Genomic DNA, 72089 nt, shown 5'->3' on the forward strand with positions numbered 1-72089 from the left:
GGGGAAGGTTACTGCAAAATCCCCATTTCCTCCCAATCAGCTGGGACTTGGGAGGTAGAGAATAGATGGGGGCAGGGCCAGTCAGAATTTTTACTACGGGTTCTCCAAACTACTCTAAGTTTCCACTACCGGTTCTCCAGAACTGGTCAGAACCTGCTGAAACCCACCTCTGCCATGACCCCTTATTTTATGCACATCTATGAAACTTTTTGTCTGGATAAGTAGGAAGAGGTTTGAGTTCTCTTTAAGGTAAGATTTAATTGCTTAAGACTTCCTCACAGAGACTGTTTTTCTCTTACTTCTCAAGAAGCCTTAATTTTTAAACCATGAATAATGAAGTTTTTCTGCCTTTCTTTTTCCACACATCCACAAATTAATTCTTTCCTGAGTCTGTATGAAGTGGAATTTAAAGATTAACTTAGAACTCAGAAGAAAATTATCCCATGGTACTTGATAAAATAATCCAAATTATATAATGAATGCATTGAAAAGCAGCTCATCACCTATGGTTTGGAACAAAAGACATGTAATGATATACAAAAGGTCAGTCCTCTTCACTCATAGTTCTTTGAAAACAGTGTAAATCATTGAAGTGGTATCTATTCACTTCGCAAGCTATATAATACCATTTTTCCATCCATGTGCTATTTTCAAATTAGCCTCATTTAAGTAATATTTAAAGTTTGTTCACCTCCATGAAAACATCTAAACATTGGAGAATGTATATCTCATCCCATGTATTACTATTGATTTTTTCTCTTTTGTCTCAAGGGCCTTTGCTTTCTGTTTCAAAGTCTATGCGAAAAGCAGAAGATAATATGCTGCTAAGCACATTCAGCCTTGGAAAGATAACACAGAAAGGTGACAAAGCTGGAAAGTCTCTGCCTGCATCTTCTTTTGAGCATTATAAAATGGAGGACAGCAGTTTTCTGGATGAAGACCATAATCCACATTTCTCAGTGAGTTTTCTCTGTTTAGCTATCGTGTAACACAAATTAGCATGATGGACCATAAATTTGTAAGAAAACATTGGAATATGTCAATATATAGAGCCATGGTGGGGCATTGGTTAAAATGCAATATTGCAGGCTAACTCTGTCAATTGCCAGCAGTTCAGTCCTGACCGGCTCAAGGTTGACTCAGCCTTCCATCCTTCTGAGGTCGGTAAAATGAGGACCCAAATTATTGGGGGCAATATGCTGGCTCTGTAAACTGCTTAGAGATGGCTGCAAAGCACTATGAGGCAGTATATAGGTCTAAGTGCTATTGCTATATAATTAAAGTATGAAATGTGATTTGAAATGGCTATCGTTCTAAAATGAGGTGAACAGAATGCTGTGTTTTGAGTTATATTTGAAAATGTTAATATTGTGTTTTCAATCTTAAGAGCTTAAATGAAATACATGCCTTTCAGCTTTAGTTTAAAAACAATTCCTAATGTTGCTCTTACTAATTTCATTAATACTTAAATTTACAAAGAAAAAAAATATTTAAGGGGACCTTGGCATCATTACATTTAATTAAACAAATCAATGTTATTTAGCATTAGCATCCCTTGGATATGTATTAAGATGTCTTGCCTTGAAAAACCTCTTTAAGCTAAAACTAAACTTCAAGATAGCTTATGCTGCAATCAGAAGATAACTCTTTTCTGAAAATGGCTCATTAGTGGGTTAAGGATATTTTTATTTTGGAAATTTTGCATTATTTTCATGTCTACTTTTTCTTTGGAGTACAGAATATAGGTTATAAACATCATGTCATTAACTACGGCCAGCCACAGAGCTTAAGTGTTAACAAGCTTCCTTATTTTGAATTGGAGGGACCTATGACTTTTCCATCAAATGCTGAGGTTGAAAATATTGAATCAATACAAGAACGGCGTGAGACAGGAAGTGATGAAAACTCAGCTAACTTGCCTATCGGAAGAAGAGATTTTGATAGTAAGTTATATTTTGATGTTACTGCAAAATAGTAATATCACCTTAATTTGCTGAAATAGTACCGTGATAACTGTTGAAATGAATAACTATGGCCACTAGTGATAAGCAGACGCAATCTAGGTAGAGCTCCAGGCAAATTCTCAAATTTCTCAGCTGGTTATACTTCCTGATGTATGTGACTAGCTGATCTGCAGTGCAGGTAGTTCTTGACTTACAACAATTCATTTAGTGATCTTTCAAAGTTACAACGGCACTAAAAATGTTACTTATGACCATTTTTCAGAGTTACGACCTTTGCAGCATCCCCATGATTGTGTGATCAAAATTCAGATGCTGGGCAACTGGTTCATATTTATGGCCATTGCTGTGTTCCAAAGTCACGTGATCACCTTTTCAGACCTTCTGACAAGCAGAGTGAGTGGGGAAGCCAGATTCACTTAACAATCAGGTTAACTTATCAACTGCAGGAATTCGTAGCAAGAAAAGTCGTAAAATGGGACAAAACTCACTTACCAAATGTCTCCCTTAACAACAGAAATTTTGGGCTCAATTGTGGTCACAAGTCGAGGACTACCTGTACTCCCAACTTTCACTTGCACATTGCAGTGGAGGCTCAAGAAGAGTCACATAGCTAGCCCTCCAGTTTTGCTTTCCACCTGCCTAACTTTTGTGGCACATGTTGCCCACCATTTCCTTTTGAGCAATTGTCCATAAGCTACAATAGCAGTTGAAGCCCACTTTAATTTGTCAGCAATCCTCATGCTGCTGGGCCAGTTGTGAAAGTTGCAAGGAGCATCCAGCCAGAGAGAAAGAGAATTGGCAAACTGATGCCTCCAAGGTAGTTCTATTGTCCAGATGCCTAAATGTAAGAGTTTTCCTAACTTGGCTTAGCAGGAGGGACCAAATCACTTCTCCCCCCTCTCCCGTGAGCTGCCTTTTTTCATCATCTTTTTCAAGGCATTCACACAAAAGGTAGTCAAGTTTCTCTACCAAACTCCTGAAGACTTGGAGTGCCTTAGAAACCAGCCAATTTTTTAGCTCAAGCCTGCCTCGCACATATATATTCAATTGCATCTCTATGTATGTACACAGATAAAACTATACTGAGGTGCTGCTACCTTTTTATTATAAAAGGACAAATGTAGCACTTAATCATCAGAATATGCTTCTCTGAAAATAGAAAGGTTTATTTGTTTTTCTCTGTCTTTAAAAATTGTAGGTTTCACTCAGTCTTTTAAAGAGTGACTGGTTAAATGTAAGATAAAAGATAACATGTGTTCTAAATATTTATTAGAAAAAATGAGTTAAAATTTCAAATGAGTTAAAATTTACAACATGCTGCTACAGAAGACCATGTAGTTAAACTTGTTTATAAAAATACGTACTTGACAGTCAAAGCCACAAATTTTTGGTGTGTTTTCTTTAGTGCTCAGATGTATGCTGGGAAGAGTGTATCGACCTTGTTGGCAAGCCTAAAACGACCCTGAAGTGCATCACTTGGAAGAGACAAACCCTTTCCTTGATAAGTCACTAAAATTGTAATTGTGGTTAATATATTGCTATGTGTTTGTAAAAACTCTAAATATTTCTATGTCAGAATGCCACATGTTGAAACAAGTGTAAAGTTACAGTGCATTATTAAACTGAGAATTCTGCATAAAACTTGATTTACTTTTGCAAGTATTGTATATATAAAACTTTTGCATAATCATGATTGCAATGGGAATCTTAATATAGTCAATTTTTTGCCTTTTCAAACCACTAACATTTACAACCTAAAGAACTGAGTCAGTTTCGCTTGCCCAGTAATAAGCTTATTTTTAGGTATAGACTTTTTGGATTTTCTGGTTTCTTTTAGTTTGCTGTCCAAACTATTTTGGCATTTCACTGCAGTCTTTGGTTTCTTATGGTATATATGCTGTGGGGTTTCATTTTCATTAGTGACTATGACATTTTCATTAGTTCTGTCCACCAGCTTCCTCTTTGGGTTCTTCTTCTCTGGCTGGCAATTTAATTTTCCTATTTCTTTTCTTGTCCTTCCATTTTGACAAACACTTCCAGAACCAGTTCCGAGTGTAGTATTTTCAAGTGATGAAGTCAGGTTTTCTGATGGTTAAGAAAACAAAACATTTCATAAGGTAAAAAGAATACACTATTTTTAAATTTTGTTTTTGCTGTACACTAGCCACCGCTGGTAATTTTCAAAAGAAACAGTTCTTGTAAATTGAGTTAACTAAGTCTAATTAATAGAGATAATTAGTTGAAAACAACATTATACAATCTGAGTCATCACCCTTGACTTAAAAAATACTTCAGCAACCACTTCAGAAAATAAACACGGATAGAAACAAGAGTAAAAGAAATCATTGATTTTAAAAGCATGTGCAAATTATTAGAAAATATGAATAGGATTTTGATGCAGTGTTCAATCACCGAAAGATATCACGTTTTACTGTTGAGGACTCCCAAATGTACTTTATCAGCCACTTTGCTGGACAAATACAAAAAGTTAATCTCATAATGATGCAGGTGGCAGCAGATATTCAGGAGAAAACAACAGCAAAGAGTCTTGGAAATGTTCAAGATAAATGAACCGATAACTGCACAAGCTTTTATGATCATGGGAACTGCTACAGTGTATCGATGTTCACTAAGTTCACATCCCAGATATTTTTTGCAGCACTTTCAATGAGGTTTCAGTCATTTACCTCTAAAAGCAAACACAGAAAATGCCCTAAATACAACAACAAGCAATGTTATTTTCAAGTCTTAACTCCACCACCCTGGAGTTCCTCAACTCTACCTTGATGACCTAGATCATGAAAAATGATTCACTAGAAATACTATGTCCTATCTCTTTGCTCCTACATCAGTTACATGAACTCAAAACTGATATTAGATTATGAGTTAACATAATGACCAAAAACATATCCAGCCCTCCAATCTAGGTTGATACAGAATGTAATCAGATCAAGTTCACCTGGTCCATCTATGTAAGAAGTTGTAATAACCCCACTGGCTTTCTCATTGTGCATGAAGACTTATTATGGCCCAACTTAATATTGAAATGCACCACTACAAGACTAGAAGGCAGATTGGTCAAATGGCCTTAGTCTTGAAAAATGAAGAGGAACCAAAACACAAAATAACTTAGAAGCAACTAACCAAAGTTCTTCTTAATTGACCATAGTCTCTCCAGCAATGACATACTTCCACCTATCCTACATTACCTCTCATTCTCTCTTTCTACTCTTGCCAAGGCCACATTGTGCTATCATCTACTGCCAATAATTAGCTCTGGAACGACAACCAACGAACAAGCAAGTAATACTTCAGCAGCAATTAAAACAAAATGATCTGCCTGGAATGTCCTCAGCTTTGTAGTTTTGCCCTTTGGTGATCTCACCAACTATGTCCTTGTCACTGCTGGAGAGTAAATCCTTTTCTGCCCTATAATTGTTGAAGGTCAAAGAAAATGCCAGTGTCCCCAGAACTCTCTAGAAGTAGCAGCAAGGTCTCTGTGGTATATCCAGTAGGTAGAATCTAACAAACCATAAACCTCAAACTGCTCTGACAAGCAAAAAATCTTTTTCACAAAGATGGCATATTTTGTGTTGCAAAATGGTAGTAAAGATCTAAATTTTAGAACTATGGGTGATTTCAAGACAATATTACCATTGTAAAGAAAGTATGGGAAATGACCAGGCTGAGCCCGAGAGAGGAGTCAAACATATCCTCAGTCTCAAGTCCCTTCCCACAAGAGACCAGCCCGCTTTGAATTCCATTAACTCTTATCTACAGCCTCTTTGCTTTGACATTAGTAGTTCAGGTTCTTGTAGAGATCATAAGCTTGCAATAAATCTTTAAACTCATTTGAACTGCCTGGACTTCCTGATTTTTACATGTTTGACATTAAGTTAAGATAACAGAAGGAAAGACTGCTTACAGTTTTGGGAAAGCAGGACTTTTTAAATAAATGCAATAAAATAAATAAAATAACTAGATAAGTGTATTCTGACTACAAAGAGCTAATAGATTCAGAGACAACATAACATTGAACATCAACTGTAGAGAAACACTTGGCAGGGAAAGGTTGTTTCCATCATACCTTGCTTTGGGCTTCCTTTGGCATCTAACTAGCCATTGCAGGTGCCAAGATATGTCAAGCAAATCACTTCTACATTTGTATAGCAATTATTTTATTTATTTGAGGGCCGTTCAATTAACTGATAGCATATACATTCAACCTGGTCAATAAATGAGGGGGCACAGAAGTAGAGAGATATTGCTGATTGAATTTACCTGAAGTTGATCTGTCTTCAGTAGGAGAATCTGCTGTTTTTTGGAGTGCTGGATATACATTTGTTAGGACCGGAGATAAACTGAAGGGTTGATTCTTTGGTTTGATTATTTGGTCATCTTTGTAAGTGCAAGCAAACTGAGATCTAATTAAAGGTTGCTTCAACTGAAAAGGAAGTAGATCAATATGAATTATAATGTATAAGTGATGGAGACAAGATTTGTAACCCACTGTGATAGCAATAGCGAAACCCTGGCATTTCCCCACCCCCCTTTTTTAGTTCACTTGCTGGAATAACTAATTGTATGCCTAAAATTACTATATAATTGCTTGTATTTCACATGAAAAAATAGCCACATTAAATGTATCTTAGAAAGCTGCAGCCTTGTTTGATTTTTTGAAAGGACTCTCATAAATTCATTAAAAAGAATCTTTTTTCCACTGTATGAAAACATACATGATACAAACAAACATAGGCCAGATATAACTATATTCACGTACTGCACTAAGTCAAGGCTTCTTTAGGCAAGATTTACTGAATGGGCCACACTTGGCACAACATTTATAAAGCACAATGACTGTATTCACATAACAAACAAATCTTGGTGTGATGCATGAACATGTCTATGAGTTTTCATAGACAAAGGTCTCTTTCAGAAAAAAGCAGGTAGTGCCAAAAAGAAAGGGAGGGTCTAGAGACAGAAGGGACATATTCATGCAAGGTGAACCATCTTCAACTGGTTCTTTGCTGAGCCATTCTTGACTTAATTTAACAGGCAGGGGAATTAAACAGATTTAAATATATGTAAAAATATTGCAAATTTATTTATATTGTATTTTTTGTTACTGTTGCAATAAATAGATGAACAATGGGTGTAGCCTCTTAGGCACCGGTAGTTGAAGTAACTAATGTTCACCAAGAGGTTATATTACAGAAGTTAGCAAAAATGGAATTGGAGCATTTCTAAGATGTAATCTTACAGAACCCACTGTTGTAACAATATGGGAAAGGAAGTTTTCCAGTTGATGTTTATTTTGAAGCTAAAAACAAGGGGGAAGCAGTAAGAGAAAAGCTTCTTGGCACACAGAAGCAAGCTCCCCCCGCCCAATTTTCTGGCTTTGTTTTCATAACACCCCCTTGCATTACTTGAGGTGGTGAAGAGATGTAATCAGTGTAAGGGCAAATGCTCGCAAGCTTAGGGGGCAAAGGGACTGACACCAGACAGGTCTGTTAGAATAAAATTCAAAGGTACCAATCGCTCCTGCTGAGAAACAAAAGGCTCTCAAGCCAGTGCAATGTAAAGGCAGGAGAAAAAAGATGTAGGATTTTATCTTGGGGCTGGCAATATGTAAGTCATGAAGTGCTGTTTTTCTTTCTTAGTAAAGGCTTTTCTAGAATCTACAGAAAAATAAGTATCTTTATGTTTAAATCTCTGGCTGCAAGGCTTCTAGTTCAAGTAGAACATTAATAGCAATTATGCTTTAGCATCATTAATGGCCCTCCTGGACAATAGGCTCATTTTCACCCAAGGTAGAGGTGATGTATTCCTACCTTTTAAAAACAAACAAACCCAGAAAATAGAACAATAGCATCAACTTGGATCAAACAGGATACATGGCCAGATGAACTAATTCTACTTTATGGTAAGATTATGTTAATGGGAAATCTTGCAAATCTATAAATACATTTTCTCCACCCCCCTCCCAGTTCCCTTTTACACCCAAGAAACTAGGGAGAGTCCCTTCTGAGCTGCATTCCTGCCAACAATCTGGGCCCTCATTTTACCCACCTCGGAAGGATGGAAGACTGAGTCAACCTTGAGCCTGGTGAGATTTAAACTGCCAAATTTCAGGCAGCCGGCAGTCACCAGAAGTAGCCTGCAGTAGTGCACTCTAACCACTGCGCCACCATGGCTCAATTTTATCTGCCCATTCCCTTGGCTGTGTCTCTTCTCCCTAGATCTGAAGATCAATCCCACGTACCATTACATGTAGTATGCCAGAATGCATAAACAACAAAGTTTAGATTTAAATAAATGCTTCATCTTGGAGGGAGGGGCAGGCAAGAGAGGTTCATGTTAATCTACCTTAATTTTTTCACATGCAGCCATTTGAATCCGCTGTCTCAGAGCTTTGGGAGAAGATCCACTGGACTGTGTTGGAGATCTGTATTAATGTGTAAACAAAATACAAGCAACTGTGGTAAGCATGAAATATGTTGGTTAGCCTTATATGATATGCATGTATAGATTTGGAATACTTGTTAATACTGTACATGACCACAACCCTTATAAAGCAAAACCAACCAACCAACCAAAGAATTCAGAACCTTTTGTCTGTCTGGTGTTTAATCCATTTTTAAGAAAGCCAATTTATTTAGATAAGGGGTCCCACTATAAAATGAAAGATTCTGTAGATGCTTAACCTCCATATATGTATAGGAACTGCTATATCTACTTGTGACAGCTTGATTGGGTCAACTAAAAATTAGAAATCTGGTTATTCTTCCTTTATTTCACTTTTAATGCTGTTCACAATTCAAATATTTCTTCTCTTTTCTGCTACTGAATTTGTGTCTTATGGTCACACCTAAGTTCTATATTCAGAAAGGAAGAATCAATAGCATTATAACTTTGCAGCTAGAATTATCTATTCGGTTCTTAGTAATATAAGACTAATTTTGCTTGGTAATTATTTTTAACATTCTGGTCATATCCTGAGGTCCTAAGTACCATATCTCATCCAATTTTCCTTTGTAACAGCCACAACAGAATACTGACTGAGAACAGGATTTTGACAGATAGCATTCCAAAAAGCTGATGTTTCCGATGTAGAATAACCTACCATTCTAAAAGTTATAGACCTCTGGATTCATGTGTGACCTTAGCTCTCCATGTACTCTCTTCTAGCTCTCTGCAAACTATTAATTCTGACAAATGCAATCTTTCCCCAATTTTTGGCAGCTATTAAGCAAAGCAAAAAAAAAAAAAAAAAGTGGGGGGGGAGGGAGGAATGGTGTGATCAAAAAGAGAATGAAAGCCTGCTGAGCAAGGCTTGTGCAACTCTTTCCAACTTCTTAATAGCTGCCTGCTCTGGTCATTGACTGAGAGGGAAAAAAGAGGGGAGAGGTTGGAATTGAAATGGCAACATTCCAAAAGGATCCCAATTTCCTTCTCACTCTCTGGGGAAGTGCAGTGGAGAAATGTTCAAAATTTTCATATCATTACCTCCAAATTTGAGCCCATATGGTTCAGTTTCAGGAAGTTATCGTATTAGACATAAATCCAAACCTTCTTATATAATTCTTTCAAACATTCCACTAGGCTGGATAGAATAAACAAGGTAAGGAGCCAGAACATAGCTTCTGGGATTTTTTTTAACCAACTGCTTTATCAACAATAGTCACAGAAGACATCTATATTTTCAGTAATTTGTTGCATCTGTTTGTGTATGTTTCTGCTCTCCAACTGTCTTGTGTCTGGGTTTTGTCCACACTAGGAAACACAAAGTGGGCAGCATATACAGATAGTTCTTGACTTAAGTCTGGTAGTTCAGCAACTATTTGAAGTTACAACAGACTTGAAAAAGATACTAACAATCCAGTTATGAATTTCTGATGATCCTCCTCTCCCAGTACATGATCGCATTTTGGATGATTGGCAACTAGTCCACTTTTATCACCATTTGCAGAAACGTAACTGCGTTTTACAGTTTTCCAGCAAAAATGCCCCAATGAGTTTGCTCAACAATGGCAGCATTCACTTTGACTGTCGTGTTCAGTTAACAATCGCTGTAAAAAGGGTTGTAAAATCAGGTGTAGTCACGTGATGACCTGCTTAATGACCATCATGTCTTACAACCGCAATTGCAGGTTGAATTATGATTGTAAGTTGAGGACTACCTGTACTCCGCTCAAGGTCATGTGACTGGGAAAAATGGGGAGGAGGTTTAGAATGAAGCAATTACCAACATTCCAAGCCCCTTGTCGGTTGTCTCTTTCATAGAGATGAGTTGGGGATTATTTTCAGGAAACTTTTTTCAATAGAACACCGCTTAGGGGGGGCCGAAAGCCCTACTAAGCAGGTATATACAAAAGTATGAAGGCTATTGCTTAATGCATTGTAAGCCACCCTGAGTCTCCGGAAAAGGGCGGCATATAAATCGAACCAATAAATAAAATAAATAAATAAATAGATCTGAGATAGATCTAGATAAATAGATAGATAAATAGTCCTTTTTGAAACTCAATATTTCTTTTACTGGCTTTTCCTCAGACACCAAATTTTGGGGGTCAATTTTTGGAGAGTTATCCCGCTGATGGACAGACAGAACGTGTAGCATCACACATTCTACATAACTTCTTCTAATATTCTAAAGGGTTGGAAAAAATAAAATAAATGATAGAAAGAGACATTGAAAAAGTGGAGTTATTCACTTTTGGTTCTGGCTTTTATCAGCATTAGCATTATTATTTATATATATATATGTGTGTGTGTGTGTCTTTTTTCCTTTTTCGTAGGCTTTTATGTGCATATTCTTTCTAGCCAGGTTTTACCTACGTAAACAACTTAGTTTACGTAGATAAAACCTGGCTAGAAAGAATATGCATATATATATATATATATATATATATATATATATATATATATATATATATATATATAGTTTCCCGATATTTTCTGCAAAAGAAAATAGTTTTCTTCACAAAACAAAGATTGACTCTGCCTCCACATCACTTGACAACTTACTTGAACAATAACATGGTAGAAGGAAATCCAAATTCTTCACATCCAAATAACAAGAGAGCTTTGTTGCTGAAAGGAGGATGACTAGCTGCTTCATCTAAAACAGCCAATAAGGACTTCACAGTATCTCTGCCACAGTAAACAGTGTCATGGTTTATACAATGTTGTTTTGGCTAAAAATTAAAATAACTTTATTAGCTGTACTATATGATAAATTTATTAGCTACATTAGACCACACTGAAGGAGTTTGATCACAGAATTCATATTAATTACTTCCAATCCAAGCTTTGTAATCACAGTCACACGATATAATTTTTATCTTAAACCCTGAATTGAAATATCCGAAATATTATTCATATCTATTTTGGGTTGTTTTTTTTAATAGTAGGTACATTTCTGTGGAAACTATCTAATGCGGATTCATCAAATAAAACTTCCTCATGATAGAAATCTCCATTAATCAACTGGCTCTGTATACTCAAAGCAAGGTGCATACAAACAGGGTACAAGAAACAGTAAGGTGCACAGGCTGGTGTTTGTACAAGCAAAGAGGCAAAAAACTGACATGAGATTCAAGCAAGGCAATAACATTTTCCCTAGGAAGTTAGCCAATCCTGTCAAATCATTTAAACACAAGATAGGGAAGTCAAAATAAAAATAACCACTGCCAAAATATACTTGGAAGAGAGGGTGGGGAGCAAAAGAACTTCCTAAAGATTAAACTAATTATCAGCACTATATTAAAGGAGAAAGCTTTTTCTTCTTGTAGAAAATATTTGCCCATTTAAAATAAGAACATTTTTAAAACATATTACCATTTCCAAGGTCGTTCAAAGCAACTATTTCCTTCAACTAATGTACAAGAAATAATCAGGGCATTTAGAAAAAAAAATCTCTGTTATATCAAGCAGTTTAGAAGAACAAAAGGAGGCCCCTTACTTGGGCTGGACTGATTCCAGTAGCGCTGGCTGCCACAGCCTCATGCTGAAAACTGATAATACTTTTAATCCTCAAATCCAAATCTTGTACAACTTCCTCTGCTGCTTGACAGAAAGAATCCCCGCTGTTTAGGCCTTTTATCAACTGCATCTTGATTGTTGATAGGATTCGGCCCCCTGCATGGCTGAAAAACAGACCTAGGGGTCATTTCCATATTCATTTTGGCACTATCTTAAGATATTTAGTAATTTGAAAACAGAGAATATTCACAGTTAATCAAAATTGCTCAGCAAACAGCTTTGATCTGTTAAATTGCACAGCATCTTGCAGTGAGATCTTGCCTTTTAATGAAATAATTTGGTATTATGAATTGGGAGATTACAGAAGGAAGAAGTAAGGACAATAGACTCATACTTTGTTGACGCATTGTTTAAGTAGCAAGGAAAATAGCCTGTTAAAGGTTTTAATTACATTATCATAGATTAGCTCACATTATCCAAATCCTCCTTAACCACTAAGATTTTGAAATCCTCTGCCTTGCTACATACCTATTTGTTTCCCATCTACTTAGGAGCATATTAACTTATGAATAGTGTTTTCATAAAGACTGATAAACAGCATTTTAGGCAGAATTTCAAGCACCTGGAAAGACAAAGTTTTCAAACTAATTACTTTCATAACATCAAATGCACCCTCCTAGAGATACGTAAGTTTCCAACATTCTAGTGCATACTATCAGAAAACAGAAATCCAGTTGAAGTTACATAAATAGCATATTTGACTTTAAGTTGGAGTAATTAAAGGCGAAGAGATTTCATCTCCTTTCAATATATTTCTTTGAAATTAGATAGTACATATACTGAATGAAAAAAAAAGCCAACTCTCCTCTCCCATTTGTTAAAGGTGACAGGCTTTTGGCTAACATATTAGAAACTAGATATGTATTCTGAAAGCTTATTTCCACATACTGGAAGACTTCCTTCCATTAGTCTAAGTCTGATTCAAATAAGTATAAAGGGAGAAGCCTTCCAAAATGTTAGTATTTTATCCCATTTGTGCCTTTTTATATGGTGAAAAAAATTGAAGATATAAAATTGCCCCATTTTCTGAATCCTATGGTAGTTCTTTGGAGATAACTACCTATAGATTTTTCTCAGGATATGTGGAAGCATCTTATATTTATCTTGCCTGTTTCAAGTGAGACTTGTTACAGACCTGGTTTTCAGGCTTTCTTGAACTGTACCAAATCTGTGCCCACTATTCCAAGATCTCTATGACCTCATTCTCGTTTCACTGTTTATTGTGTAAAGAGGATAAGGTAGTGTACTTGGTCTCTCCATAGATTTTATACAGTTTTATAAGTATGACTATGAAGTCCTTAGGCATAAAGAATAAAGTCTAGTTCAACATACTGATGATGAAAACGGAATTTCCTCCCCAGAACAAATTCATTACCAACTTTTTCAAGAGGGGCATCAGTAATTTCGAATGGCTTATCACTTTATCATGGGTATACTTCTCTAGGTAAGTCAAAAGCTAAACTAAATACTTCTCTTGGCAATCACAGAAAATATGATTATCAAATTTGCAGATGTCCCAAACATGGGGGATAGCAAACTCCAGAGACTATAACAAGAATCAGGAGGACCTAAAAGCTAGTAAAATGGGCAAAAATTAGCAAAATAAATTTCAAGAATGACAAATGCAAAGTCCTACAATATGGTAGAAAAAATTCAATAACATGAGTATTTTATTTATGAAGTTTATTTGTTGCCCATCTCATATCCAACGACTATGGGTAGTTTACAGCATAAGCAAGAGTATAGATAAGAGGGACCATATTGGACAGCAATATGTGCCCAAAAGATCTGAGTATCTGGTGAATCATAACCACAAGTGAATATACCACAATGTGATGTAGCTGAAACCAGCTAACCAACCAACCCATTTGTAGACTGCATCAACAAAAGTACACAGGTATTTTTGACTATTTGTCAGCACCATTCAAATTTATGATAGTTCTGAAAAAAAAAAATCTACAGCATATTTAAACCTATTTATGGCCTTCACAGCATCCATCAGTCACATAATCATCAGTACAATCAGTACTCACCTTTCAGTGTCTGACATATGGCGGTTTTCGCCCCTCTTTACAGAGCAGATATTGGAGAGAAAGGGGTTTCAAAAGAGTGAGCTGTTTGTTCTTCTAACATAGAGAGCAATGTGATTGTACCAGAGGTGGAAAAGGGCTAGGCAAATGAGAGATTGACTACAAAAATCTCTTGCTTTTTTTTTTTTCTCTCCACCTGCTCCCTTACAGAGCAGAGGAATTGGAAAGAGATTTCAAGAGAGTATTTTAGGGTGTTTTAACAGAGGATGTCTAGCTAAAACCATGGAGATGCTGTAGTAGTGGATTCCTACATTGGAAAAGAGATTGGATATCCAAATTTGCCTTCCAATTCTTATATTTGATATTCCAAAAAATAAGATGGTTATAAAAATTTTAGATTTTAAAAAATCTGCCTTTTGTGTACACCCAGTACCAGCAACATCAGTAAGCATATGGACATTACTCTTGGCATCTGCCAGCTTCTTGATCCATCTGACTTTTTATTTTAAAATATTCCTATTTTAAAAATAGGGAGCTAAATTCTAATTCTGCAAAAGGAACTGACACCTGGGTAGGAACCATCCGGCAGGAATAGATCTAGACAGCATGCTGGTTCATCTGTCCTTTGTTAAGTCATTGTGTTCTTTAGGGCTGTTGTTTTGTATATGGAAAAGCCGACCAACTGACATTGTGCAAGGTCACCTACTATGTGTTCTCCAGATTCCAAATTATGACAACCAAGCCCAAAAAGGATGAGGAGCCCTAATAGTCAAAGTAGAAGTCTTTTACTGAGTACGCTTTAACAATTAACTATGTTTTTGCACCACATAATCCAGTAAAGCCAAGATTTGACATCCTTGCCTTGAACGAATATGCCTGCTGTGAGCAGTTAATGTCTCAATTCTTATTTAATCTTTCTTCCCACAGTCTTCATTTCCAAGAAAAAAGTTCCCATTCCCCATCAGATATACATAACTTCAGCTGGACCAAAGAAAGGAAAACTTCATTCATTTTTTATATGAAGAAGCCAAAATAAAGTGCTGATCTATTATGTGAGGGATTAGTTTAGGACATCATGCCATGTCTTACTTCATTTTGCATTAAGGTATGCTGTTAACAGGCAATCCTTCTAATACAGAACTACCTATGATTGTTAAATCCTACCAAGCTCAACAGGATTTGCTCCCAAGTAAGTATGCATTATACCGTGGCTGGAGACTGCTTTTATTAAGTGTTGAAATACTTTACCCAGTGTATTAAATGTGCTGCCTGTACATTACATGAATGATTTAATCTGAAAAAAAAGATTCCAAGGAGTTAACATTTGGAATTTTTTTCAGTTCTTCCTCTCATCTGTACCATTTTAAAATGCAAGAATCAGAGGAAAATGCTCCAAAATGGTATTTATGTTTCTGATCTAACCTTGGATGGGAATGATATATAGAAGCAATTCAATCCAGTTGTTCAGAGTTCCAGCCTATGTAGCTATTATCCATCAAAGCAGGAAATAACTAAGTGTGGCATTTCACCACTCAATTCAAAACAGAGGAAAAGGAGGGAAGGAAGTTTAAAAAAAGACATTCCTTCCTGGGAAAGCAGCACCTCTGAAAGTCAGATCAGCTTTTCAATTGCTGGATGCAAAAAAAAACTAAAGCTCCTTCATCCTCATCATTGGCCAACTTTCAGAGATCAGCTGTTTTAAAGCTTGTACTAGGAATACATTATTTAATAGAGGTGTGACAAAATTCCTTAAACAAACAAAACAGTTTAATGTTTGGAGTCATTTTTACTTTTTTGCCCTTGCTTGTACCAAGTCTATACAATATTCTTTTTTCTTCATTGAATTAAAATTGACAATTGTATGTTTATTGTACTGTGTTTCCCCGAAGCCGCTGGAAGTGGAGAAGAGCCCGGTCGGGACAGTCGCATGCTGCCGAGTCTTCGGGAGCCGGGGCAGTTGCATGGACCTGGTCCGCTCTATGGTTCCAGGTCTATGCAGCTGCCCTGGCTCCACTTCCAGCGGGGTTTGGAAGCCGCAGAGGAAGCCAGCCTCAGTGCTGGGATGGCAGCGGCGCGGACTCAAGGACCTGGTGCTCACCAGATTTGCCCACAACATGATCCTGGGATACCGCTCGGTCGGTGAGTGGCACTCTGCCTGGCTGGAGGGGGGGTATCCGCTGGGTGGGCACCAAGTGGCAAGAGGTGCCAGGTGGCTGCTTTCTTGTGAGCAGGGTGGGAGTTTTCAGGTGAGGGGGATGGGAGGTGGACGAGCGCCAAGAACGTTCGTCTGATTGAGCTCCCAATCAGCTCAGCTGAGCCACAGGTTGCCATTAAGGAGCCCAGCTGCCATTAGCTGACCGGGGAAGGGAAGGGCTGCCTTCTGTGCTGCCCATGTCCAACCCTTCACTAGGGCTTATTTTTGGAGGAGGACGTATATTTATGCCCACCCCAAAAATCAGGCTTGGGCTTATTTTCAGGACATGTCGTATTTTCGGGGAAACACGGTAGTCAAAAGTTAAAACAAACAGGGATTCCTGAGAAATTCTATAATGGCCTTGTAGAAGACACAGGGTATCACCAAAATAAACCAATCTTTGAAGAATACAAATACTTATTTGCCTCTAACATACATATTTTATTTATGTATTTGAGTGAAAAGTAATAATTTTTCATATGTCAGATTTTCTTTAGCATGAACACTTTCCCCAGGAAAATTTCATAGATCCTTAATGAATTCAATTGCCTTTTAAATATTATGTTGTAGATTTATATCCCTTTACAGATTACAGATTAACAGAGTTGGAAGGGTTCTTGTAGGTCATCTAGTCCAACCCCCCGTCCAAGCAGGATACTCTACACCATTTCTGACAAATGGCAGTCCAATCTCTTCTTGAAAGTCTCAAGTGATGAAGTCCCACAACCTCCGAAGGCAAGCTGTTCCACTGGTTGATTGTTCTCACTGTCAGAAAATTTCTCCTTATTTCCAGGTTGAATCTCTTCTTGTTCAGTTTCCATCCATTATTCCTTGTCTGGCCTACAGGTGCTTTAGAAAATAGTTTGACCCCTCCCTCTCTGTGGCAGCCCCTCAAATATTGGAAGACTGCTATCATGTCTCCCCTGGTCCTTTTCTTCACTAGACTAGCCATGCCCAGTTCCTGTAACCGTTCTTCATAAGTTTTAGTCTCCAGTCCCCTAATCATCCTGGTTGCTCTTCTCTGCACTTTTTCTAGAGTCTCAACACCTTTTTGATAATGTGGTGACCAAAACTGGATGCAGTACTCTAGCTGTGGTCTTACAAAGGCGTGGTATTAGTACCTCACTTGATCTCACTTTATTTGTACAACTCAAGTGGCCATATGGTCTTATGACTACTAAGGTCATCTCATTCAGGAAAACTGTCCAAAGACAATACAAACAAATACTTCATTCATATTTCAATTTGAATATTTCTTCTTGCAGTATGGTAGTTGTATTGCAATTAAAAGCATATAATGTGGTACTGTTAGATTTTTATTTGAGACAAGTAAGAAAAAAATCCAGGGCTCTGAACATGTACCCTTCTTTCCAGCCACTTTTTGTGGGTACCAATCCCTCTCCTTAACTGCTGCAAAACTTTGAGAAATAATGGAAAGAGCAGAAAAGGTGTGAAAGGCTGTTTTCAAGCAATACAAAAAAGTAAGTAAGGGTTATACTGTGGTTTTTTGGCCTACTTTTTCCTTGAACCATCTCTCCCTGTTCCTCTTGTTCTTCTGATTCACATGTCAGGTATATTCTGTGTGACTCCTACATGACCCCAAGCCTCCACAAAAGAACTGTGCATCCATGAAAAGAATATTTTTAGAATTACAATCTATCGTTGCTTTATTTCCTTGAAAGAAATTAAAGGATAATTCAGTAGACACAACTTTTACCTGGATTCAAGTTCTACCTGCGCCAAAAGTTCCTGGCAAAAGATTTTTTTCCGTCTGGAAATATGAACAATCTTACAAGATGGTTCAAAAATGATTTTTTTTTAAAAAAAAAAAAACCCAATAAACTACAATCCTATAAACTACAGGTGTCTGGCTTGCCTATTTGTAGGCTTCTGACTTATGAAGATCCCCACAACTTTTTTCCTGCCAAGTAGGTAATCGCTCATTAAGTGGATAGCAAGGGAAACAGTTGCTTCTGTACTACACTACTATGATTACAGTTGCTGAATGGGGAAGAAGTAGCTTTGCTATTCCTCTTACCTCACTTTGTCCTTTCTATAATTCAAGAGGGCTATATATATGACTACTCAAATGTTGCTCAAATGATAACATTATGAGGCATAGTCCATTTTCACTCTAAACCCACGTATCTCTTTTGAACTTTAAATTAAAAAACAGTTAACTTTGTTGAAACTACAAAAAAACTGTAAATAGTAAATACTGTAATACACTGTTGCAATACTATAAATTACACAATATAAAATTACAAGCTTTAGAAATCAAAATTTTAGATGCCAAACAATTCCATTAAATTCTGTGACAAATTTACTTTTTAAAAATATTTTATAAGTAAAAAAGGCAAATATACGTGTTCCAGGATAACGATGCGAAATTGAATTTGGGTCCGTCACTGGGACCAGAGATTTACTCTTCCAAGCTTTTTGGAGTGCATCTTCAGGGAATTTCTCTACTGGAATATGTGCTTTGGACTGTTCTGTGGTGCCTTCCTATTGGCTGATTGGTGTGTTGATGGCTGGTGATAGGCTGTTATTTCCTTGTGTTGCCAAATCCTCAGCTCCTAAGTATTTGATATGCTGGTGGCAATTCAGCACTCCTGTTAACTGACAAGAGACCCATTTTCCAGGCTTCAATCATTTCCCTGGCTATCTTTGTGCCTGCATGGCCAATGATCTTAGTTGCTGCAAAATTAAATGTGTGTCCTTGTTCATAGTAATGTGACGCTACCAATGAGTTCGGTCTATTCGTCTGACATCTCGCTTTTCTCCTTCTTCTTCTCCTCCTCCTCCTTCTTCTTCTTCTTCATGAGTCCAAGCGTCTGGTCCCAGTGACCGACCCAAATTCGATTTCGCATAGTTATTTTAGATATCTTAGATTTTAGATATTTTAGATATAATCCCATAGTTTAATTAACCATTCTTCAAAAGATGGAATCAAAGGTATTTTTCCAATAAAAGGCATATAGAGTCCTTGCAAGTAGTAACAAATACAATGCCAGTGCAGTACATTTTGAAGGGGTGTCTAAATCGGTAGCATTTAATAAAGATACCTCTGGTTGCAGTTCTCAAAATTTGTTCCATTCTAGAGTGAATCATTTTCCAATGTTTCAGGGTTTTACTGTATTGTCATAACATATGAAAGGAGGATTCTCCCTGCTTGCTACATTTCCAGTAATTTTTTAAGGAAAATACTCATTTTAGCAATCAAAATCAGAATGATACACTAACAGTCAAGCATCTTATACCATTTCTGATTATTATGTTCAAAGTAAATTTTATAGTGTTCTTCCATTAAAATTTGTACTGTCACATCAAGTATAACTGACTCACTAATAATTTATACATAATATCAATAGCACTTAGACTTATATACCACTTCACAGTGCTTTACAGCCCTCTCTAAGCGCTTTACAGTCAGCATATTGCCCTCAATAAACTGGGTCCTTATTTTACCAACTTCGGAAAGATGGAAGGCTGAGTCAACCTTGAGCCTGGTGAGATTCGAACTGCCGAACAGCTGGCAGCCAGCAGTTAGCAGAAGTAGCCTGCAGTACTGCACTCTAACTACTGCACTACCACAGCTCTCTTATAATGCTTAGCATAAGTTAATAATACGAGTTATTAGGCTGTAAAGTTGGACAAACTTCTCAATAAGCTTTCTCTTTACTGTCACACTGCTTATTTGAAGGCACTGAAACCAATTAAATGTGGCAGAATGCTGCATCCTAAGAGACTTGAGAGCTTTTATCTTTGTCCTATTCTTAATAAAATCTTGAAATTCATACAAACTATTTCTCCACTGAGCAAATTTATTAGAGGCTTTGTCTTCATAAAAGCAAACATTTAGAACACAGCAGGAGGGGGAAAGCCCAGATTTATTATTCTCCTGTATATCCTAGGCATTCAGTAGTTTACTTAGTCTTGCATAACTTCTAATTTGTGGGTCCAGATACATATGATACGAATAGCCTCTTGAAGACTGGAAGAGTAATTCACTGCTTGTCTGGGCCAAGTAATAGCTTATCTTCAATAAATATGGGAATCATTTGAAAAAGAGAAGTTTAGTCGTGGTGAGAAATTCATTTTGACAGCTGTGATTATTCTTAACCATGATAGATTTAACTTTTCCCATTTAGAAATATATGTTGATATATTTTTCCAACTTTGTAAATAATTAATCTTAAATACATTTTTTTTTTAAAAAATCCAAAATATTTTATCTTTTTAGCAGGAAAGTTAAAGTCTATTCTTTGATAGGAACATTGCTTTTCATCCTGTCAAATTCCATACCAAGGCATGGGTTTTTCCACAACCTAAGGATGAACCATTTTGCCATATGCTGTATACCTTCCAACAATGTTAAAGATCCTCTGGACTGAGTAATTTTGAGTATGATATCATCAGCATACAATTTTAATTTATATTCTGGAGTAACTGCACCTCACTAGATCTTACTGTATGAAGTGAGCAGATGCTACAAGATTAGGTTACAGTAACAGTTTTTCCAGTTATTACCACCTTTTTTCTTACATTGGCTCTTGTATCTATAATATTAGAAGCATCACTTTTAACCAATCGCAAAATCTCCTTTTCTTTATCTTCCATTTATCTGTTCTTACTTCCTGCACAAGGATCATCTATTTTGCCTAACTTCTTTCTACTAACAATATTACCACTTAACTAAACTTTTCCCTCAAGGAATTAATTCTTGTTCAGCAATTTTTCAGACCTTCACTTAATCGGCTTTCTACTGCCACATTATCACTTTTATCTTTTTAACTGTGCTTTATCAGTCTTTATTTTTTAACATTCCAAATATTCCAGACTATAAAATTATTAATCCCAACATGGAATATTAACTATAAAACTATCTGATAATAGACTACTGTATGTCAAATCAATAACTACATGTAGGGATAACATTAAGTTTATAGCTGTTGCAATAATAGCTACTGTACTCTCGGCTTACGCAGACAATTTTAATAAGAACAATAATAAATTATAAGAAAGAAAAACAAAAATAGTTGAAAGAGACTGAAACAATGAAGCTTGATAGAAATAAAAAAGTAATAATTAAAGTGCTGTTTTCCAGGTGAATTATTTCAATTGCATTAAAAAGGACATCATATTGTGAGATTTACCCAGTTTGATAACTACTGTAATTAAGAATCAGATTTACTTGGTTTTTCAAAAGCTAATGAATAAAGATACATTTTAAGTTTTTTTTTAAATAATAGGTAAGTCTATGTATGAGAAAAGAATTACCTTGGATCCAGATCTTCACCAATAATTTCTTCTAATTTATCAGTAAAGTGAATAAACTGAGACAGCCCCTTCACATGAGTTCTTAAAGGATCAGTTGGTAAAGGAGCATATCCTTTTCCTCCAAGTTCTATGGCACGTATAAATGAAGTTGCCATCTAACAAGAAACACATAATTTAGTTACAGTGTGTAAAATGATAAGAGAAAAGAATAGTTTTTTTAAAGAAATTCTTTACAAAAAGGCATAAAAACTTTTACTTAATAAAAATGTGTTCGTTGTATGTTGGAAATTGAAATAATGTTTTCTATATTCTGTATGCAATCATAATATATCAAGTTTATGCCCTCTTTTGCTTTTAGGTTCTTTAAGATTTCAGTACTATGTTCTAGTTTTGCTTCTGGATTTTCCTGTGGCTCTGACAACAATGAGCAAAGACCAAAGTTTCTAAGACTATATTAAAAGCAGTAGACTAGGATGATATGAACACCAGCATTTTCTGACCCATTTTTTCCCCCTGTAACCTGCTGGGAAAAAACAGTGCATATGGAAGACATTTCCTTTCACATGGCAAATCTCAGCATGTATAAGTCTCCAGTTGGAACTACCCACAAGACTGTTGAATATCAAGCTCTGGGAATGAGTACTTTTTAGCCTTGTTTCTTTTACAATTAAAACAATCCAGAGAGTTGTAGTGTATCCCAGCACACATACCCAATTTTTTTCTTCTTTCAATAGCAGTGCCCATACACATTGTATCAAATTGTTCAGAAATTCCCAGATTTCAAAAAGGGCCTACTGTACAATAGAAATTACTGTTGGAAAATAAAACATTCTACAAAATGTGGCTTGAATAGAGGATGCTCTGTATTACAGCCAAACAGCACAATCATATACAACTCAAAAATAACCACTAATTATGTTATTTTAGACTGTAACCTTATATTATTTTAAAATAATGGTGAAAAGCATGGCATTTCATACTGAAAACTTGTAAGCATATTTGGTTATTAACTGATAGTTATATTTTGATCCCGAAATCACATGAGAAATTGAAGCTGGGGTACAATTAAATTCAAAAAATAGCAGGAAAGATTTCTTTTGGAATGTCTGGGGTGGGCAAGGAATTACTATTTTAAATCAGCTGATTTCTAATGATTGCTTTAAAATTCTTGAGAAACAATGCTTTAAGTCAATGCTTACCTCTAATATATACTTGGCCAAATGAGTAACAAAAACACATATTAATTAAAGAACAAGGTTTTGTTGATTTAGCAGTCACCAAGATGCCTGCATCTTAGCTTCTTCAAGAGATGCAGTCACCAAATTGGAAACCAGAAGTACAATTTTATAAGCTACTAAAATGAAAGTTAGTATGAGTTATATATTTGAATTGTGAAATGAAGAATTGCAATATCCACCTTTGAAGGAATAATGGGTCCACATGTTAAAATATATAGCATAGTTCCTGTCATTTAAAAATGAAATTAATTCATTGCAAAACATTATTACATTTTTATTGGAGACCTCAAAGGAATATTTAAAAAGGATTAGACATTAAATTTCTTACACTGTCCAGAGAAGAAATTTGAAGATTGTTTACTCACATTATGTGATTTATATTTGGTTATAGATATAGTAGCTTCAAACCACTACATATGTTAATATAATTTAAGAAAGAAATGTTATAATTAGGTATCTCAATGCAATGTTGAATTAATCCCTAAAATATGTCTCATTTATAGCTTTGGTTCATTTAGTCGTGAATGCAGCAAACACGGTAATTTCATGTCACTTTAAAGAAAATTGAGAGAGCTGTTTGGTGTCGTGGTTTAAAGGCATCAGGCCAGAAATGGGGGAATGAATGATTTGTAGCAGGGGTGAAAAGCTCCCGGTTCGGGTGATCCAGTAGCAATTGTGGCAGGTGGTTCGGAGAACTGGTAGCTCTGCCCCCCATCTGGGTGTCGTTACTTCCTGGTTTTAACCAGGAAGTAATGTGTTTTTTACCTTCTGCGCATGTGCAGAAGGTTTTGCACATGTGCAGAGGATCTGCGCACGCACTTCCGAACCGGTAAGGAAGGTAAGTAGATTTCACCCCTGATTTGTAGTCCTGCCTTAGGACCAAACCAGCTGGGCCATTCACTTTTTCTCCTAGGAAGCAGGCAATGGCCAACCATTTCCAAAATTCATGCCAAGAAAAATGCAGGAACTTGTCCAGGCAGTTGCCAGCAATCAACACATATTTGAAGGGACAGAACACTTGTACAGTATATATCTATTTTTTAAAAAACTCTGTGTTCCAAAAATAAGATGACACAGTAAGCTATTAAATGGATTGGATTTAATTAGAAACTCAAGGATTGAATTAACTACATAGTAAATTATAATTATTATATATAATTACATAATTTTGTTAATTAATTTTTTGTTATATGTTTTTATTTCAATCACTATCCAGTAATATAGTATTTTCTTCATACTATCATCAATAATATTTTGTTGGCAATGTAAATATTGATAGAGATAATACTATGAATAATACTATCAATTGTCTACTAAACTAATCTTTATATCTGCCTAAAATAATACTCTCTGTACATTTGCTTAATGTAGAAAAAGAATCCCAAGTTAACTTTTGAGTGGAGGAATCAACTATCTAAGACTATTTTGTTACATCTCTTCAATGTCATCCCAAAGCAAAGCAATCTCTCATACATACCGGAAATATAGACATTTGTTTCTTCTGGGCAGCATGCTTTAGGTCAGTAAAAGCCTCTCTTCCAAGTCCTCTATCAGGAATGTTTAAAATGTGAGCAAAAGCCAAATCGTTTTTGGAATTAACCAGTAAAGTTAAATATGCAAACAAAGTTTTCTTCACCATCAATGGCAGCTAAAATTAAAACACAATCCTATCGTTTTTCTTCTAGATTGCTTCAAAAAAAATATCATGTAGCAATGTATTAGGAAACTTTCTTAATAAAGTAAAATATGATCCATATATTTTTCAAATTACTCACACTATTTTGAAAAAAATGTATTTATATATTTGTTTATATTTCAAATTTGTTAACTGCCCATCTTCCTTGGAGAAGCTCTCTGGGCAGAACACAATATAATCAGTAAAATTAAACATTAAAATCAGAATAATTTAAGATTAAGGTTAAAAACTTTAGAATTATAAAACATTATCAAATTTTTATAGAAGAATTCCAAAATGGGGGATTAGCAGTTGATAATATAGGCAGGGTGGGTCTCATGGGGCCAGCCAGCCCCACAGTTGTGTGGGCCCCGTGTCTCCCACTCCCCACAAGGCTTCACAGCCAAGTTTTTAGGTAAGAATTAGCATAAATAAGCATGCACTGACCACAATTTTATATTATTCGTATAATTTTTTTTACCTTTATCAATCTGGCATTTAGAATATTTGTATGGATCAATTGATAATGGATACTATTTCATTGCTAAATTGTTACTGATTCAAATGCCAGTAGATGTTCTGAAAACACTCTATTTTATTTCTGAACAGACTTTTAAAAACCGTGTAATACAGAGTTTAAAGCAGGACCCCAAACAAGACTTGGGAGTTCAACAAGTCAAAAGAATAGGGCTTTGACACTAACCATTAAAACGGGAAAAATAGCTAGCATAATAATTAGCAAATGAAATATTTATTATGGTCATAGACCAGTATAATATAATTATCTTTCATAAGAAATTTTATAGCACTTAGGAAATAAAATAGAAGACACAAATCTTACCTCTTCCTTATCGTGGTTTATTTTTCTCTTTGGTGTAGAAACTGCGGAATTAGTAGAATTGTTCTCGGTTGTTAAATCTGCTGTTCCAGCAATAAATTCTAACAATTGTACCTTTGGCAAAGAAGAGATTTCAGAATTATAGGTAGTTTGATAGTCACTTTTTAAAGGGAAGCAAGTTAGAAAACTTCACTTTCACATTTTTAAAATAGTGATAGGTGAATGTTTTTTAAAAATGTTGTCCATTTATACATATAAAATAAGGAATACACTGTGCGTTGAGAAGGTTCTTGAAATCTACATAGCAGAACCAATGAACCCAATATGGGTAAGACTAGAATAGACTTTGCCTTTCCTCCTACATCAAGATAAAGTAACAGAATTTAAAAGATTGTAACATTTATATATTACTCTGTGGATGTTCAAACATATATTAAATAAATAATAAATAAGTATTGATAAATAAATCTTTTGTTTAGTTAAGGCATCAGCATTAGTAATACTACAAAAATGCAGAGAATGATTTAAATCACATAATCTGTGGTTTTGCAATTTCAAGATCATTGTGCAGATAATTTAGCATCTTTTAAATATCTTTGTTCTGGCTACATTTCCTATCAGTCTTTGATATAGATATAGATATAGATATAGATATAGATATAGATATGTATGTATGTATGTATATATGTATGTTTAAACAAACATCATTAGTTATTCAGTGTGTCATCTGAGTATATTTTTGTGTCATTATATTCCTCCTTTATCCTCATTTTCTTACTACATTTTTATCTTACTTTTACATTTTACTTTATTACATTTTTTCCTAATTTCTTGCATTTATATTAATTTTTATTATATCTCATCTCTATCCATTGATAGAATTGCCCCCATATCCTGTAATACTCCGATTCTTCCTTTCCTTTAATTGCCAATGTTAATCTATTCATTTCTGCACATTCCAATATTTTCTTAATTATTTCTCCCTCTATAGGGAATTTTTCTGCTTTCCAATTTTGTGCAAATACAATCCTCGCTTCAGTTATTACGTGTATAATCAGATATATATTTTCTTTACTATATTTCTCCAGTAAGATACCCAATAGGAACAGTTCAAGTTTTAAATCAATATGTTGTGGTATCATTTCCTCCAACCATGTTTGAATTTTTACCCAATAGTTTCTCACTTCCGGACACATCCACCACATATAATAATATGGTCCTGGTATCTATCGATGGCATTTCCAACATTTAGCTCATTTATCTTTAAACATTTTTGCCAATTTTTCTGGTGCCATGTGCCATCTATAAAACATTTTATACTGATTCTCCTTATATGCTGTGGACATTGTTAATTTATAGTTTCTTTCCCATAATTGCTGCCATTTATCTAACTCAATTGTATATCCAAAATTTTTAGCCCAGGCTATCATTGTTTCTTTTACCTGTTCTTCTTCTAACTTAATATAAGTAAATTGTTATACAGTTTTTTAATCATTCTCTCATCTTTTCCTGTGAGTATCTCATCCAGTTCTATCATCTCCAAATACAAACCATATAGTTTAGCATCTTTTTCATATCGTTTGTATTTGCAATTGTGTATACCAGTCCATTTCAATCCCTTGTTCTTCTATTTCTTGTTTCGTTTTCAATTCCTCCTTTTCTGATAATATATCTTTATATCTAACAATATTTCCCATATTAATAATATTTGGATGTATTAACGCTTCCATTGTTGATAACCATGTTGGTATTTTCAAATAATATTCATCTCTCACTTTCCATTTCTTACATAATGCCTTTGAAAATAGCTGTGCATCTTATTTTTGCCATACATAAAAAGGCATGCCATCCTATCAGTCTTTTCAATAAAATCACAAAAGATGCTACTGCACTTTACAAAAATTCCTATTAACCCACATCTAATAAGTTAGACTTTACTGCTTTGACCATGGTTTGTTGCAAATATTTCTTTACTAAAAGCTATAAAATTTCCCTGATTTATATCAGGGAAACAATTTTTATTTGATACCTGTACATTGAAATCAATAATGGCACATACTTACAGAGGGTATAGGTTCAATTTGCAGTCCTAGTGTCTCACATTTTATATATATATCTACAAGATCCATCATATTGCAGTGCTTTAAAAAGCTAGCATAAGTATTTCTGATGTCTGCATAATTTTCAGGAGCTTTTGCATTTTCAGGTAATATACCTAACTTGTCAGGAACAAAGTAATTCCAAGATAGTATCACTTCACTAAGAGATGCTTGAAACTCGCCACAAAGCTATAAAAAAAGAAGAGTTATTCAGAATAACTGTGTACTGTTGCTTACAGCATCAGTCAAGATATAAAAATGTTTTACAAATTTAACTGGGTTGAAATGACAGAGCTACTGTATCAGGAAAATTTAACTATAACTGATTACATTCTTATCATTTTATGACATTTATAAAAGTGTTCTTCATTGTGAATTCACCTAGCAATGACATTGAACCAAGCCACCCAGGTACACCTTCACGTGAATAATTTTTTTCTATCTTTTGCTTTATTCTTATGATATTTGTGATTATTCATGATTCCTGCATCTACTGCATATTGCATCTGTTTGATTGGATAGATTTAATCAATGCAAAGTTTCACATGCACTGTCTATGAATAAAATATGCAGGAAATAGAAAACAAGGGAGCAAAATAGCAGAGAAGATAATGGTTGCCATTTGCTTTGGTAAGTGGGTAGCCTGGGCTTTGCCCATCTTCTCATGAAAGAAAAGTTGTGGTTTTCCACCAAGCAACTAAGGCAGTGGGGAAATCTAAAATTTGTTACTACCGGTTCTGTGGGCATGGCTTGGGGGGGTAATGTGAGTGGGTGGGCATGGCCAATTTTTTAAAATTACTTTTAAAACCATTTTTTCAGCAAAAAATGCTTTCAAAAGGCTCTGACGATCCCAGCTGAGTTGCCTGATCAGCAGAGGCTTTTTTAAAAACTCAGCTTGGATCCTCAGAGGAATTTAAAAGAAAAAAAAAAGCCTCTGATGATTGTGCGGCTCAGCTGGGCATGGGGGGGCAGGGATTTTTGCTACCGGTTCTCCGAACCACCCGCCTCTATCGCTACCGGACCAGGCGATCCGGTCCGAACCGGGAGCATTCCAGCCCTGAACTAAGTGTAAATAATTGAATAGTCAGGCAACTAAGCCATGGTTGTTGTGAGAAAGGTAAAGCATGAATATATTTTCTGACGGAATAGATAGAAAGGAAATGTGACATATAAAAGACATATGAAATGTTTTTACACTATACTGGTTGTTGAATTACATTTATACGGTGTACTAATTGAACAACAATGACGTTTACTAGGAACAGTAATACTAGCTTTGAAAGTTACTGTGAGCTTATACTATATTATCTGTATTATCAAACAATAACTAAGTTTCTCTTTAGCCCAACAGCACTTGGAGGAATTTTTGTCCAACAAAACATTCAACTTGTTTCAAGTTTTGCTCTAAAGTTGTACTTTTCCCATTAAAATAAAAGCAACCTAAATGTAGTCTGATTTATTGTTAAGTTTTTGGATATTAAAATGATTTGTTCCATATGGTATAAGATTGCAGTTTAAAGATAGTGGAATGTATTTTTTCATTAATGTTTCTGAAACCAGTTCTTCAAAATGCAACAGCTAGTTAAGTTCCAATATAATTCAGTCAAAATCTTTTCTCACAAGATGAGGAATTTTCAGGGCTTAACTTTGTTTATACTGGTATTATAAAAACAATTTAAATCCAAATAAAAATGCTGTCCAAATATCAGTTTTCATGATCAGGTGCCCACCATGACAGCATATTATTCATAGAAAGGACTGTAAGAGTTTGTGGTAGAACTCAGAAAATGTTTTGCTAGGACCAAATGCCAGCTGGCTAATTCATAAAGGAAGTTCATAAAGTTCAACAGCTTAAGTCTGTGATAGACAACAAGAATATTATATTTCACAAGAGTAAAATGAAGAAAAATCTACAATTCTTAAAGCTTTGCAGTTCTGACATTATTTGGTAGTAATCATATTTTTGTATCAAAGTTTAAAAATGAGTTTTTCCATAAAAGTAATATTTTTTTTTGCATGACACTGATGAATGCCTTTTAAAGATGTAACTATGGAAAAATGATTAAATGCTTCTTTTACAGCTTTTCTTCCCAGTCCTTTTAACATGTGCAGAATCTGAATGTATTTTCTATATTAGTATTCTTTAATTGACATTTTCAATGCAGGTGCCTTTTTACAGTTGTAAAAGCTAGAGTTCTCTGCAGCTATATCTGTCCAATGGAACAGAACCTCCCCAGAAAAACGGATGGCATCAATCTTGTTAGCCTTTCACAAAGCTAACAAGACCTAGATTTTCCCTCAAGCATTTGGGTCAACAGTTATGTGAAGTGTTTTTATGATGTAGTTTTTTTCTGGGGATTATTTTTTAACAAAGACTTCATGCATTTATATTGTTATGGTGGTTTTAATTTTTGAACACTGCTGCGAGATGTGCAGTTCTATAAATCGTATTTTTTTTTTTAAATTCTTTTTTAAGTAAGTTACCAGGTCATTTTCTTTATTTGGGACTTTCATTGAATATTTTATATATATTTTGTGCATCACTTAGAGCAGGCATGTCCAGCCCACAATCTGTGGGCTGTATGTGGCCCGCGAAAGCTAGAAATGTGGCTCCACAATATCATAAACTTTTTAACATTATGATATGATTTAGATACTTTTGCTATATTATATATGTTATACAGGGCCCAAGACAACTCCTCTTCACTCAATGAATCCCAGGCAAGCTAAAATGTTGGACACCGATAACCCAGAGTGTTTATGTTATTCCTTAACAGATAAAATAAGGCAAAGATAGCTGAACATTTCTATAACTGCACGTGGTTAACTTCTATCATAGTCATATCATATTTTGTGAGGTAAAAGTAATATTTATACTTGGTTTTATATTATATCAGATTAACAAGTCTAGCTTTTCAGTTTAAAACATACATTATTTTATATACATTATGTTGGAAAAAGGCATAACAAAGATATTTAAGTTGCATTTGGAATTACAGATAAAGCTGAAAATGATTTACTTCCTACATTTCCCTTATTTTTCCTCTGCTTACAATTTTAGAGCATAAATTCCTTTGAGCATAAAATTTCTGTGGTTGATCACACCAGAAAAAGTAAGTTTTCTTGGAAATGTTTGATGAGATACTTCATCTTTCAACTGCATGCAGTTAAAGAGAGATTAAAGAAAAAACGATTCCAGTGTTAATAACAATTGTTTAATATATCCCTTTTCCTTTCACAGTGCAGATCACCATATAATGATTAAGCCATCCAAAAAATGTTTTAAAAACCAAGCAAGTTACTGGGAGCAATTTAAAAAGTATTCTAGTTTTTGTGCACTGGTTGCCTCCAATGCTGTGACCGTCATATTTCTATCTAAAACCTGGAGGTTAATTGTGTTTCCCTTGGGAAGGTATTTCATAATTGGAATGCAACTACTAAAACATTCCTACTTGGACTGAAAGTGAACGACCAACCTAAAACCTACTGAGTTTCCCCTACTGACTTTGGGTCTCCCAGACATACTGTACATCTTAACTACCATATAACACTGTCTCTCTATGTAACAGAAAACATGTTCTTCATTCAGACACTTGTGAGGTTTGAGCGTGCATACTCACATTCTCTTATTTAAACAAAGAACTTATAGCAAATTTAGGAACTAGGGTTTGTTTGAAGCCTAAGTGATGCACAAGCTAAGATATTAAATTAACTCTTTATGAGACAGCTAATCAAAGAAAAGAACAAGATTTTGATGAATCCTTTAGTAGTTTTTCAGAGGTAAAATACTTTTCTATTCCCAAACATCAGAATAATGAACAAAATTTTATTAAGATACCCTTCAAACATGTTTGGGTGCAACAATACAATAATTTTATTATTACTGTCTTAGACTAGAGACCCATGTTTGGATGATTTATGGACTCATTGACCTATTTTAAAAAGTCCCTGAAATCAATATATATTAACCTTCTTATTAATTTCAGCAACAGATAAGTGCAAAGCCATCAGCATACAATCTGCCCCACACACTGTAGTCCTTTCTGAATCTGAAAATAAGCGCCAATTTCTTCGGAAACATTTAATCATATTCCAAATGGTTTGCTGAAGAGGAGTCATTATCCTAAATAATAAAAAAATATGTTAAATCGTACAGGACAACTTGCAAATATTAAGAATTTACAATGGCTTCTAAAAAGAAGATAGCAGCAATGGAAGAAAATGCAAAATTTCAAAATACAAAATTGGATAGGAAGCAAAACTAAAAACAACCTAAAATTGGTTATCAAGGTAACTATGTGGCAAAAGGACATCCTAGGAAACAACAGTATTACACTTAAGTACAAGATAGATTCCAATCTGGGCACTGCAGTTCAAGATTTTTGAAAAACTGGCTTTGAAGTTATATATTAAAGATGATAAAGTAGGAACTCCCACTTGGGTCTCTTCATATACTTGGCCTATAATTCCCATCAATTGTAGCTAAAATAACCATTAGTCAGTCATCACTATGTTTAACATTTAGAAAATGAATCATAAGCAGAAAACAATGTAACTGAGAACAGGAAACTTAATGATAAGACAGCGCAGGGGAAAATAGTTTATACTTGACATATGATAAATAGAATCAGCATAGGAATTCAAAAAATTATAAACAAATTCTTCCCTGACAAACTTATTATCTAAATTAATTATTTGAATAGTGCTCACTTTTAAAGTCTTAAGTGTTTAATTTATTTCTACTTATATACCGTACTGCAAGAGTCAGAAGAATTTCAGATAGCTTATTTCATAAAAGCATAAAAATAGCATAACCTAAAATTAATATAAAAACAGAGTTCTGCAATAATACAATCTGTACAGCAGTAACCATTAATTGCCAATACCTAGTTTTCCAGGCATTTTCTTTACTTAATTTATATACCTCTCATTCTTAAAAGCTCTGGACAGTCAACAATTAAGTTCAACATAAAAAGCACCCTCTCAAAAATAAGAAACCCACCTACACTATAAACAAAACTGACATTAAATTAAAAATATACAAAACCACGTGGCCATCATATTCCAGTCTTCATTGATAACATGCCCTCCTTCTGTCTTAATTGTTCTTCTGAAAACTAGGAAGCATCAGCTGACTAGATCTTCAAGGGAAATTGCAATTGGGACAGCAATTGAAAAAGCATACTTCTGAAGCCCATTAAATGACAATCTCATGTTACCTCACAAAATTACAAGATCACATTTTGTGAGATCACTAAAATACTCTCAAACTTGTGACTTCTGAGGATGTGGACAGATGGAAAGAAATCTCTTTCCTCTATGGAAAGAGATTAAATAGATGCCTTTCTTGTCTTGTAAATATGGTTGGAGAGGGCATGAACTCGGCATGGAAGGTAAACATCTCCTTGAGAGAGAAAATAATGTCACAGGCCTTAAAGGAAGCAGTAGTCTCTCTCCACCCATCCAGAAGTCATCACTTGAACCTGTCCATCTTAATTATAATTTAATTTTTTAAAGTGTGGCATAAGCATAAGATCTTACTTCAGCTTCCTTTTGCTTTACAGAGCTATGAAGGTCATACAGTTACTCAAATGGTCACTAAATGAGACAGTCACTAAACAAGGACTGTAATTGCATGCTATTGAAATGCTCACAAACATGCTGCTTTGTAATCTAATCTTCTTCAATATAGACTTCAAACTGAAAATTCTTAAGTCCCCCATGTGTTCCTTCATCCTCTTTTTGAAGATATTTGCTCTCCTCCAGCCTCACCTCCAAGAATTCTTAAGAGCAGTTTAGCAATTGTTCCTACTAGTTTCTTTAGTATTGTAGGATGCAATCATCTGACTCTTTCAGTTCTTTAAATTGTCTAAGTTCTCTCTTACCCTTTGTCTTGTTGAAGCTGGAGTTCTCTCCTTCCTCCAATGACCTAATAAGCAGCAGCTAGGAGTCCATTTCCCTTCTGAGAGAAGATAGTCATAAAATAGCAATAGCACTTAGACTTATATACCGCTTCACAATGCTTTACAGCCCTCTCTAAGAGATTTACAGAGTCAGCATATTACCCCCAACAATCTGGGTCCTCATTTTACCAACCTTGAAAGTATAGAAGGCTGAATCAACCTTGAGTCAGTGAGAAACGAACTGCTGGCAGACAGCAGAATTAGCCTACAATAGTGCATTGTAACCACTGCACCACCACAGCTCTTGGTGGGGGCAGAAAGGGAGCAATTCTGACCTCTCATTACCCTATTACCAATTCGCCACTTTTTTTTCTTCATAAACAAACATCTACCTTGGCTTTTACTTCTAATGTGCCTGAAGAATATGTTTTAAGTTACTTCTGTTGTTTGTCAAGTGAGCTCTCTGTGTAGCCAGACGAGCAGTCAGGGGAGCCTCCTAGATTCACAATTCTCATAAGATCAGGAAGTAAAGGTTGCAGTCAGAGGAGCCTTTGGTCAGCTTCAACATACTTGCCAGTTTTGACCTTTCCTGGACTAGATGTCACTGAAGACAGTGACTTATGCCCTTGATATCTCATATTTTGACTACATCATTTTCTCCACATGTGGTTACCCTGAAAATAACCTAAAAGCTACAGCTAGCACAGAATCCACCTACTGCTGAATAGTGGCTTAGCAAAGGAACATGTTGTGAGAGCTATATTGGCTTCTGGGTCCAATTCAGACTTCTGGTTATTACCTATAAGGCCTTCTATACATTGCAGTGATGGTTAACCTTTTTGGTGCCAAGTGCCCAAAGTGTGTCCGCGTGCCCGAATCCCCAAAATGCAATGTGAGCACCCCCCTGTTCATGTGCCATGCCCTGCACATGCATGCATGTCCCCCACATATACGCCCCAGGTCCCCCTGGGCCCCGTTCGGTTTCCAGGTTGGTGGAGACTTTCCAGGCCCAAAATGGGGCGTGCCCCCCCAAAACAGGGCACAGGGTCGCAGCGCGAGACCCCCATGCCATTTTGGGCCTGGAAAGCCTCCTGCACCAACCTGCACCCCCCCCAATGTGCTCCGCCCCCCACATGTGCAGCAGAGGCCTGAAGACCAGCTGGCCGGCGGGAGTTGCACACACATGCGATGTGTGACCACAGAGAGGGCTCTGCATGCCACCACATGCCATCACAGGTTTGGGTCTTTGCCACCTTTGGGACCTTTTTCCCAATACATCCTAAAAAAGAACACTGCAGGTACTTATTTCCAAGACACCAGGGCCCCAGATGGATTTCTTGGTGGTAGACAGTTTGTATCCCCAGATCAAGATTATATCTTAATAGAAAGAGAGTAAAAAGCTGCTCTTTTATAAAGAACCATAAATAGGCCTATAGCAATTAAGGGATTGTTTTTTAATCAATGCATTTAATTTAGCATTGTTGCTGCTCATTTTATCACTGTAAGCCACCTAGTTCTGTGAATAGGCAACTTCCAAATGAATGGATAGCTTAAAAATCAGACAATGATCAAATAATCTATTACCTCTGAATCAATACGAACTTGGACTGAGATTCAAATGATGGTATAAAGCTTACCAAATAGTTTTTGTCAATTAAATAATTGTCTACTATATTGACTGAAAGGCCAAAATAATGTCTTACAGAAGGAAGAACTGCACCCTAGCAAAACAGAGCAGCCTACTAAAGGAGAAAAATCCTTCTCAGCATGTCTATTACTCATCTCACATTAGTCTCTAATAAGGCACTAAAATTAAAAACTGAAACTGAACTAAAAAATGATAATGAAAACAATCCAATTTTCATTTTTTTTTTAATTTTGTAAAGCATCACCTACTCTATACTTGCTTGGTTGAATTTCAGCATTGACTTCAACCCAATTCCAACACAACACTGCAATTACATTTACACATTAAGCTAAGCAAAAACACTTTTACCGTTGTGTGCTTATGACAATGTGTTGGATAGCCCACACAGCAACAATATATCAAGGTTAAGGAATATTTTTCTTACTTCCAACCAGCCAGTATAGCTGTACCTTGAAAAGACCCCTTTGCCAATTTAACCCCAGGTAAATTAGCCTGCAATTATCCAAAGAAGATAAATAGGCGATTCCGAACAGGCAAAAATATTTTTTTACAAAGTCGACGTCTTTGCATATAAGGCATCGCAACGGATACAGCCAAATTTTAAAATATGTTTTAAAAAATCTAGGAAGCAAAGCAACCTCTTAGTGGCTCTTAGTTATGGTGGCTATATAATTAGTGGAGGAGACTGCTACAGTCATGCTCTGCCTGCGAGTTTTTTCCCGGTTGCTCCATTAGGAGTCGGGTATATATATATATTTAGATGCCGCCCCTCTATGCTTATACAGACTTTTCGGATCTTATGAAAAGGGGTAATTAGATTCGGTGTAAGAGCAAAGCAGAACCCCCATCCCTCTCCCTTACTTGTTGGCCACACACTTCAAGTCCCAAATGCGCTTTTCTCCCAGCGTCGCTCGCCTCCCTCAAACTCACCGCGCCGTCAAGGGGGAAAAAAAAATAGAACCTTTAACTCGAGCAGCCGCTCGTGGCGGTTCATTTTTAAACGCTCCGCCATCAGCCAATCGGAAAGCGGCAGCCTTTGACGACCCGGAAGTGTTTTTTTTCCCCCGGGTATGAGAGTGAAGCTATCCGGAAGTCCTGCGTTCTGGCGAAGTAACCGCGGGAATTTAATGGGTAAATTTGTGGAGAAAGTTGTTCTTGGCTGTTTGGGGGGGGGGGGGTGTATGTTCGCGCGCGCGTTCGACAGTTTCTTTTTCCCGCGTAAATCTAGGCCTGCGGAAGAAGAGGTTTGGTTCCTCTGAGGTGAAGAATGGAATTATAGGGGGCGAGACTGTTTCATGCAGGAATCCCCGCTTCAGCTGGCTGTCTTCTAAGTCTGCCTCCCCCTGGGACTTTTCGGGGTGATCATTGCACCGCCCGGCCGAGCTCAGTTTTTTATTTTTATTTATTTATTTATTTATTTAGTCAAGCATGTATTAGATAACAGATATAAGATTACGTGATTATTAATACATGAAATGGATACGAATAAATGGGGACAGTAGGACAGGGATGGTAGGCACGTTGGTACACTTATACACGCCCCTTACAGACCTCTTAGGAATGGATTGAGGTCAACTCTAGGCAGTCTTAAGGTTAAAGTTAGGGGTTTTGGGATGAAACCACAGAGTCAGGTAGTGCATTCCAGGCATTGACCACTCTGTTACTGAAATCATATTTTCTGCAATTGAGTTTGGAATGGTTTACCGTAAGTTTGTATCTATTGTGTGCTCATGTATTGTGGTTGAAGCTGAAGTAGTCATTGACAGATAGGACATTGTAGTGGATAATTTTGTGTACTACGCTTAGGTCAGGCTGAAGGTGGCGTAGTTCTAAGTTGTCCAAGTCCAAAATTTCATGTCTGGTGGCATAAGGTATTCTGTTGTGAGGGGAGGAGTGGAGGACTCTTCTCCTGAAATATCTCTGGACTCGCTCAATTGTATTAATGTCCGATATGCAGTGTGGATTCCAGACAGATGAGCTGTATTCGAGAATTGGTCTAGCAAATGTTTTATATGCTCTAGTTAACAGTACAATATTACCAGAGAAGAAGTTTCGCAAGATTAGGTTAACAACTCTTAATGCCTTTTTGCCAATGTTGTTACTGTGGGCTCTGGCACTTAGATCATTAGAGACGAGTACTCCAAGGTCTTTGGCAGACTGAGGGTGGTCTAGAAAGTGGTGTCCATCCAGCTTGTATTTTATGTTCTGATTTTTTTTTGCCAGTGGGTAAGACAGAGCATTTGTTGGTTGAGATTTGAAGTTGCCACTTGTTTGACCATTCTGACACATAGTCAAGGTCTTTTTGAAGGGTAGCAGCATTGTCGATGGTGTTGAATAGTTTTACATCATCAGCGAAGAGAAGTAGATGCCGGTGAACTGCTAATCAAGAGGTTAGCTAACACAAACCATCCCCAAAATGCCTGATTTTGCCATCTCTTATTATTTCTTTATTATGCATTGGTTGCACTGGTTTAAATGTAGTTTCAAATATTTAAGGGCTTAGGTAATATATGTAGTGTATATTGGAGGCAGTGACCTTTTTAGAGCTGTATGCAACGAGATTTCAGTTTAAGGTATGCCAATCAGCATACAACATACATTGAAAGTGACAATAAAGTTCTAAAGCAGTGGTTCTCAACCTGTGGGTCGGGACCCCTTTGGGGGTCGAACAACCCTTTCACAGTGGTCGCCTAAGACCATCGGAAAACACATATTTTCAATTGTCTTAGGAATAATTTTATGGTTGGGGGTCACCACAACATGAGGAACTGTATTAAAGGGTCGCGGCATTAGGAAGGTTGAGACCCACTGTTCTAAAGAATTAAGTTCTAAAGAATTAAGCTATCAAAGCTGTAGGGTTGAAGTTCTTAGTGGAAAAATGTACCTGTAGAATTAGGCGTTAAGAATGCCATTCTTATCCAACTACAGAAAGTATTCTTCTAGTTCCTTCAACCTAAGATGAAGCAGGAGACTTGCCGAAGAGCGGCCTATACTGTGGAATGTAAGGATTATGTCCATGTGGTAGAATTCAATCCATTTGACTGTGGCACTGCAGAATCACTCATTGCATATGGCGGCAATAATTACGTAGTAGTTGGGACTTGCAGATTCCAGGTTAGTATACTTTTATCATTCTTAAATTTATGTGGAAGCCTTAATTTGGAAATAAAGACTACATTTTGAGTTACATCTGAAATTTGAGGAAAGTGTTTTAGAAACTCAATGGACAAGATATACATAAAACAGAAGTTTCCAAAGGATAATTGGTGACTCCATTGCAGAAGCAGCAGCAAAGTATTGTACTGTTTAAAACTAATAAAATGTATTGAGGGATAAGCTTTGGAGGGCTGCAGTTCATTTCAGCCATTATCCCGAATTCCCCAGGAGACTCAGTGATGGGTCTTAGTATCATTCTTAAACGAAAGAATTACAATGATCAAATTCATATTAAAGCAGGCAAGGTAGAATTCATCAAAAAGTTGGATTTTATTACCCATGTATTGTATAGCAAGGCATTTTTACAACCTATAAAGTGCAAAAACATTTTTGGTGTGCTCAAGTAATTATTACAATCTCACTTTGTGCCTTTCTTTATTGCTTGACCGCTTATGATTGCGATTTCCTCCCTCTTCCACATGTCCCAATTTTCTCTCGAGATAAGTCTCTTATAAAATAAAACATAATAAGGCAAAGTGCATGCCTTAACAGACATTACTTTTTTAAATGATCCAGGATTTTGTTTTAGCTGAAATAGAGGAACAAACTGTCCTTTTTATAGCATTTATGAAATTTCATAATAAGATTTATAATAAGGCTTCCTTTTTCGTAATACCTCTTGTATTTATTTGCTTATTTATTTATTTTGTCTTCCATTCCTGAAAGCTTTGGGCAGCAAACAATCAATACCAGCATAAATAAAAAAGCATCTATCCATAATACCAAGCTGTCCTGTAATCCTGGAAACATTCGGTTCCCAACACTTTTGTAGAAAAAAATGCATAGTTTTTAAACCCAGTAATTAGTTTTCCTTCAGATTCACTGTGTATATGCAAAATACAAATATTGCTTCAGTAAAATATTATGTTTGTCTTCTTAGAATGGTATCCTTTTTTTAGTTCAATGGGAGCTATTCCCAGACCAATATGCATCAGATTGTAATATTCACTTAATTTTGTGTACAAGGGAAAAGAGTATGCAAGGGTCTTATGGCAAGGAGGTAGGTTTTATTTTAACAGCCTATTCAATTGTTATGAAGCATATCAAAATATTACTTCATCTTTAGGAAGAAGATGCAGCAGTGGAAGGAATACAATATAAAACTCTCAGGACTTTTCAACATGAAAGCAGAGTTGATGCCATTGTGTGGAGCCCAGAAACTAGACTTGATGCTTTACCTCCCCATATAAGGTAATAGGCCTAATAAAAATTGAAAGATAACAGGATTTTATTTGGGGTTTTTATATTAATTACATACCTTGCCTTTTGTTCGGGAATTCAAGACCAAGTGCATAGTGAACCCCTCCTAATTATATCTCTCCTCCCTCCCCCAGCAATCTTTTAAGGTAGATTGGGCTGAGAAAATGACAACTCAAAGTCATATAGGGAGTTCAGTACAGACAGTCTTCAATTTACAACAATTTATTTAGTGACCATTCAAAGTTACACTGAAAAAAGTGACTTATGACCGTTTTCACACTTAAAACCATTGCACCATCTCTATGGTCACGTGACTGAAATTCAGAAGCATGGCAGTTACAGTGTCCTCATGTCCTGTGATCCCCTTTTGTACTCTTCTGACAACCAAGTAAATGGGGAAAACAGATTCACTTAACAACCCTGCAGGGACTGGCCTAAAATGGCTTTCATGCCTAAGGCAGGACTCCCAATCTCCTGGTTTCTAGCCTGGTGCCTTAACCACTAGACCAGACTAGCTCTAGCTACGATTACTCCTCGAAGATCTGGATATCCCAATAACCCCAAAGTGTTCATTTAATTTCACTGATGTGTAATATATCAATATTGGTTTTTTTGTTTTGTATCCCACCTTTATTATTTTTTTACAAACAACTGGTGATTGATTCAATCTGTTACTGTGTTGATTTTTTCCACACTTACATTATTTACATTCCAAAGTCTCACTGTAATTCTGGCTTTGAAACTTTGGATTTTCTTATCCGCCATAGCGACATCATAATTAGACACTACAATTAGACACTAGTGATGATCTTATGATCCAGCCTCATCATAAGTACTATTAATACTCATAAAGATCCTCATCCCTTCTTCAGTAACATGTTGAGTACCATCTGGAAGTATCTTATTAATCATTGTATACTGTCTATCCATGCAGTTTCTTGTTAAATACAAGGAATTGTTTATCCCAAAGGTGCTTTTTCAAGAGGTAACTGGACTTTCTGGCTTTTCTTTGAAGATATTTTGGTTCTCATCCAAGAAGCTTCAGTTGAAAAAGCACCTTTGGGACAACCATGACCTAGATGACTGAGAATCTCCATAGACAAGGAATGGTTTACCATTGTCTTCTCCCATGCAGTATGAAGTTATGCCTTTGCCATTGTCTATACAGTGATCATATGCCTCCATCATCTTCCTGTATTGCTGCCTCCTTGCTTTAGCTGGACAGTGGGATAGCCTTCAAGTTTTGAGTGACCCTCTGTCTGGAAGAGTCCTCATCATGATAAAGCATCACAGCAGAACTTAGGAGAGATATCGGTAGAATAGCATATTTACACTTGTCTGCTCAAGCAACTGGCTTTGATATGACAAGTATTTATATCATACAAGAAATATTGAAAAATACAGTGTAATGCTACTTTATCTCAGTCACTGAATGTCTTAGAAATCTGCCCAGAAACATTGGAGCATTAATTGTGGCAATAAAACAGATTTGATAGAGGGATTCTGAGAAAATACCTTATTTTCATAAGCCTCTTAGTTCATCACTGACACTAAACGCCTGCTGCTCCCAGTTTAAAAGAGCAGAAGCTGTTGTTCCTTCTATGCTATGTGCACAGACAGTCCAGAAATGCAAAGCTGCGACTAGGATTATCACTTTTTCTAATTAATAGAAGACAATGAAACTTTTAAGAAAGCAAATACATAACAGCAGTGAAACCCAAGTAAGAACCAGTGTCAGTGTCCTCTTACATAAAGCTTGATTTTCAAATAATAAACTCCTATGAACCTTATCCATTTTTTAACTTATCAGTTGCCTGAGAAATGGAAAACAAAATTAGCCCTAACCAAAACTCAGATACAGCAGCAAAATGTAGTGCCATGTGGAACATAAACCTCTTGTGCCTCATATGGCTATAAAATATGTATGTTAGTCCTAAATAATGATTTCCAGATTTCCTAATTTGTATTTCCAAATCAAATTGTTATTTACCTTTTGTGTCAGAATGTGTTTTTATATCATCCCCATTTTTCTTGTATGTATCATTTGTATCATGTATGTATCATATCATATACCTTCAGCAGGAAAGAAAATATATTTTCTTTATAGATGATAAATGTTATGCTTTATGCTTTTTTTACTGAAGAACAAATAAAAGCTCTTTATATAAATAATTACAGACTACCTTTTTTGCTGTGATCTGTTATGCATATATACAGGTAGTCTCTGTTTACCAACTGCCTCATTTAAAATAACATTGATGTAAAAAATACATTTTTATGGTCAATCCTCACATTTATGACCATTACAGCATGCCACAGTCATGTGATCATTAATCACGTGCTTCCCAATCAGCTTATCAGTTAATGTAGAATGTGGAAGTCAAATTGCAAGTTTTGGTCACATGTTTTGCCTAATGACTACAGTGACTTACTTAATGACCAAAGGGCAAGTAGTCATAAGCCCATCGTCACATACTTTTCTGTTTAGCAACATGGAGTTGCCCAATTTTGGTTGCTAAATGAGGACTACCTATATTGCAGAAGTTTAATAATTAAATGATGTACTTTTTCATGATAAGATAAAACTAATTTGAGGAAATAACATGTCAACTGTTTACACAAAATTACAATACTTATAAACTGTTTTATTACATTAGATTTTGTACTGCTGCTGCTGATAGGAAGTTAAGGTTATTCACATCGGACCTCAAAGATAAGAATGAATATAAGGTGAGAAGAAAAAATAAATTATAATAACCTAAGTGCCTTTTAATATTTATTTATATACAGATCAATTTAAATTGCAAATTAAATTGTATTACAATGCCTTGCATTTAGTAATTTTGAATAGACATAAACAATTGCATTGTATCTTGTATTTTAAAAGGTGATTCTAGGTGACACTTTTGAAGCACATTTGGATTAATAAACATGATAGTATTTATTTCAGCAATTCAGAACTAAGTTCCATTTTATATTTCTAGTGCATATTTTAAATATCTTTATAAATCTAAAGTAGATTGAACCATGAAGAATGAAGGTGAAATTAATTTATGACATTTAAGAACCTGCTCAGGGTTGCCTTGAACTGTGAGATGGGTGGCATATAAATTTAATGAATAAATAAAAGGTGAACAGAAAGTATAACTGCATATTCTATTACATCTTTGGGTGATGTGCAAGGATTTCTTACTCCAGTTGTTTAGTAATAGCATGGACAAAATGTATTTTCTCTCTTCTTTAGTTATATATAGTAGCTGAAGGAGATAAACTTTGGATGGATTTCAGTGTTGATAAAGTGAATTATTCAGTTCTGATATTGTAATTTCTCATTTCAGAATTTTTAGATTTTCAGTGTGTGTGTTTTTCACCCAAGCTCTGGGTGACATGTTTTTGGATTTGAAATGGTTCCTTATACAGAAGCAATCAGCAGCAATTTGAATATAAATGAAGCATATAACTGTTGAGATTTGACAGGATGAATAAAAATGAACAAAACAGTGGAATTAATACTGTTTTATACAGTATTATAAGACAGTACAGATAGTCTCCAAGATACAATGGCAATTGAGACCAAGATTGCTGTTGCTAAGCGAAGTGGTCAGAAAGCACAATGACATGTGACCATATCGCTTAGTGATGGCAATTCAGGCAATCCCAGTTGACACCATAATCCCGAGACATTCAGGTTATTAAAACAGGAAGCAATAAGAGTCCAAGGTAAGCAGTGAGGGAGTCCCTGGGCAGGCCTTGCATGAGTTGGTGAAGGGTAGTACTGCAGAGTAGCGTGACTGCAGAAGGAGCAAAAGGGAAGAGAGCACAGTGCATGCAAGCAAAAAAAGGCCAGAAACTTGAATCTTCCCTGCTCGCTTCCTTGACTTTGCTTGTGGGAAACCAACAGGAAAAGTTGCAAATGGCAATTGTAATTGAGAAGTTGCAGTTGGTCGTATGTGTGAGCTGGTACCTGAATTTTGTTCAGGTGATTATGGGAGATGTTTCAACAGCCAGGACTTTGAGGACCTGCTATAAATTCTTTGTTCATCTCTATTGTAACTTTGGATAGGCACTGAACAAATGGATCTTATGCAAATATGACTTTTATGACTCATTAACATTTGAAGCTTACTTGTAAAATTAGATATAATGTAACAAATTAACTGGGAAAGATTGAGGGCAAAAGAAGAAAGGGACGATAGAGAATGAGGTGGCTGGATTGAGTCACTGAAGCAGTAGGTGTTACCTTAAATGGACTGCAGAGGATGGTACAGGACAGGAAGGCCTGGAGGAACGTCGTCCATGGGGTCGCAATGGGTCAAACATGACTTTGCAACTAATAACAACAACAAACAAATTAATCCAGAGTGCAAAAGTATGAGTGCACCCAAATTCTGCATTTATGATGCGTTGGTATACTGGTTCTGTAGCATGTGCTATGAAGTCAAGAGAGACAAGCAAAAAATATAAACAATGGTAATTGTCAATTCCTGTGGATAGTAGGACAGAAACCTGAGATAAGTGTTACTTAACCATTGTAGTGACTTAGATTTATTTATCATCGGGCCTGAAGCTTCCGATAACAAAGATGGCTTTAGAATGGAATTGGTATTTGTGCAGGCTATTGCAGTGTAATTCATATTACACTACACTGATGCCAGTTTGAATAAACTAGATCTAAACATGCCAGATTGTCTCTTTACAAAGCTAAAGTCATGTTGACTTTATTTCCCTCAAAGGTACAATTCAAAATATAGTTTCAACCAGCAAAATCCTCAGCCTAAAATGACTTGAGTCTTGGTCTTATATTTTGATCCTAATCTTGCTATTGTCTCCTTACTGTGAATGGTGTCTTCATTTTACCTTAGCTGATTTTACTTCTTTTAAAATGCCATCTTTGTCTTAATTCTGTTATAAAAGATATTTCTCCTTTTTATTAACAGACTTTGGAAGGCCATTCAGATTACATTAATGATTTGGTATTTTCACCTAAAGGTCAAGAAATTGCAAGTGTGAGTGATGACCACACCTGCAGGTATGTATTCTGTTAGTGAAATATTACTTTAATTATTTATGTATATAAATGTGAAAAAAAAATAGAACATGTAGAAAATTGATATTTTTGTAGAATTTTTCTACATAAATAGTTAATATTTAGAAGTTACACTCAAACATAGAATTCTAGTATTTGGATGATGATTGTAACAAATAGATGGTCTATTTTGGCCTATTGGTTTGGGTGATGGATTTTCAAGGGGACAGTTTGAATGGATTCATGCTATAAGAATGAAGGTCTAGAGTATTTCAAGTTGCTCTTTTCCTTGCTCTTCCCATTCTGTATCTTTGTGAAGACACCGTCTTCTGAGAGTCATCTTGAACATTCAGAAATACTCATTGGCAGTGGGACATGCAGTATTTTCTGTTCCTATCTCTTAGCAGATGATCTCTGCCCTTGTCCCTTATTTTATATCATTTCAGTAATAGGATTATGCAGAACTATATTGAAACCACTGTTTTTTTAACTGCTTGAGTGAATATTAAAAAAAACTTACTAATTTCATGGTACATTGGTACAAATGTACCAATAACCATACAATTACTCATACTGATATGAGGATGCATCCAAAATATTTTTTTAGTGTCATCAGTAATACCAAAAATGGAATATTCTGTTAAAGGGTAGTACATAATGTTAGCATATGCTTTAAAAACAAAAATAATGTAGTAATTCTGCCTTTTACAGAAAATTTGCCAGTCATTTGACTACTTGAAGAATAAAAAGATTTACAAATAAAAATAGCATGTAGAAATACATAGTTCATTTCAAATTCAACTACAAAAAAAATCTGCTAAGGATGGTCTACAAAGCATTATGAATTCTTGTGATTTAATGAGGAAAAATAGCAAAGCAATACTGTCATCACCATTTCTGGTTGTCTTGAAAACTGAGCTAATTACTGACTCTCATCCAGTTTAGAAAAATTATTCCCAAGTTAGTTTAGATATGCATGAAATATGCGACTAGAGATCTGGCTTTAATTATCTATTAGCACAATTTTAATCTGTTTTAATATAAAATCTGTTCAGCATTTTCATTACCTACACTGATCTGGTTTTTGTTTTAAGTCATTTGTTTTATCTTTTTCCTCAAGATTTTGTTGAGTGACTGAGATTTTAAAATGCAGGTTATCTGTTTCATCCTCCTTTCATTTTAAAAGAAACCCTGTGCTTCTCTTAGATTCTAGTACATAATAATAATAATCACATTATTAAGTATTAATTAATATATTTGGCATTTTTATCCTTCACAAGCACCTGGGATAGGCAGATATATGGATACCACCTTGTCAGGAAGAAGGGGCTTATGATGCTCCGATGTGGTTGAAACCTATACAGAAACCTATACACTATATAGTGTATACTACTAGAAGGGTTCTCCATGCCAGAGAGATTTTAGCAGAAGGGTCAGTCTAAATAGCACATTTAATATGATGAAAAAAAAACAGAAAAGAATCCTATACAAGATCAGTTGTCACCCAGGTCAGCAAGGACTATGGTCAGATATTAGACTTCCTGGACAGCTGTGAATAATTGGGTAACAAGATTCAGGTGCTATAACTGGGCAAGTCTTCTAATATTATTTGGAACAACCATGAATGACAAAAGTATACTGCGTTTGACAGTCATGCGGTTATAAATTGGAACCAACAAAGTTTAAATTGAATGTTTGAAGCCTAGAAAAGTTTCTCCTAACCCAAATATCACTGATCAATGATTAGCAGATGAAAGAAGATTTGTTATCATCTTTAATAAGATAATAATATTCAGTGATACAGAACTGGAAGAGATTCAGAAGAATTTTGAAAATGGAAGAACCAAAAACAATAGAAGAAGAGTAGAAGAAACTCAGATAACAATTGCAAATGTAAAGAAAACAGTTGTCCCAAAGGTGCTTTTTTAAGAGGCAACTTCACTTTCTTTTCTTTGAAGACATTTCGGTTCTCATCCAACTTTGAAGAAGCTTCTTGGATAAGAAGCGAAATGTCTTCAAAGAAAAACAAGAAAGTCCAGTTGCCTCTTGAAAAAGCACCTTTGGGACAACCATGACCTGGATGTGAGAATCTCCATAGACAAGGGAAACAGTTGATATGAACTGTAGAAATAACAACTTAGAAGTAACAACAGACCTATGGTAGTACAAGCCAGCACTGAAACAACCTATGAACTGATTCCTCTGCCTCCCTCTCAAGAAGAATTAGAGAAAACTATATACAAAATTACCAGAAGAAAGACAAAGACTCCAACACTGCAAGTAGTGCCCCAAAACATCCTGTTATCTATAATGAAGGATGTGAATAAGGTGCTTGCAAAAATTAAAGCAGCTATCGAACATACCAGTCAGCTTGCTTATGGTATGGTACAGCAGTGGGGGTTACAGAAGAACTGGGTATTAAAATTAGAGAAATCATGTTCTGATTCAAAAAGACCAGTGAAAGGGACAGTCCCAGGAAACGAAGCCGATAACATACTTGCCTACAGGCTTTAAATTATTCACAATATTATAGCAAACAACATTCAAAATTATTGTAAAGAAAATAACATTTTTCCAGTAAAACAGAAAGGAAATAAAAAGAAAAGCAGTGGTACAAAAGATCAACTTGATAAAATCATTCTGGAGAATTGCAAAAGCCCCAAAACCAGTTTGTATATGTCTGCATTGATTATGAAAAGATGTTTTATTCATTACCGCATAGTTTTGCGCACCTTTGGTAGTGTGCCATTTATGCCCATTCCTGGACTAGGAGGCCCTGTTTATTGTCATCCATGCCCTTTTTACTTCCTGCTTAGATTACTGTAACACACAGTACATGGGGCAACCCTTGAAGAACATTCAGAAACCTCAAATGGTGAAAAATGTGGCTCCATAGGTAATAAATGGTGCCAGCTATATGGCACATATAACACCATTACTCTGTGAGCTACACTGACTGCCAGTGTGTTTCCGGGTGCAATTCCAGATGCTGGTTATCATCTTTAAAGCCTTGCATGGGGCTTTAAAGGCTGAAGGGCCATCTTTTTCCAAGAGCTTCTACCCATCCATTCAAATCCAATAAATTTGGTATGCAGCAAATCCTGTCAACCAAAAGTGTCAACTGGTGGGAACTTGAAGACAGGCTTTTTTTTGCTGTAGCCCCTGCCTTACAAAATATTCTCCCCTCAGAGATTAGAATGGCTCCAATCCTATTGGCTTTTGCAAAGTTTAAAAAACTTAGGTATGTACCTGTGCCTCAGAACCTGTTCCAGGCCCTGACACCTGGCTTTACTGTTAGTTGATTAATCATCACAACTACTGTTTATACTTATTTATTTTGTGGATGTTTTTAAAGTATTTTAGTTGTTCTATAATTTTAGAATTCTAAGTTGCCCAGAGTCAATGGGTTAATTTTTTTTGGGGGGGGGGGCTATAGAAATTGATTGATTGATTGATTGAATAGTTGGATCATCAAAAGTCACACAAACTGATTATAAACAATGACATAACACAATCACCAAACAGGTTCACTGGAACATTTGTAAAAATTATCATGTGCTAGTAATGGAAAATTATTGGGAACACAGAGTTGAAAAAGTAATTGAAAATGAAGAAATTAAAATATTATGGATTTTCCAGATAAAACTGATATAGTCTTGGCTCATAACACACCAGATTTAACTATGGTTGCAAAGAAGAAAGCGAGGATAATTGACGTGGCAATACCAGGGGATAATAGAATAGAAGTCAGAGAATTGGAAAAGATCAGAAAGTATCAAGAACTAAAAAATGGAGTTGAACAATTATGGCATAAACCAGCAGCAGTGGTCCTATTGGTTATCAGCACACTGTGTACCATACCAAAAAAGCTTTGCATAACACTCAGAAAATCTGCACATTAACAAAATTTCCACCTCTCAATTACAAAAGACCACATTGTTTGTATACACACATACAGTGTATAATGCTGGTATATTACAGAAATCTAGGTTTTTAGGAATAACTAATGTGTATAAAGGCCCGTTCCAGAACTGGCAGCTGTGATTTCATGTTGTGTATTTTATTCATTTATCTATCCATATCCCGTTTTTATTATTTTTATAAATAATTCAAGGTGGTGAATATACCTAATACAGGTAGTCCTCGACTTACAACAGTTCATTTAACCACTGTTCAAAGTTACAACGGCACTGAAAAAAGTTACTTATGACTATTTTTCAGGCTTACAACCATTGTAACATCTCTATGGTCATGTGATCAAAATTCAGACCCTTGGCAACTAGTTCATATTAATGACAATTGCAGTGTCCTGAGGTTATGTGATCACCTTTTACAACCTGACAAGCAAAGTCCAGATTCACCTAACAACCATGTTACTAACTTAATAACTGCAGTGATTCACTTAAAAAGAAAGATTGGAAAATGGGGCAAAATTCACTTAACAAATGTCTCATTTAGCAACAGAATTTTTGAGCTCAATTGTGGTCGTAAATCGAGGACTACCTGTACTCTCATCCTATTTTCCCCACAACTCTGTGATAGATTGGGCTAAAAGAGATTAGCCAGCTCAAAGTCACCCTGAAACAATAGCATTAATAATGCTTTAAATTTTCAGAGCATAGATGATATCATTCATCTGTGATGAGATCAATATTGTCTCCATAATTCATAAGGACCATGAATTTATAGCAATATTAAGAAACTTTAATTTTATATCCATTTTTGTATGTTTATACATTAATTTATTTTTATTGCCTGCACATATTTGAGGTATAAAGCTGTTTTAGATGAATAACAGAATATGTTGCAGTGTAAGGGAGGGGGGAAAGTATTCTGTAACTGAGTGTGATCTTTATATTGCAACAAAATTTAAAGGAGATTAAAGCATTAAGTCATAAACTATAAAATTGATACAATTCTCTTTTGCTTCTTTGGCTCAGGAAGAGGACCTGATTCTTTTGCCAAATGATTCACTGTCTTGAATTATATTAAGTTCATTTTTGAATACACAAACACACAGAAAGTGTTGATTTGGCTTGGAAAAATCTACAAGGCAAGATTTCTGGCACCAGAAGAAAGGGCTTTGTCTGCAGATTATGTAATCAAATAGATATTCTTTGTTTTCACAGATATGCACTTTAGGAAAAAGGGTTCTAATCTCCAAATCTCAAAATTTGGAGTGGCCAATTACCACAGATTAAAATATAATAGCAATATGAAAAGTATTCAGGAAAATAATGTAAATACTGTGTGTGTGTGTGTGTGTGTGTGTGTGTGTGTGTGTGTGTGTGTGTGTGTGTGTGTAATTTACAATATTTTCTTGAATACTTTTCATATTGCTATTATATTTTAATCTGTGGTTATTGGCCAGCACACAAAACAAGGTATAAATATGATATGTTAATTTTATGTGTATACAGTATGCACATTAAGAATGCATATAACTTCTTAGTTTAGAGAATACAAATAGGATATGAGCTTAGCTGTAATGAGCACATATAATATAGCTTTCTCCTATAAAAAATATTTTCCTTTCTCATTTTTTTTCTATCAACTTCATAACCATCATCCACTGATATTAATCAGTTAAAATAATACAGTATGTACATTCTATCTTCTGTCAACTGCATTTAGATTGAAAAAACCATATCTTTACTGTGCTTGGAAGGGGTAACAATTTATAACCTCCTTAAACCCTAATCTTTCTTATGTTTAGGGTCTGGGACTTAGAAGGAAATTTAAGAGCTTATTTTGTTCTGCGTTCTCCTGGAATGAGTGTAGGCTGGCATCCTGAGGATGCATTCAAGGCAAGTATCAACCAAACTGGGAGCTATTTACAATAATTGTATATAAAACTGAAGCATTTCAGAATTTTCCAGTGTTCACACTCTGCAAAAGTGCAAGCTTTGCAGTTAAATTGCAGCTGCCTGCAATTACTGCGAGTTCAATTCTCACCAGGCTCAAGGTTGACTCAGCCTTCCATCCTTTCTAAGGTAGGTAAAATGAGGACCCAGTTTGTGGGGGCAATAAGCTGACTTTGTATAAAATATACAAAAGTATGAAGGCTATTGCTTAACGCCTTGTAAGTCGCCCTGAGTCTCTGGAGAAGGGTGGCATATAAATCAATTTTTTTTTTAAAAAAAAAAGGCACATTGTATGTTGCTTTAGAAATGGTAACCTACTTCTTAGTTTAAGCTATTAGAAAAAGGTAAAGTGACTGGAAAATAATCACATATGTATTTGAGAGGATTTTTTTAAAAAATGTATTATACTATAATGTAATTATTAAAATCATCTAGCCTCATTATTTTCAAAGCATCTTGAACCTGGCATTTATTGTCAGGTAAAATAATTTCCTGCCATGCTCTTTACTTATTTACTGTCTAGACGGTCTTTAAGCTTTCCAAAACTCTTATGTAAGAGAAATAAAACATAAATGAAATCAGTTTTAAAGCCAAATGGTATAAAAATTAAAACAGCTCTCCAAAATTATAAAATTGCAGTCCCAACTATGAGTAATAGCAGAGGTATTCAGAGGAAAAACATGAACTATAAATGGATCTTTGGGGCTGTTTTAAAAGTAAGCATTGATAGGACTTGCTGAACCCTAGGTAATCAAAAAAGTCACCTTGATAACTCTTATTTGAAGGAGGTCTGAGTTTCTGGTCTTTTGCAATGTCTAATGGGCATGAGAACAAATTTGGGTTGTCATGTTTTAATTTATCGCTGCATTTTAAAGCCAGTTGGAATTCACTACATCTAAGTATGATCTGTTTTGTGGATTTATATTGCTGGATGACATCATGTGCTTTAATCTTCAGTTCTTCCCATATTTCTCATACTTTGTGTTTACAATATAATGAATTATTGAATTATGATAAATGATGTTGGCCTCATACCAGGTTCTTTCTTCAGTTAGAATTCATTTTTGAATGTTAGACATATAGAAAAACCAGAACTTAATTATAATGATTCTTGATTGCACTGTTGCTATAAGGTGTACAGGATAAAGAAGTCTAAATAATGCTATATCCCAAGAATTGCAACTGACTGTTGAATTTCATTTGTAGTTGATGGTAGCAGAAAAGAATGGAACGATTCGATTCTATGATCTTGTGACACATCAGGCTATCTTGTCTCTCACAACTGATCAAACACCACTAATGTCAGCAAGCTGGTGCCTAAAAAATACTTTTAAAGTTGGAGCAGTTGCAGGAAATGACTGGTTTATCTGGGACATTACTCGATCTAGGTATCATAAAATATTCAATGCATTTTTTACTGAGACGTTTCAGTATAATAGATGACTATTTTAAAGGTTGGCTTTTTAAAAAAATGTGCACAAAATATTTATTATTAAGGCTATGTGGCCTATCGTGGCTATTTGGTTTAGAAGTACAAAGAAAAAAAGGAAATGCTTAGGAGATCTCATTTGCTATGATTATAGTCCTTAGTGTAAAAAACTATTACACTTAACTGTTGATTTGAATTTATAGGGAAATATTAACATAGTTAACACACTTTTTTTGATGCAAAAAAATGAATCGCACTATACAAAGAATAATTTCTAGAAATCACTTATTGGTTTACAAAATAACTTCCTAAATTTGTATTTGCAATTAATATTGATATTAAAAGCCAAGAAAAGGAAAACAGACAGAGAATAAAGACAGGAAAACATTTGCACTGCATTTCTTTGCTTTATGCATCATTTCCCTTGTATATGGGTTGAATAAAGAGAATTAAAAATCTCTTTTTCTAGCAATTCTTTTTGTACAGTACTCAAACCTACATATTCTCAAAAGTAATTTCCATGTGAAATGCTTTTAAAATTATGTTGGAAAGGAACTGTTTTGTGGTTTTTAAGTGGCAGCCTTTTTTACAAATAAAGTTGTTGGATAGCATGCATTTATGATTGTTATCTTAGAATGAAGTCATGAACTCCAAATTGTGCATGACCTACTTCTCAGCAGGAATTAATGATTTTTATTATTAGAAATTATTCTCTCTTTTAGTTACCCTTTGGATAAAAGGCCTGTCTATGCAGATAGAGCCAGATTATTCAGGTAAATTTTATTTAGGTACGTACTTAATGCATTTGATTAACTGATTTCTTCATTAATCATTGATAAAGGACCACAAGATTTGGCTTTTGCCATTATTTATAGGTATACTTTGCATTTGAGAGATAATTGTATAATTTTTCTTTGAAATTTTATTTTAAAGTAATTGTTAATATTTTACTCTTTCTCTTAGCCTAACCTTTCTAACCTGATTTTATGATTGGGAACTATGAAAATTGTAATCTTAAAATATTAGGAGACTACCCAGCTTTCAAAGGACTTAGTTAGAAAATGAAAGACTGTTAAGAAAATTAGATGAAATAGGAAATAAGGGAGCATTGTAGCACAATGTATAATAATTTTTACATTAGTTAGAAAGGCCGTCATGTCTAAGCCCTTGCTCAGTGCAGGAATCCAACTTAAGACATGTTAGAGAAGTGTCATTCCAGCTTGAGCACATACAATTAAGTAGACTCCATCACATCTTTGGATAATTGGTTTCACTGTTCAGCTGCATGTCTTTTTTCAAACATTCAATCAAAATTTGCATTCCTATAATTTAAATGCATGATTTCATGTCCTGAAGGGCAGATTTAGGATGTAAACCCTTGGAGATGCCAGAGTAAACAGCATAAAAGTACTGGTAATAAAGTAAACGACTTGATTTCTAGTCCCTGAACTATTAATTGCATTTCCCCGAAACTGTCACAGTTTTTTCTGAAACTTTCTTAAGGTATGGTACCTAGAACTGCATACAGTACAGTCCTTGAGGTGGGTCTGACCACAGTATAATAGAATTAAATAATTACTTCCCATGGTTTTGGTATTATATATTTCTAATGTATTCTAAAACTGCATACTGTATTTTTCTAGTGTCTATAAAACACTCTGGACCATAAGACCCACATTAGCTTTAGAGGAGGAAAACAAGAAAAAAAAAATCTGCCTCTCCCTCCCAGCATCCATCCGATATTCATCTGGCTAGCGTCCTTGCAGCAAACAGCCTGGTCAGCTTCAGCATGTTATCGCAGCCCCAGCACGTGGCTTGTCAGGGCTCCACTCCGTGGCGCCCTCCACTGGTCACCTGAGCAACAGCTGGATCCCGGCCTCCCGTAGCCCCACCAATCAGTGGGCTGGCTGACCGGAAATGCTGCCATTGCTGCCTCCTCCGTGTCTGCTGCCTCCGCTGGGAACACTGGAGCCTTCGCTGCTGAGCAGCTGATTGGCCATTGGATCGGCCTCCCGGAATACTGCCAATTAGCTGTTCTAGGCAGCGGGGATCACCGCTGATCGCTGCCGCCTAGAACAGCAGATCAACGGTATTCCGGGAGGCCGATCCAACTGCCAATCAGCTGCTTGGCAGTGAAAGCTCCAGCATTCCCCGGGGACTGCAAACTGCAGACCAACCATCCTCCACAATATTCGCTCTATAAGATGGACAGACATTTTCACCCACTTTTTTGGGGGGAGGGAAATGCGTTTTCTAGTCCGAAAAATACAGTAGTTGTTTCACAAGAATGAAGTACAATGCAAAACATTCAGTACTTATTTGAGGAATTGATTACAGATAATCCTCGACTTATGATCAAAATTAATTGAACCCGAAATTTCTGTTGCTAAGGCAGTTGTTTTTTGCCCCATTTTATTACCTTTCTTGCCACAATAGTTAAGTGAATCACTGCAGTTAAGTTAGAAACACAGTTGTTATGTGAATCTGACTTCCCTACTGACTTTGCTTTGTCAGAAGGTCACAAAAGGTGATCGCATGACCCCGGGACACTGCAACAGTTATAAATACGAGCCAGTTGCCAAGTGTACAAATTTTGATCATGTGATTTTGGGCATGCTACAATGGTTGTAAGTGTGAAAAATGGTCACAAGGTACTTTTTTGAGTGCCGTTGTAACTTCAGTCACTAAATCAACTGTTGTAAGTCGAGGACTACCTGTATTATTGTATTTTTTTACACTGAGCAAAAAGATTTGTGCATGCATGTACATAGACATGCCTTAGCCCTATGCAAAGCATTCAGAAGGGCAAACCTAACATATCAGTATAAAAAAGCATCCTACTTTAAAGTAGCTAGCTATGTCTGTGGAAAGATTCACTCAGATGCTTCAAAAATGTGCATGATTGTGTATATGCGTATTGTGTATATGCATAGATAACACTTCCCTGTATTCCCAACCAAGAATTGAAGCCACATGCATACACTGACAGCTATGGACAGTCTTAACAGCTGCACAAACCTTCTAAAAGATGTCTTTAATGTCTTCCCTACTTCATACAAAATATTTTCAGGAGCTGTAGCATAGTCTTCTGAAATGATTCACTGAATTCACTGGAAAATATCTATTATATACCTAACGTTCCCATTGAAATGATGAAATTCAGAAGTGTTTAATTTTGACTTTCATAATTATATTGAACATAATCTATTTTAAAATTTTGTTTAGATTCTCTTTTTGTGTTTAGATGGTCCCGAGTGAATGAAAACTTGTTTGCTACTACTGGCTATCCAGGAAAAATGATCAGTCAACTTCTGGTTCATCATTTAGGTCATCCTCAGGTAAATTTATGAAAAATCAAAGATGTAAAATCCATTTTTTAAAAAAATTGCTGTACAATTTTGTCTTAAGCAACTTATTATGATCATATGACAAATCAAGTGTAATCCAATGTGGGAAATTTTATTTTATTTACTTCTCACTTGGATTTCATATGCTTTGAATCTACTTTATCAGAACATCTCAAGGAAAACTGCATTTGTACGGTCAAAATGAAAAAAAAATATAGGCTGTAATTCAGAAAGTTACTTTAGACATGTTCTCTTTAAAGTCTTAGGCATGCTTGTTAGGGTTTTTTCTTCTTTACTGCTTTTAAACATTAGATTCTCATGGTGCAGTGCACAGTGTTCTTGGTAATAGCTTCAGTTTTTATAAAAACAATATTAAATGCCATGGAAATTGGCAACTTAAGCAAAATCCCTTTTGATTCTGGTTGTAGGGGATTTGCTGAGGATATTTGGAGCATATGAAAATATATTCTAGGTTCACCTGGCTTTAATAGCTTTAATAGGCAAGTTGTTCAATCTAAGACATATAGTATTACTAATAAACTTTGTGTGATTGTGATTGTGTCTTACTAAAATAGTACTAAAATAATAAAATTTGGCCTCTTTGACTTACCATATGAGTTGAAGTGATTATGAAACAGATTTGGAAAGTAAACTGAGTCTACTGGAAAAGACTTGAGAATAAATTATTCTCTTAATCCCCTGCACTCAAAAGGAATTTGAGGATTAAGAGAATTAAAATCATGTCTGTGTATTTTGCATCTTGTATTGCATCGTATACATGGTATGCATTATACAAATTTAGTTCTGATGTCCAATGGATTAGATTTCCAGAAAGCAATAATGGAAACCAGTTAAAAGAATCATTTAAGGTAAAACCTTATAAGAGAGTTTTAATTTCACAAAATTCTTTATCTGGTAGAATGAATATTAGAAGCTACAAAAATAGCATAGTGCTTATACTTCGCTTTAATGTAAATCATACAATAGAAGAATTTCTATAGATCTCAAGAGTAGCTACACACTGATTTAGCAAGACATTTTTGTCTGCCTCCTGGTTTTCCAAGTTCTAAGGCTAAAAGAATGTATAACAAGTGTATTTCTTAGATATCCATGATGTAATTATGACTGATTTTGCTGATTTTCATCTTTACCAGAGAAAATGAGCAGAAGTGTTTAGTCACCAAGAGTGGCCAGAGCAAAATGTTTACAAGCATCATCTGTTAGTTCTTAATATTTAACTATCAGAGGAAACTATATTTGGAATGTGATGTAAAGGGGATAGGCTATGCCAAAGGCAAATCTAGGTATTACAGTGGAAGAACAATAAAAAACCTAAATGAAAGTGCTGGCTTCTAAATGCAGTGGTAGATCTCTAAAAGATTGGGAAGACTGTCTCAATTTATTTTGGACTTTACCCTCATGCACTAACAGTAGATTTTTTTTACTTGTATAGCTTATTCTTTGCTAAAGCATTATTTTTTGGCTTTTAGTTTCAAATTTAGAAGCCAAGCTATCTTGAGATTTAGAAATTCTGAACCTTTATCCAATTTCAGTGATGATTGCTAGGTCACAAACAGTCAAACAGCTAAAGAGTATTTTGAAATTTCTTTTGAATTTGTCTTACTGTATGCTAGATCTTAAATAGAAAGAATAACTAAACTAATTAATTTTTTTCTTTACAGCCTATCCTTATTGGTTCTGCACCCTTAGGATCTGGTTTAACCTGGCACAGGACCCTTCCACTATGTGCCATGGGAGGAGATCATAAAGTATATTTTTGGGTGACCGAAATGTAAAAAATTATATCTACTGGTTTAAAGTATCAGATAATGATTAAGGGAGGGAAGAGTTGTAGTAATATAGTTGGCTTATTTTATACTTTTTTTTACAGAAACATTGCTTTTGAATGAAATTCTGCAGATTTTAGACTTTCTAGTTTTAGAAGTGCAGCTGGATTTAACAGGGCATTGTACTCAACGTTTTATGTGCAAATCTTGTTGAAATAATCTGTTGCACAAATTTTCATTTGTTTAAAAGGAAGTGCAGTCAGGAGAAACAGTTAAAATAGATTGCTATATAAACTTTGATATAATTACCAGCAAAGTAAGAATGGCTAAAAATGTTGGTTCAGATGCCATCTCAACCTGGAATGTTCATTGACAAAGCATAGCAACATCTTCTAAAAGTGAATATTTCCTAATAAAAATTGATTCCTTATATGAACTTATATATCTGTGATACCAAGAAGTGCTATGCTAACTGTAGATAGCAAGGCATGATGTGGTTGCAATAAATAACCTCATTTATTGGCTGCTATCTTTTACAACTGAATATCGGTATATTGAGAAAAAAGACAAATCTAAAACAAGAACAAACAGATAGTCAATTTCTACAGTGAAATTAAATTGTATACGTAACAGTTAGAACCTTTTTTTTAATCATGATAAACTAGAACTCAGTTTTTCCAGGTTGTTGGACAACGCACAAAATCCATTCTTCAGTTGCTTGAAAATTAAAAATGTCCATAAGCTTTCATTCTTCTGATTTGGACCTGCACAAGACAATGCTTTTGAAGATTGAGCTGTAATGAAGACCATACTTTTTATAATTGCAAAATTCAAACATTATTTATTTCATATGAAAGTTTATAATATTTGATGGGAGGGGTTCTTGTAAATTGAGATGATACAAATCAGACACAAAGAAATGTTTTTAATGAAGCATGTTTTAAATAAATTTGCTTTTCTGAAACAGTGTCAATATTTTATTTCACATTAAAATTATGACTTTATTAGCTGTCTGATGGTACACAAATATAATAAGGCTGCAAGAAGTGAAATAATCACCAAGAAAAAAGGTAATGTCCCCCATCTGACAACCCCAGAGCCCCAAGTGACAGCTATTCAAGAGATGACACTTGTGGCTGCGTTACTTAGAGTGGTTTATCCACATTGAAACATGAATGTGCAACACAGTATTCTCCATGGATGACACCCACCCACACTCATGGCCATTGGGACCATATGCCACTGTCCATGTACTAACAGGAGAGGGCTATCCTGGGATTATTTTATCACAGGCTGTTACCACAGTTCTCCAGAATGGCACCCAGAACATTTCCATGGGCCTCAAAAGAAGGGGAGACAATTTTACCCACTATGCACATCAATGTGAAGTGTCCGATGCTTGTCACAGAACCAAAACTTCAGCTGCTCTGTTTCAATTCATCCCATTTCTCACATAATTTGCTGTGGAATTTTAGGGGTGCTTTTGAACCAGAAACCAGAACATTTTATTGATTAAGGCACAAATTGGCTTATTGACAGCGCTGGAGGCAGAGACAGGCCTAAAGAAGGGTGGGTTGAAGTCTGTTTTATAGACTTGTGCATATTAAAATATAGATAGAACAGCCACTGGATATAACACATCATGTGCGGAATGAAATCAGTGTCAGCTATACTAGGTAGTCCAGAATCAGAAAATTAACCACAGAAAAACCAGAATTACACTTTTGGGATACAGAACCTTGCAAGTCTGAATGTGTTGGTCCTCCCCTGCTTCCTATATCCTATTTAATTAGGGAGATATTTGCCTGAGTGGCTTCTGAATATTGTTTTCCACGATTAAAGGAATGTTTCAGTCCCCTTTTGTCTAGGAAATGGTTCCTGTATAATTCTGCCAAAGTCACCTTCCTTTCTCGGCTATGAGGCCACTAGGGCATAACTATGAACTGATGAAGCATCCAAGCATCTACAAAGACAATGGGATTTTGAAACAACAAAGAGGTTCTATGAACAAAGTTTCTCTGTTCTTTGTTCAGAACTCTACTTGCCCACCAATATCTTCCCCAGTATCTAAAGCATTCCTTGACCTACATCTTTAATGGCTGAGTTGAGTTTAACTTTCTTCAGAAGATATATTTGGCTTAGGTGCTTTTTATTTGATCCCAAGAATTCTCCTTCAGAAACAAGGTGCCACCAATCTGGAGGAATACTAAATCTTCAAATTCAAGAGTTTGATAGATGTGCCCTCCACAAATATACCAAATCCCATTTAAAATCCATTGTAGCAGCCATCAAGACATCTTATTTTTAATCAGTTGGCAACCTACTGTATATAAAAACAAACCTTAATTCATAGCTGCTAAATTTATTCAAAAGCCTCTGATGAGAAATTTTGTCAATGACTTTTTAAAAATCATACATAGTGCGCAAAGGGTAATTTGTTTCCTCTGTGTGCAAAGGATGTTTTCTTTGATGACAATTTCTATCAATTAGCCATTTATTTATGCCTGCATGCATTTCCATGAAACTATGGATGTTAACTTCCACATTGAGATAAAAGTTTGGGCCTGTCACAATACAGCCAGGTTGACTGAGCAACCTTCGGTGTTATCTGAGCCAGTCTTCCACCAAACACACCCACACGCAGACACCATTCCTAATTGTAGACCATTTCAAATTATTTGTCCCATTCTCAGGATGGATTGATCGATCGATCGATTTAATTGATATGCTGCCAATCTGCCCACTAAGCCACTTCAGGGTGGCTTGCCCAAAATTCACTTTCGCTTTGCACCCTATAAAGAATGGTATCGAAATTACAATAACTTTATATCGTCCTACCCAAGTGTCTTAACGATTTTCAGTCTACACTGGCGTTTTTTCCAGTCCGTCTGTCTTTACTGACTGGGTTTGAGCGGAGAGCTGCTGTCAGTAGCTTCATAATTAGAACTGCAGCTCAAGCCTCCTTTTGCAGAAGGTGCAAAAGATGCATCGGGAAGCCTCGGCGTCTAAAGAACCCAAGCCTTCAAGCATCCGAACTACAGTTCCCATGATGCCCTTCCTTTGATTGCCGCGAAGGAGACGTCGGAATAGCTTCCCGTGAGAGAGGTCGCGAGGGATGATTAGGGAAGAGGCTTGCGGCCGTGGCCTCGACGCTGTGAGAGGTCGGCGGGAATGGACGAGGACGGGTTGCCTCTCGTAGGTTCGGGCATCGACCTGACCAAGGTATTGGCGGGCGGCCTGGTCTTGCGCATGCGTGGAGCGACTCCTGCGTGTACCGAAAGTCCGCTCCTACAGCCCAGCTGGCGTTCGGGTGGGGAAGAGGAAGGAACCGGGCAAGGGTCCCTTCTGCGTGCCCGCTGCCTTCCCCATCCCGTTAAAAGGCCCCCCTCCCTGCAGTAATAATTCACAGCAGACCCACAAATATGGGAGGAGGGATAGGAAACCCCATTTCTGACAGGGAAAGCAGAAGCAAAAAGTTTTATGAGGTGGCAAAATCTGTAACAGCCTCGAATGGGGGCTGAAGGTTGAAGAGACGACGGACGGAAAGATTATTATTCTTCACAGTAGTTTAGCTGTTGAAATGCGTTTGAATATTAGTACCTCGAGTTGGTAGTTAATAGGCTGTTTGGCTTGAGCTCCGAGGTTGGCAATTTGGTTGTAAACGTTTCCTCACCATTCCAGGAGACATCCTCGGTGCCTTTTGAATTGTTTAGCTGTAATGATATATCCAGGTAAGGTAAAGGTAAAGGTTCCCCTCGCACATATGTGCTAGTTGTTCCCGACTCTAGGGGGCGGTGCTCATCTCCGTCTCAAAGCTGAAGAGTCAGCGCTTTCCGTGGTCATGGTAACGGAATGCTGGCCCCTATTTGTCTACTTGCATTTTTTACGTGCTTTCGAACTGCTAGGTTGGCAGAAGCTGGGACAAGTAACGAGAGCTCACCCCATTACGTGGCACTAGGGATTCGAACCGCTGAACTGCCAACCTTTCGATCTACGAATTGAATTGAATTGAATTGAATTGAATTTCTTATTGGGCAAGTGTGATTGGACACACAAGGAATTTGTCTTGGTGCATATGCTCTCAGTGTACATAAAAGAAAAGATACGTTCATCAAAAATCATAAGGTACAACACTTTTTTTTTTTTTGATTTAATTTATATGCCGCCCTTCTCCGGAGACTCAGGGCGGCTTACAATGCGTTAAGCAATAGCCTTCATACTTTTGTATATTTATACAAAGTCAGCTTATTGCCCCCACAATCTGGGTCCTCATTTTACCTACCTTTGAAAGGATGGAAGGCTGAGTCAACCTTGAGCCTGGTGAGATTCGAACTTACAGTAATTGCAAGCAGCAGATGTTAATAACAGTGCTTTAGTCCACTGTACTACAGGCTCTTCATGATATCATAGGGTACAAATCAGCAATCAGTCTTAGCCACTGAGCCACCACATCCCTGGAATATATCCAGGTACAGGAGAGGAAACCTTCTTGAATCATCTCTGAGCAGATATATACATAAAAAATGCATTGGTTTATTTGTTCATGGGGCTTCTAATGCTACTCCAGTAGTTTTTGATTCTGCACAGGTAGTCCTTGACTTACGACCACAATGGTGCCCAAAGTTTACGTTGCTAAGTGAGACAGTTGTTAAGCGAGTTTTGCTTCATTTTTTTACGACTTTGCCTGCCACGGTTGTTAAGTGAATCACTGCAGGTGTTAAGTTAGTAATACCATTGTTAAGTGAATCTGGCTTCCCCATTGACTTTGCTCGTCAGATGGTCGCAAAATGGGATTACATGACCCGAGGACACTAACCGTCCTAAATATGAGGCAGTTGCCAAGTGTCTGAATTTATATCACATGACCAGAGGGATGCCGAAATGGTGGTAAGTGTGAAAAATGGTCCTAAGTCATTTTTTTAGTGCCGTTGTAAGGCCACTAAAAGAACTGTTGTAAGTCAAGGACTACCTGCATATATACCTGGCATCTGTAAATCAGATTGAAACAATTTACTTTATCTTATTTATTAAGTTTATATGCCGTCCATCTCACAGTTAAGGTGACTCTACGTACATTGTTTATAACTTTTTTTAAAACAAATCATAAAATACTATAGCATTTATAGGATTATACTGTGTTACTACACTAAGTACATCTCCTACCAGGAGAGAGAATAACATTACAATCTTCCAGCACCCACAGCTCCTGAAATGGGTTTCCATAGCGTTCAGAGCCCTACATTCAAATAAAGTTGGGAATAGAAAGAAATATCCTCTGTACATGTTTACAGTAGCTCATGCCTTGGTCACCTCCATTTGGATTACTGCAATGTGCTCTATATGGGACTGCCCTTGAAGACCACCCGGAAATTGCAGCTAGTCCAGAATGTAGCAGTGTGCAAAGTAACCCAGGAGGTGGGGAGCTAGGTTTGCCTATGTAAGACCTCTGTTGCACAAGTTGTACTGGCTTCCAGCTTCTTTCCAAGTGCAATTTAAAGAACTGGTCATCACTTTTAAAGCCCTATATGGCTAGGTTATCTGCGTAAAGGCTTTTCCCTAAGGATATGCCCATCCTGCCAGATCAGATAGGTTAGGCACAGTCCTAATCCCTTCCCTTAAATGTTGCCTTCTCATGGTATCTCAAAGTGTACCTCTTCTACGATAGCTCCTGCCCGTAGGGTACTTTCTTCCCCCCAAGTTCAGTTGGCCTCCACTCTCCTAGTCTTCCATAAAGCTTTGAATACCTGGCTTTTTCCCCAAGCACTGGGATGAGTTGTTTGGTTCATCCAAGAAGTTTGGCTTGACTCCACATTTTTTTTTTAATGCATTTCATCTTTATAGTTTTAAAATGGCTTTTATGATATTGCAACTTTTAATTGGGAGCCTTGATTATAAGATGGGTGGCTATATAGTTTTAAATAAATAAATTGTATAAAACAACTTTCCCAGATTGGTGCTTTTCAGATATGCTGGATACTAGCTCATATTGTCCAGCTATTCTAATCAAGCAAACAGCAGGATAAGGAAGGTTAATATAATGGGTAAACTTAAAAGAGTTTGAAACTCTCTTAAGATGTTTTCAATTTAAATTAAATTAAACAAAACCCACAAAATTTTCCCTGAATAGACAAATCTCAAAAATTTCCAAAAGTTTCATATTCAAAAGATCTTAGTGTTTGATTCTATGAAAGAAAAGAAAAATCCAACATATATGGCAAGGGGGAAAATCGTTGATAAGGCATCTAGTTTGATTGATTAAGCATTATGTAATAAATATCTCTTGTCGGTATAACTGACTGATCTTTAAAACTGAGTTATTCAATAAATAAAAATAAATGAAATAAATGGTTTATACTTCCTTATTTTTCATTAAAATGGTTGTTGCCAATTTCTGTAGATAAGCTATGACGTGGGAAATTTTGTGTTAATGTGTTTTTCTGCTTATATATTAATCATTTCTCTTGCAAAGGATATATTAGGCATGGTAGATTAAGAGTCAGTGGCTGCTGTGGATTTTCAGTTTGACCATGAACAAATTCCTTATGTTGTTTCTCATTAATTACAAAAGCACTAAGAAATGTAGGATACGATTTTTAACCTAGTTCATTCTCTGACGGCAGTCTATAAAAACAGTGTTGGGAAACTCTAATATACTTCCAAAATGTTTCCTGTGCCAATTTCAGGATCTGAGATTTACAACTCTTAATTTATTCAATGTCACTAATAAATAGTTTGGCTTAAATTCAGGTTATTCATTTTTATATTTTTAAACTCTTGACTGTCTCATCCTTATGCTCTTCCATATTTTAATGTACAGTTCTGGTAAAAGAGAATATGCTTATTCAATTGCTGAAAAATTGATAAACGGTAAATTTGATAAAAGATAAGTTATACTTTTATGTATCTTGGCACATTGCTTTCAAATAATAAATTATCACTCAAATACTTGGCCAATCTCAGAGTTTGAATGTAAATATTTGATACTGTATTTCTTTCATATTAAAGAGATATTAAAAGCGCTAGTTTGGTGTAGTGGTTAAGGCATCAGGCTAGAAACTGGGAGATCATGAGTTCTAGTTACATTTTAGGCGCAAAAGCAGCTGGGTGACTTTGGGCTAGTCACTTCTCTCAGCCCTAGGAAGGAAGCATTGGCAAACCACTTATGAAAAACCTTGCCAAGGAAATTGTAGTGACTTGACCATATAGTTAATTGATTTCTCTTCAGTGTTGTATTTTTTTTCTATGTTTTATGTAATGCAGGTTCCAGCTATCCAACAAAAGAGAACAGTGGCGTTTCTAAACCAATTTGTGGTTCACACAGTTCAGTTCCTGAATCGATTTTCAACTATTTGTGAAGAGGTAGTACATACCATACTGTAACTTTCCAAAGCCAGCGTATACTACATTTCTCTATAATGCAGGCTTGCTACAGAACAGAAATAATTTCAATTCTCATTCTTCACCATGAAAAGGTTAAAAAAATGAAGAAAAAGTATAATCTGCCAGTGGAAAACATTAAAATGCCTCTCTATTCAAAGTTAGCTTGTTAGGCTTTGGCATGCAATGCTTTGGGGAATATTTTTGGAAACTTGGTTTTCATTCTTTACTGCTTTAAACAAGAGGTAGTTATCAGTTTTCATCACCATGTCACCATATTAATCTTTCTGGAGAAGCAATACATTTTTATTTGTGGATATGAAACATTAATGGAAAAGTCAGAGTAGAGTTAAAGTAAGTTTATGAGGGACTTTTTGTTAGAATTTTGCCATTCTTTTAATGTGTTAGTATTACTTTGCCATATTCAGTGTATCTTGAGGTTTTTGTGTCTCTATAAACTCCAAATTGTCCAGGAATATTGTTTTGCTTACCTGTACTTGTTATTAATTAAAAAGAATACTAAACCAATAGGATTTTGCCTAGAAGCCTACTGGGATTGTTTATTAAAACCTATTAGATAAATCAGTTGAATCTTGACTAATAGTTTAAAAGCATTTCGCAACTAGTCTCTGCCTAACAACAAGCTCTGGAACTCTGAGACAGTTAACTATCTTTGTTAACTATTTATGTTTTGGCACCAGACTGAAGAAAAAAATGGTGACTTTTAAAGATAATGAATACTAAATTATATAATATGCTTAATAAATTGAATAGATTAATTTGCTAATTTATATGCATTTGAGTTCATGATCCCCTCTCTTGCCTATGTAGTACATTTTAGTGTTACCAGAAATTAAGGCTATTCTAAATGTCCTGTGGTGCAATCTGAACATTCAGGAATGCATAGATTAATAAGAACTCTTTGCAAGTATTGGCTGCTTTGAATTATAGTTGCTGAGTTAGTATCTTTTAGCTAAAATTATTTGTTAGCAAAGCTTGATAAAGAAGGATAAATATAATCATATGTCAAAATGTAATGTGTGTCATGTTATTTGTTAATGGAATGAATATTAGCATAGTAGTATATTAAATCAGTTGAACATCACAGTGTAATCAGTTATTTTAAACCATCTGTATAATAGCACTTAAAGGATAGCACTTAAAGGATCATTGTCCAATATGTTTCATATTAGTCTCTAAAAGACCAAAGGAATAAGTTTGCTTTTCAGGGAGATGGATTTGGGTGATGGGAAAGAGCTAAGTATTACTGGATGGAAAATGTGGAGGAGTTAAACGATACTGAGGAAATTGTTGAGTAATATTTCTCTTCCTTATTCCCAGAAATTGTCAGCACTTTCCCTCCGTATTCAGCAAATTGAAACTTTGCTCAATATTCTGGATGCAAAGGTTTGTTCCTGATATGCCTCTTTTTATGTGGTAGTTTAAACATTCTTAAATATATAATTTGTAGGGTTCTGAGGGTAGATTTCATTTAGATCATGTTTGTCTACCAACAAAAATGAGCACATATATTTTTAGTATTAAGGCAGTGGTTCTCAACCTTCCTAATGCCGCGACCCTTTAATACAGTTCCTCATGTTGTGGTGACCCCCAACCAGGGGTGGGTTCTAAAATTTTTTTACTACCGGTTCTGTGGGCGTGGCTTATTTTGTGGGCGTGGCTTGGTGGTCATGTGACTGGGTGGGCATGGCTAGCTGGTCATGTGACCAGGTGGCCATGGCTATGTGTATAGGGACTACTCAGAGGGCTGAAAAAAGTCATTTCTGACAGGTCCTCGCACTTTTGACTGGTCCTCACACTTATGACCATCCTCACATTTATGCCTGTGCAGCATTCTTAACAACCATGTCACTCATTTCACAACTGCTTCTCTTCAACATGGTATAAGATAGGGCAAAAAACGTAAAATGTGAGGACAGTCGTAAATTCGAGGACTGGTCAAAAGTGCGAGGACCAGTCAAAAATAACTTTTTCAGCCCTCTGAGTAGTCCCTGTGCACAAAAGGACTACCCAGAGGGCTGAAAAATGTGATTTCTGACAGGTCCTCGCACTTTTGACCGGTCTTCGCAGTTATGACTGGTCATCATTTATGCCCATTGTACCATTCTTAACAACCGTGTCACTCATTTCACAACTGCTTCTCTTCACCATGGTGACAAGATAGCGCAAATACGTAAATTATGAGGACAGTCGTAAATTCGAGGACTGGTCAAAAGTGCGAGGACCAGTCAAAAATAACTTTTTCAGCCCTCTGAGTAGTCCATATGCATAAAAGGATACAGCAATAGAGAGGGATGAAGGAAGGGAAGGGAAATTAGAGTAGGAGTGAGGGTAAGAGAGGGAGGAAGAGAGGAGGGGAAGGAGAAAGGAAGAGGAAGTAGGGAGAAGAAGAAGGGGGGGAAGAGAAAGTAAGAAGGAAAGAAAAGACAGAGGTGGTAGGTTTGAGGAGAAAGATTGCTGTACAATAAAAAAGATGAAAGGGAAGAAAGCCAACCCCAAACAAATATAAAGATATTAAGATAAAGAATGAATTGTTAAACTTTAAAGAATAAAAGAGAACAAATAGGAATAAATAGCAATAATTAGAAACACACATACAAACATACAATGTATTTTCTTTGAACAGAGTATTTGGCCGGTTCACAAATTTAAACAGTTGTAGGAGGTTAGCACCCACCCCTTTCCTAGAAGAATGAAATATTTTGGGAAATATTAAAAAGGCAGAATATTATATTTCCCTAGATGAGAAATGGAGAAGCATATTTTACAGACAAAGCAGCTCCCACCTTCCTGCCCCCCACCCTTTGTTAATGGGCCAGAGGCAGAAAGTCAATCCTTTGTCAAAGGACATTTGCAACACAATAGCAACAGAAACTAACACAATGGGCCCCATCAAGCCATGTGATCCTGTCCACCATTAAAACATCTTTCCAAATAGTCTCCATGTTTCCAGTGTCTTTTTCCCCACTTGGAGCAGAACCCAGAAGGATATTTCTTCCAACACAGTATTTAGTCATTTCAATTAAATTTACAATTTCTATATTTCCTTTTTACCATATTTATTCCTCATCTATTTTTTTAAAAAACCAATATTACCCTTCATCCTCATCTCTAATCTTAATCAAATTCAATTTTTCCCTTCTATTCTATATTATACCCCTTCCCATTGTCATCTATTTTCATATCCATCCTCACATTGGTTAATTATGTAATACAGTTGTTTAATACAAATTCAACATTTTAATATAAATCAGTTAGTTATATAACTATCTTTTTTTGTATATTAATCAATATGAACATGAATATTCCAATTATTTCCATGCAATCCAATTTCTTACAAATCAATTAATTATATTTACCAATAATAATAAACCAAATAATTTCCCCCATATATTCCTCCAAACCACAACTTAACCGTTTCTGCTTTCAACACAATATACAATTAATAGTATCTCAATTATTACAATTCCCTAGTTAAATAGAGCTTTTTTTCTTTTGTGTTTTAAAATCTTGAACCTCCTCTTGCCCTAAATTTCCCATTGTTTGCAGTTTTGTACCTACCTTTTTTGGTGAGGAAAAAGAAAAAGAAATCTCTCTGTCTCATTTTGTCACATTGCAGCTAAGACCCTGCTTTCGCTTTCTCTTTTCAGCATAGCTAGGGGGAAAAACCTTGCTCCAGGAATTTACCTCTTTGCAGCTAGCTCTTTGAAGCCCCGCAGCAAGAATTTAAAGTTTTTTTTCCCTCTAGCCATCAGCTGAGACTCCGGAGGCAGCAATAGATTGGGAGTGGGCGGGGTAAGCGAACGGCGACTGGGCGATCCAACAAAGGCAGAGGGTGAGGGTGAGTGAAGGTGTGGGGGGGGGGCGAGAGAGGGCTTTGGCAACCCCTGTGAAATGGCCGTTCGACCCCCAAAGGGGTCGCGACCCCCAGGTTGAGAACCGTTGTATTAAGGAAAGTAAAGGAGATCAGAAAGGAAATAGATACATTCAGTAGTGCAAAGTGGAGGTAAAGATTTGGACATATGTAAAGTCTGACAGTCCTAGCATCATGTAACTATACATTCTGAAACTTTGATAGAAGAGAAATGTTTATCAGATGTTGTATTACGGATGAAAAATTTGTATGATCAATATTAAAATATCATTAATCTGTGATGTGCCCCATCTTCAGTTATCTTCTGTGCCTGGCCTAGAAGATGAGATCTCAAACACCAGTGTTATGAATGGCTCTGTCTCACAAATATTGGTAGATCCACAGACAACAAATGTATCGCCTAACGTGGAGGTAAACTAGTCTTTCTAAAGCACAATGTGACTGTATTCAAAAGACAAGAAAATCAAAATTATTTGAAAATAATCAAATGGTTGGTGCAAGCTGTTTATTTGTTCTCATTGATTCTGGGAACTAGCCAAATAATACACAAATAGCTATCCCTTGATTTGCTACCCATGTTTCTCCGAAAATAAAACCCTGTCTTATATTTTTTTGCCACCAAAAAAGGCACCAGGTCTTATTTTCAGAGGGGATGTAGTCCACTGACTCATCTCACTTGTGTGCGTCACCCCCAGCCTCCTTTTCGCTGTCAGAGGCATTTAGGAACTTCTTCTGTGGCTTGCAAGGCCAGCAAGGCTTTCCTGAAGGCCTCTGCAGCTGATAATAGAGTTCCGTATTGATCCTGAGCTCTGTTATCATCTGCAGAGGCCTTCAGGAAAGCCTTGCCAGCTGCAGAAGAAATGGGCCAGCAAGGCAGGTGTCTGGCGAGGCCTGGCTGCAACTGTCCGAAGGTAAGGAGTAGGGCAGCTCCCCCATCCCCACCCTAGCTTAATTTTTACCCATGCATCCTGGAGTGGGCGGGATCTTAATTAGGTCTTATTTTGGGGGTAGGGCTTATATTGGGCATGTGTAAAAAGCAAGCTAGGACTTACTTTTGGGGTAGGTCGTATTTTCGGGGAAACACAGTACCTTTTGTGTGAACTGAAAATTTAGACTTCTTTTTCTTTAGATTCAAAAGATTTATCTCATTGGACTCCAGTTTGATTTCTGGTGACTTAATAGACCCTTGCCTAATTAGTCCAATGGGGAAGTAGTTTGCCATTGCCTTCTTCTGGGATGCATCTTCAATTCCCAGTGTCCCCAACTCCCTTGGGTTGCACCAAAATCCCAAGTTGGTCCAACCCTGCATAGTTTTTTGCAGTCAACTAAGCTTGACTAAACATTGTTATCTTAACAAGTAATTCTGCAGTATCTGAACAGAAATAGAATTCCTGATTCATAGGCATTGCTATTCGGGTTTGTCTAACTGCTGCCCTGGCAGGAGGAGCCAAGCAGGACCAATCAAACTTCATGTATAAATTGCTGGTAGAACTATATTTTTAAAAAATTTAATGTGATATCCAAATATGGTAAAGTCTGAGGACATGTGAAGACTGGTGTGCACTGTTCATTGTATTGCAGACCAGTGTACCTGAGTTGGGGCAACAGAAGACAGATGGAACTGGTGAAAATGTCATCACTGTAGCAAAGGATCCACGCTATGCTAGATACCTCAAAATGGTTCAAGTGGTAAGTCACATTTATTTTACCAGGCTTTATCATAAACATTTGGACTTTTATTACCTGAAGCTTCCTTTAAAGTAAACTTTGTCTTTTGAGGTTAATTGTGAATGTAGGTTGAATTTTACATGCTTTTAGCATAGAAATTAGTATAGCAATTGATTGAGACATAAATATTGAGAGACAATTTTCCTCTGTGTCTTGCTGGACCCAAAGTACAACAACCATCATTACTAAAAATACTGATTTTTTATTATGTGCCAGATATAGATAGATAGATAGATAGATAGATAGATAGATAGATAGATAGATAGATAGATAGATAGATAGATAGATGTACTGTATGCACAGTCATGAATTACTCTATACTCTTTAATGCGTAAAAAAATCTCTCCAATGGTTTCTGTGATTGTTTTAGTCCAACAGTGTTTATTTCTGATAGCCAACTTAAAAATCAGTTTTTAATTTAAAATTAAGATTTAATTTTCTTCCTGATCGGTGCTGGTCACGGTTGTCCCAGAAAACCAGTTGCATTTCATTTATTCTATCACATAGAATTTGTTTTTGGCTCTATTACTTGCTCACAAACGAGCTCCTGGTGAAACAGACAAGCTTTGACAGAGCCAACAGTTTTCTTTTTAATGCCTTCTGATGCTGAAACATGTGCAAAATATGAGCAAGAGTTCAACTTGAATAAACTAAAGTTTAAAATGAAAATAATCTGTAAGCCTGGCAAAGTGAAACTAAATTGAACAAATAGTCACATTTTTTTCTGATTCTGTATATGTAATATTGTACATCATAGATTTGATGCAAAGGGGTAAGAAGTTACATTGATAATTCCACTTCAACTGTTGTTATTCATTTGCCCTGTTTAGCTTCTGATCCTAGTATGATCTCATCACAAAGCAGGTTAGAAACTTATGGTTTTGTCGGCATTCTCCCAAGTAGGATATGATGACAAAGCAATTTTGATGCACATGGTATTTGCTTTGCCACTTTTTACAGTTTTGCTGGAAGCACACAGCTACCCATTACAGCCATAATACAGTCGGGGGGGGGGGTGTATGACATTTGATTTAACGAGTTGTAGACTTGTGAAGCCATTCTGGACTCTGAAACATCTTTTGCTTTTGAAGCACTGCATAGTCTTGAAATGCAATATAGTGTTACAGCTCTTTCAGTAGTGGTAAAAATCACAGGAAAATGTAAGCTTTTGTGATTCTCCTTTTCCTGGATATGCATGATGGTATAAAAGAGGCCAGAGTTGTTCACTGGAGCGTGGATAAGGGGAAGTGACCTTGAGGGAAATACTATAGACAAGAACTAATACATAAGCAAGGAGGACTGAAACATCCCTTAAGTCTTAAGGGATACAAGACATTGTTTTCTGGTCTGAACTACTAGTGGGACTGACAAGTGAGATGGTAGCTGAAAGGAGATTGCTCATTTGATGTTTTTAAATGCATCAGATTTATGTAAGATGTCCATTCAAGGGGAGGCACATTTGCACATCTTGTTTTAACGATTGGAAGTTGAGTAGGAGAGCCTACTGTTTTTTGTATTCAGTCCTTATACAGGAATAGATGTCCAATATTGCTGATAGTATTTTCTATCATTCAGCTAGGGTTTATATTCTTAAATATGTGCCCTCTAGGGTAGAACAAAAGTTTTAAGAATTTGCATACCTGGAATAGCAACACAGTTTTTTAACAATTTATGCAAATCTGGTGTATAATGAAATGTCTGTGCCTGGGAAGTAGAATAAAAAATGATGAATTCTTGTCTGCATGGTGGCCTATTTCAAATATAACAAATATTGACCTATTTTAAGTATAACAAATAAGGAAAGTGTACACCTAAAACTAAGAATTTAGCACATATAATGTAGACTGAGGAGCTTTGTTATGACAAGTAGGACAAATTCTTCGAATCATTACTACTGCTTGAATATCTGTTCATTGGATATATGTTGAGAAGCTGTATTTATGTGGGGTGCATATTTTGACAATGATTTGGAAGAAATGCTCTGGACTTCATACAATCTTAGTATTAATTTGCTAAAGCTTTTTCAGGCTTCTAAATGAGTAGCTGGGAAAAAATGCTGCTGCTTTTGGGACTTCAGTATGAAGCAGAGAGATGCTGTCCTCATATACGGTCCCAAATGCTCCTGAGTCTTTTTCAAAGCATGGAGAGTTCTAATAATTTGACTACTAAGGAAGTGAATATGTTCTAATCTGATAACCAAGGAATCGGTTTTACTACAGTTCCAGTAAAAAGTTTGAAGCAATGTTGGTAATGGCAGATATCCATATGGAGCTGTTATTAAGATGGGTGTGATAAGTTCAAATGTTT

At 36.0% G+C, this 72089-nt stretch overlaps 4 protein-coding genes across 5 annotated transcripts in view; 3 read left to right on the forward strand and 1 right to left on the reverse strand.

Annotated features, from left to right (window-relative positions):
- Positions 1–695: 695 nt before the first annotated feature.
- On the forward strand, positions 696–3419 carry PMCH (pro-melanin concentrating hormone). The gene is made up of 3 exons (XM_070947564.1): positions 696–959; positions 1739–1943; positions 3370–3419. Exons 1-3 carry the CDS (start codon positions 696–698, stop codon positions 3417–3419), a joined length of 519 nt encoding a protein of 172 aa, XP_070803665.1.
- A 292-nt stretch (positions 3420–3711) lies between these two features.
- Positions 3712–32446, reverse strand: PARPBP (PARP1 binding protein). The gene is given in 11 exon segments (XM_070946704.1): positions 3712–4049; positions 6246–6408; positions 8331–8409; positions 10992–11161; positions 11929–12112; positions 21513–21667; positions 24228–24398; positions 25267–25377; positions 27327–27551; positions 31332–31485; positions 32418–32446. Coding segments are annotated over 11 exon segments (1779 nt in total).
- Positions 32447–35987: 3541 nt separating this feature from the next.
- On the forward strand, positions 35988–57746 carry NUP37 (nucleoporin 37). Of its 2 annotated transcripts, none has more exons than XM_070947639.1 (10): positions 35988–36044; positions 37842–38027; positions 39196–39320; positions 41987–42059; positions 44267–44358; positions 50072–50162; positions 51426–51607; positions 52371–52421; positions 54893–54986; positions 56678–57746. In XM_070947639.1, exons 2-10 carry the CDS (start codon positions 37872–37874, stop codon positions 56789–56791), a joined length of 978 nt encoding a protein of 325 aa, XP_070803740.1. In that variant the 5' UTR covers positions 35988–36044; positions 37842–37871; the 3' UTR covers positions 56792–57746. The 2 variants fall into 2 exon arrangements, with proteins under 2 accessions (XP_070803740.1, XP_070803741.1); XM_070947640.1 differs by lacking the exon at positions 35988–36044 and adding an exon at positions 36146–36173.
- Positions 57747–59908: 2162 nt separating this feature from the next.
- Positions 59909–72089, forward strand: part of WASHC3 (WASH complex subunit 3) — an 18930-nt gene continuing 6749 nt past the window's right edge. The window contains exons 1-5 of the mRNA XM_070946882.1: positions 59909–60004; positions 64043–64141; positions 65501–65566; positions 68352–68465; positions 69636–69743. Of these exons, the coding sequence (XP_070802983.1) occupies positions 59954–60004; positions 64043–64141; positions 65501–65566; positions 68352–68465; positions 69636–69743 (438 nt within the window). The 5' untranslated portion in view covers positions 59909–59953. The remainder of the gene's footprint in view (positions 60005–64042; positions 64142–65500; positions 65567–68351; positions 68466–69635; positions 69744–72089) is intronic.

This window comes from Pituophis catenifer, unplaced genomic scaffold (genome assembly GCF_029215685.1).
Source record: "Pituophis catenifer annectens isolate HBS135680 unplaced genomic scaffold, rPitCat1.0.hap2 SCAF_7, whole genome shotgun sequence".
Lineage (NCBI taxonomy): Eukaryota > Metazoa > Chordata > Lepidosauria > Squamata > Colubridae > Pituophis > Pituophis catenifer.

What these genes read in the sequence shown, in the direction of transcription:
- PMCH (XM_070947564.1), top strand. Translation starts at nt 696, where the DNA reads ATGAAAACATCTAAACATTGGAGAATGTATATCTCATCCCATGTATTA. An exon ending in ACCATAATCCACATTTCTCA is followed by an intron (nt 960 to 1,738) that starts GTGAGTTTTCTC and finishes TTTGGAGTACAG; the next exon opens with AATATAGGTTATAAACATCA. An exon ending in CGGAAGAAGAGATTTTGATA is followed by an intron (nt 1,944 to 3,369) that starts GTAAGTTATATT and finishes TGTTTTCTTTAG; the next exon opens with TGCTCAGATGTATGCTGGGA.
- NUP37 (XM_070947639.1), top strand. Translation starts at nt 37,872, where the DNA reads ATGAAGCAGGAGACTTGCCGAAGAGCGGCCTATACTGTGGAATGTAAG. An exon ending in GCTTTACCTCCCCATATAAG is followed by an intron (nt 39,321 to 41,986) that starts GTAATAGGCCTA and finishes TTATTACATTAG; the next exon opens with ATTTTGTACTGCTGCTGCTG. An exon ending in AAGATAAGAATGAATATAAG is followed by an intron (nt 42,060 to 44,266) that starts GTGAGAAGAAAA and finishes TTTTATTAACAG; the next exon opens with ACTTTGGAAGGCCATTCAGA.